The 71,452-nt window shown below is 44.0% G+C and overlaps 4 protein-coding genes and 1 pseudogene across 4 annotated transcripts; all 5 read left to right on the forward strand.

Moving 5' to 3' along the window:
- The first annotated feature begins 11,519 nt into the window (after positions 1-11,519).
- LOC124653847 (ribosome production factor 2 homolog) lies at positions 11,520-13,874 on the forward strand. The gene is made up of 6 exons (XM_047192906.1): positions 11,520-11,755; positions 12,196-12,399; positions 12,671-12,916; positions 13,002-13,238; positions 13,393-13,458; positions 13,548-13,874. Exons 1-6 carry the CDS (start codon positions 11,687-11,689, stop codon positions 13,653-13,655), a joined length of 930 nt encoding a protein of 309 aa, XP_047048862.1. The 5' UTR covers positions 11,520-11,686; the 3' UTR covers positions 13,656-13,874.
- Positions 13,875-16,262: 2,388 nt separating this feature from the next.
- Positions 16,263-18,633, forward strand: LOC124653848 (ribosome production factor 2 homolog). Its single transcript, XM_047192907.1, has 6 exons — positions 16,263-16,489; positions 16,969-17,172; positions 17,431-17,676; positions 17,762-17,998; positions 18,150-18,215; positions 18,305-18,633. Exons 1-6 carry the CDS (start codon positions 16,421-16,423, stop codon positions 18,410-18,412), a joined length of 930 nt encoding a protein of 309 aa, XP_047048863.1. The 5' UTR covers positions 16,263-16,420; the 3' UTR covers positions 18,413-18,633.
- Positions 18,634-23,709: 5,076 nt separating this feature from the next.
- LOC124655056 (GDSL esterase/lipase At5g45910-like) lies at positions 23,710-25,682 on the forward strand. Its single transcript, XM_047194023.1, has 5 exons — positions 23,710-23,956; positions 24,103-24,318; positions 24,481-24,629; positions 24,716-24,992; positions 25,075-25,682. The coding sequence occupies exons 1-5, from the start codon at positions 23,716-23,718 to the stop codon at positions 25,302-25,304; spliced, it is 1,113 nt and encodes a 370-aa protein (XP_047049979.1). The 5' UTR covers positions 23,710-23,715; the 3' UTR covers positions 25,305-25,682.
- An 8,206-nt stretch (positions 25,683-33,888) lies between these two features.
- Positions 33,889-36,149, forward strand: LOC124651764 (annotated as a pseudogene).
- An 8,165-nt stretch (positions 36,150-44,314) lies between these two features.
- On the forward strand, positions 44,315-46,966 carry LOC124655471 (GDSL esterase/lipase At5g45910-like). Its single transcript, XM_047194360.1, has 5 exons — positions 44,315-44,600; positions 44,728-44,943; positions 45,025-45,173; positions 46,260-46,536; positions 46,649-46,966. The coding sequence occupies exons 1-5, from the start codon at positions 44,351-44,353 to the stop codon at positions 46,876-46,878; spliced, it is 1,122 nt and encodes a 373-aa protein (XP_047050316.1). The 5' UTR covers positions 44,315-44,350; the 3' UTR covers positions 46,879-46,966.
- Positions 46,967-71,452: the final 24,486 nt, after the last annotated feature.

A 71,452-nucleotide genomic window follows, 5' to 3' on the forward strand; every position in this document is an offset into this window, starting at 1 on the left:
ATATAAGAGGTGGAGCCGAGGGTTTCGTTTCGTACAAGTTACAGAGTCCGGGACGGTTTCTAACTCATCCCGCCAGATTACAAATAGCATCTCCTATTACAACTCTATCTTTTCCTTAAATACATCTTGGGCTTCCGAATCTTCTTATTCTTCGGGTAGTGGGCCTTCAATAAACCCCGGGTACTATATTCGGCAGGCCCATTTGGAATGCCTATGTCAAGCACGCTGCACAAGAAGGTGATGAGGAATTGCCAGACTACAATGTTGGCGATGTCCATATTGGTGCATGGAAAAGGCTTCGAGAAACCAATCACTATCGCTTTGAGGCCCCCACTTACACCGGGAGTGACAAGTTCTTCTGGACCAACAGTCAGCAAAGGATGTGGCTTGAGTTCTATGACTCCCAAGAGCACATGAAGCATGGCGCCATTGTTATGCCCAAGGCTCGTCAAGGGTGTTATTGAGATGCATGCAGCCACCACATATCGGTTTGTGGTTGAGACTTTGAAGAACATGGGGCCGTATGAGCTTGTATGTCCGACGCCTTCGATGGATGCTATTGCCCAATCTTGGTCAGGCAATTCCACTGCACAGTGTACTTCCATGATGATCCAGCCCGTACCATGACATGGATGACGAGCAAAGACAAGTACTCCTGCAACTATCTTGACTTATGTGATGCCCTTGGGTTTGGTGGAGGTCGTGCTCATGGTTTCAAGCTTCACTCTTAGCAGAAGTTCAACAAAGGAGACATTGCTTTCTGCTATCCTCGGGAGCCCACCGCTCGTCCTCCCACCATATCTGGAATGTTCTACTCCTATCTCCTGCTTGCCAAGCTATTCAGAGAGTCTCTCATCAGCAAGTCAGGCGATACAAGTGAATGCCGAGGATATCACTTGAACTTGATGTACTACTGCAACCCTGAGCACCGGCGACGCATTGATGGATGTGATCTCATCTACTCTGAGCTGAGGAGATGTGTTCGCGACGAGGATGACCCCGAACTATGCTCAATACATCCAGCTCCTCATCAACAAGGTTGTGCCTGCTCCTCTCAATACCCATGGTCAACGGGTCAAGATGGAAGCATTCAAGGTTCCTGTCCAAGGTAATAGACCGGATGTCCCCGACATGACACCTCCTGAGCGCCGGTCCAAGGAACAACATGACCCTACTAGCTCCCGCTTCACTCAGCGCCGCGAAGCATGGTATCTCTCGGTTCTTCTCCTCCATGTGGCGAGATGTGCAAGAATTCTAATGATGTTGCACATCAAAGCCTTGCTATGACCCAAGAGACGAGAAGGCGCGAGAATGAGTACATGGCCACTCGGAATATCACTTTTCCTCCTCCCGGCCCCCGAGTTGGAGCCTGTTCATGCACCTAACTGGGAGATGCCTCCTCTCACTGATCAGATGTTCCAGAACTTTGATCCTACATGGTACGGTTTTGGCGGTCCTCCTCCTCCTCAGCCTCCTCCTCAGCCTACTGATGATGATGATGATGATGAAGACGATGAAGGCGCTTCTGATACGCGTGATGATGGCGAGAGCTCATACTCCGCTGGGCATGAGATCTTCTGATGGGTGCGCTAGCATCTCTCCTCTTTTTTCGCCTTTTTGGTGTTCCGATGCCAAAGGGGGAGAAGAGAGTAGAGTCTAGGATGGACTCACGGGGTGTTGCCACAAGCCATGGGAGTTGCTTTATTTGGATTTTATATGGCTTGTGCTTGTTTACTTTGAGTTTTTCAAGAACCATTTGCTATTTCCAATAATTCGTGTATGGATGTGTATGGACGACTATTATGTGTGCTACTCTATGTTAGGTTGATTATGTGTGCTATGCTTATATATCTTGATATGCACATGTCCATACCATGCTTGTTTCCTAAAGATATTGGGGGAGCTTCTCATATTTCACAAATGGTGCACTTTGCATTCAAACGCAAATTCTCCAAGTGCACACATTATGGGGGAGCTTTCGTAATATCTTATATGGAATCAAGGTTTAGAGCTTATCATAATATCTATTTGTGACTCTAGCTCGGTTTGTCATCGTATACCAAAAGGGGGAGATTGTAAGGGTATTTTACCCTTATCCATTATTTTGGTAACAATGACACCGTGCTAGTGTTTTTGGTCTAATACTTGGCTACAAGATGATTCCCAGGTATTAGCCAAAGAGGTATAAAGGTGTATCAATGAAAGAAGAAGGCAATGGAGACCCCCCCAATTCGACGAAAGAATCAACAGGATTTTCCCGTGTACGGCCGGTCGCAGCCCGGTCGGACCGGCCCCGGCACCGGCCAGCCCGGTCGAGGACCGGCTCCGGCGCTTGTGCCATCCGGGCAGGATCCGATAAAGGAGGAAAGCCCTCCGGTCGTCGCCCGGTCTCCAGCCCGGTTAGGGACCGGCGCATCCGGTCACCGGCCCGGCTCGGCCGGGCTACTGACCGGCTGCCCGGTGCCAACCGGATTCCGCGCTTGTGCCATCCGGGCGCATTCCAGTAAGCCCAGAAGCTCCTCCGGTCAAGCTCCGGTCCCTGCTCCGGTTGAAACCGGCCGGCCCGGTCGTGAGCCCGGTCTGACCGGACTTTGCACCGGACGGCCCGGCGCCAAACCCGGTCAACCGGCTTCCTCGAAGAAAATCTGATGTGGCAAGTTGACCAACGGCCGATTTTGAAGAACACTATATATACCCCTTCTTCTACCTTGGAAGGGTCAGGCAACATACTATAAACTGTTCTTGAGCTCTCTCTCTTACTCCATTGCTAGAAACACCAAAAGCCTCAGATCTCCCTCCTCCTCCACCCAAACTCAAATCCCTCCGGGGAATCACTAGAGGAGGACCCGATCTACCGTTCTACCAAGCCAAATCTCATTCCCCCTTGTATTCATTGAGAAGCTTGCTTCCTAGGGTTCCTTGGAAACCCTAGGTGGGCAAGAGGAGTCCGGAAGCATCCGGGCCGTGGATTTGCTCCGGGCAAGATTGTGAAGGTTTGGAGGCTACCTCAAAGTCTACCACAAGTGAGTGAGCTATTCCTTCGTGGGATAGGCTCCGGAGAATAGGGTGAGCCTTCGTGGCGCGGGAATCCTTCGTGGGACCTCCACTCCTCCAAACGTGACGTACCTTGTTGCAAAGCAAGGGAACACGGGAATACATCCTCGTCTCCGCGTGCTATCGGTTATCTCTAACCGAACTCCTTACTTGTGATTTAACTGCCCGTGAGAGCCTTCGTGCTTGAGTTAGTTGTATCCTCATATAGGTTGCTTCACCTAGTTTGCATTAGGCTCATCTTTATATTCCGCAAAGCCTAATATTGCAAAGAAAGAATTAAAATTTTTAGAAACCTATTCACCCCCCCTCTAGGTTTACCATCTCTATACTTTCAAAATCTCCGGTGACCCTCGCCACAAAGGCCTAGGTCACGGTTCCACTAAGGGATTTCCTTCGAGGCGGAAACCGGGCCTTACACAAAGATTGGGGCACACATCCACAACTTAATTGGAAGCTCCCAACAAACCGCCACAAAGGCCTAGAATCAGTCTAGGGTTCCAAGAACCCAAGAGTAACAACTTTCTTGCTTTCACCTCCACGAATCACCGTGGAGAACTCAAACCGATGCACCAAATGCAATGGCAAGAACACCACAAAGATGCTCAAGTTCTTCTCTCTCAAATTCCAACAAAGCTACAAAATCTATTGGGGGAATAAGAGAGGAAGAACAAAGGAATTCACAAAGAACACCAAGATCAAGATCTAGAAAGTTCCACTCACAAAGAGATGGATTTGATTGGTAGAAATGTAGATCTAGATCTCCTCTCTCTTTTCCCTCAAGAATATGCAAGAATCATGGGAGGAATCAAGAACTAGGGCAAGCTTTGAAGTACAACAATGGAGGGAGAGAGAGAAAGTGAACCAACCAGCCCAAGGAGGAAGAAGGGGGTCTTATATACCCCCTCCCAACGAAATATGACCGTTTGGGACCTCCCAGGCCGGAAAATCCGCCCCCGGGCCGGATTATCCGCCCCCCAAAAATCGCCCCTGGACTGGGCCGGATATTTGGCCGGATATTTGCCCAGTTTTGGTCATTCGGGCCGGATTATCCGCCCCCCAGAAAACTGCAGAAACACCAAAACTAAAACGGGCATAACTTTAGCATCCGGACTCCGATTTTGATGATCTTGGGCTTGTTTTGAAGCTAGGAACAAGCTCTACAAGATCATGCAGGAAACCATCATAGTCCAACAAGGGAGGATAGAAACAAATGATGAAAGGTTTGACCTATCTAAAAAAGACATACCGGTAAAACCTCCAATCTCGAAAATGCAACAAGTTGCCCATGCAAAAACCATTCTCAATGAACTAGAGCTTGTCATGAGAATAAATACAAGCTCTATAACATCACATGGATAAGATCCAAATAAAAACCAAGAAAGATGATGAACCAAACTCGAAAACGCAACAAGTGATCTATGCAAAATCCGTTTTCGATGAACTAGAGCTTGTCATGAGAATAAGTACAAGCTCTAAAACATCACATGGATAAGGTCCAAATAACAACCAAGAAAGATGATGCAAGGATGCAAAGGTTTGAGCTCTCTCCGAACGATACGATCGAGTTACTCACTCGAGAGCCCTCTTGATAGTACGGCAACTAAACTATAAACCTGTCTCCAACTACACTATGAGACCGGTGAGAAAGAAACCCTATCAAGAGCAAACCTTATACTTGCGCATTCCACTTGAGCTTGATGACGGCGATCTTGACCTCAACAAGATGGAACGCCTTTCTTGCTTGTGTTTGCTTGACGAAGTCTTGTGGATTGCTCCCCCATAATCCACCATGGGAGAGCTTCTTCTTCGGCGCATATTCACATAACCATGACCACCATGTGGATTTCTCCCCCATAATCCACCATGGGAGAGCTTCTTCTTCGGCGCATCTTCACATATCCATGATCACCATATGGATGGCAAGACTCAAGCAAAGGACCTCTTCGAGATGGCTCATCTTGAACTTGTACTTCATTTCTTCATTCTTCATCATGTTAATTTCTTGAAGTAACTTGAGGGCTCACTTCATCTTCATCTTCAAGACATACTTGACACTTGATATCCTTCATCAAATTCTTCTTATTGCAACCTTGAAGCCAACATATGGTTCAAGAATTGCCTATGGACAACTCCTACAAATATAACTCAATGCAAACATTAGTCCATAGGGATTGTCATTAATTACCAAAACCACACGTGGGGGCTCCATGCACTTTCAACCTCGCTCCGCCCACCGAAGCACCGCAATGAGGAAGAGCACCATCAGCAAGCCCTGGATTTGGCCAACGAGAACAGTGCACAGCTCCCGGCATATCGCCAAGCTCTGGAACAAGGCCAACCTACAGAACCTAGACGCCTAAAATTAGAACTGCTAGCGAACCTATCTACTCCGGCGCTGCTCCTGGTCCAGCTCCGGCAAGCTATACATGTGGACAAGACATCAGAGCAGCCCGGTCTGGCGAGGAGAACTCTTAGTTATTGTAGAGGGAAGAGAGAGGACTGAGGGGGGAGGGGGAAGAACAATCGTTGGCCGTTGATGCATGTAAAATGCATACATGAACTTTGTAGTTTATTGCCACATATTACCACATATTTGCATCTTATATAATGTTATTTGCATGTTTTATATTGTTTTCAGAGATTTTGCTAAACAATTCCCTCTTCTATGGTTCTAAGCATGTATGGCATAAAATACCTTCTCTTAGTATTTTTTTATTTTTCAAGAGCTACGTGACTCGAAAAATGGAAAGCTCAAGAGGTCCACGCTTCGGAAATTTCGAGACAAACAAAATGAGATAAAGTGGGACACCACGAGGTGAACAGGGTGGAAAAACTACCATGTGGCGCGCGGCCACATGTGCTCTTTCCCCCTCATTAGTCCGATTCACCTCAATCTTTCTCCCACATACTTCGTTTGACTAAAAGCCCCTATATATATTACAACCCCAGGGTTTCCTTGATGCTCTGGCAAAGGAGATACAAAACACCGCCGCCGACGGAGATCGGAGGGGAACCGCTGCCGAAATTGCCTCCAGTAGAATCCACCCCCTACGGGTCATCATATTCTTCATCAAAACCCTCTGCACCATCTTTATCCACCCCTTATAATCTCTTGGTAAACATGATGTGTGAGCCAATCTATCGTTTTCCCATGGTGTATTGTACATCTATGTCTTTGTTTGAGTAGTGAATTATTCTTTGCAATTGTGAGATAATTTGTTGATGGTTGCATATAAGTATTTGTTATATTCTATGATGATCTTTTATACCGATATATGAGTGCACATATATGTTGGGGAATGCATGAGGTTGTCACCGTTGTATGATGATAGGAAGAGGGATAGCTGGAGGTTGACAAAAACCATGTCCCAATTCTTACATTCATGATGCATTAATTCATGGTTAATCAACAGGGGGTATAACTATAAGGGGTATAACTATGTGGACCTTTGAACTTACATTGGTGGTTGGACTTTATGTCTTCTTAATTTTCTTGCTTGTTCTTAACTAGCCTTGGGATCAATCACTACGGGTGCAGTTGCTCATATCAATGACTGCACCTATCTATGGCTCCTCTCTAGAAAAAAAACACTAAAAATACTATACTAAGCATCACTGATTGTGGTAACCACACAAATAAAATAGCAACTTGCCAGAACACTTATTCCGGTGAGTTACTTCCGCTTACTCCACTTCATATCACTTTACTTATCTTGCATTTTAGTTTTCAGCATTATTTGTAGTTTTATAGTAAAACCTCTTCATACACACACACTATAGATCATAGCTTTGCTTATTAATTCTCCTATTGCCATGATCGTGTTGCTGATCGATAATGCATGCCTATGGTTACGACCGTAACCATCATTATTAAACAACATACTAGTCTAGAGGAGAGACTCACTAGGGATATAGTGTTGTTTACAAACCACACATGTACTAATATTTCCGCTTAATACAATTGTAAGATGGAGAATAATAAACACTTATCAAGAACAATAGAATATGACAAAACTTTATTATTATTGCCTCTACACATATCTCTAACAAGTAACATGGAGCTCGCAAGCTGTTGGCCATAATGTATCTTCTAAAGTGCCTTGTATGTGTTGAAGTTCTAATACTGCCTCTATCCCAAGTTATTTGTCCCAGATTAATTTGTCTATATGTATGGTTCGAGTTTTCGTACCCCCTTCATTCACTAAAAGAATATCTTAACTTTATCTTAAATTCAAAGTTTAAATCTATCTAGACATAGACTATTGGGTTAGAGGGAGTACATACAATTCATTTACCTCCTTCTCTAATCGTGTCTAACTAAGAAACAATTGTTCGACAAGCTTGCCCGCTCAACCCCATGATTCCAACATTTTTTCCCCTCGAAGTAATGACGCATCTCAATCATTTTTACTAGCATATGAATCGGAAATCGACGCAACGGAAAAGCGAGGACGCGCAGTCGCTGAGAAACGGCTCAATCTGTATACCTCAAACCGCTCCTGAAACCGATATCATCTCCCGTTCTAATTTGAACATCGAGACGGCGACTTTTCACTGTGAGCATGGACACTAACGTTAAACTGTAGTACTCCGCGGTCTGTGGGCCTGCGACATGCCGGACGGTCGCCTGGACGCTCTGCCCGGCTGGCTGGCTGGGCCTGCCTGACTTGCTGAGAGCGATGCCACGGCCATGGCCGCACGCACCTCCACTCCAAGGCCGGAGCGCCAGCCAGGCCAGCAGAAGTAGGGGCGCCTGGCTTGGCAGCGCGCTGCTTCACATGGGCCTGCCTGTGGACCTCGCTGCCCAGTCGCCAGCGCAGATTTTGTATCTGTGCACCACTGGTATTTGAAACTTTTTTTTTTTTGCCCTCAAGCGACTCGCAGTGGCGTAAATTAATGCATAGGGAGAATTGCAAAATTTCAACACAATTCAAATTTTTCGCAAAAGACCACTAGGTGGCTCTCTATTTTTTTCGCAGAAAACACTGATAGCACGGTTTAGGTTGCTTGACGGAGTTTTCCGGTTCGTTCGTCCTATTCTGATATTCAGGACCAAGAGGTACTGGATTCTCTTTCGGATAGGCCCTGAAAGGAGAAGAAATGCTGAAATGTCCGATAAGATGACAGTATTTTCAATGCTGATGTGGCAAGTAGTAACTGGCGAAGGACACAAGTTATATGATTTTTTTGTAACAATGAGAGGGACCCACATGTTAGATCTTGCGAGTGCTCGGGGCACCGGCGGTGTGGATCTGGCCCGTTGATATTCTTCGTCGGCATCAGCAACAGAGGGAGCGTCGGAAGTGTAGGGGGGTCGTGGGGCACGACAAGCTCGCCGGGAACATCTGCCGTCTAGGCGTCTTCCAGGTGATACGGGCATGACGGAGGAGGTGAAACCCAATTTCAGTACTCCACCAAGCTAGGCGTGGCATCAGTTGTGTCGCACGAGTTTGGTTTATGTCGTTGTTATATTAATAAGTTGTTCATGTGTGTTTGGTTTCGGCCTGTCCAACCGAACCAGGTCGACCCACTATGGTTGGGCGCCCCACCCCTCCATATAAGGAGCTGTTGCGGCTAGGGTTTAGGTTAGGTTGAATTTTCTAAAACTAATGCGTGTGTAATATATGAAAGTCTTTTTTTTCTCAAAAACACACGGGAAACTCATGCCACGTCTTTTTGTTCAGAAATAACATCCAAATGTTCCCGCTAAAAAGACGATGAATAGTGGAGGGTTTTTGGAGACCTAACCCGAATCGTGGTGGTTTTATGCAATTTTCTCTAATGCCGTCTAATCTAAACTCAGTAGAGAGAAAACTCGAGCAATGTGGTGAGTAACTGGCCGGCCGGTGCAGGGCGTGGCACGTTGGTTTCCTGAAATGGTCAGATTGTGCGGTCCTCATCAGCGCGCGGCACGCTGCGTCGTCTGCCCTCATGCTTCCTCTCCATCCTCGCAACGGCGCTGCCGCTGCCGGGGACGGTGGTGGTAATGATACGAGGTTCAGCAGGGCCGTACGTGCGATGGGACACCGTCCGTGTGGCTGCCGGCCACGCTCCTCCTCGTCAAGTTCTGCCAGTCGGCCTGTGCCACGAACGGAACCGCGCCAGTCGCCGCCGCAGAGCCACCGGCGCTGGTGCTGCGCCTGCAGCCTGCAGACGGACGCGCGCGGTCCTTCCCGGCAGATGGCGACTAGATGGGCCGGCATGGTTTTGCTGCCGGGTGGGATTTCGGTGGACGGTCTTTTCTCGTCGGATGGGGGCGTGCATGGGTTGCGGTCGTGCCAGTCTTTGCTCCGGCAGCCCAGCCAATCGCCGGTGGCTGCGGTCACCCCAGCTTAGCCAGGTATCGCTCCGTTTCAAATCAATCAATTTCGACTCAAGTTTGTCTATATATAATATAGACATGGTACAGTGTGCAGGTAAATACAGTACTATCAAGATAACACGAGTCGAGTCAATCAATTTGGAACTTGATGGAGTAGCTACAGTAAGAGCGTGTTTAGTCACACCCACTGCAAGGAGGCTTGATTGGTGTCGAAAATAGTTACTTGGTTGGTTGCAGGAGGTCATGGTGTAGGCAGGCCCCTGGGTGTAGGTTGACACGGTACTCAAAATAGGGTGGAACCAGACCCCTGAAAATGCCCGAATCAACCGTTTTCGTGGAGTCATGCCCTAGCGGGTGCAAAAGGGAAACACGTGTGTGCAAAAACAACACGGATGGAGATGGCGAGAGATAAAAATATTCATGATGCCATTTGGTGCCAAAGCTATTCTCATCTCAGTCAGCCACCTCTAGTCATAGGACAAACCTGCACCATTTTCGGCATCCACGGATGCAAACGCATATATCTGATATTATCGGCAACAACAAGCCATCAGATCACCCTCACGGCTCTTCGCCTTTGTTAACGGCACCGACTTGTCGCTCTTTTCTCCACCATGGGCTACTCCCTCTTCTCCAGCACAATTTGGTCACCCTCTAGCACCTCTACCCCTACCTACACCATTAGGTTTACAAGTAAGAAGGAGTATAGTTGATTTGGCTAATGCTTATGCAACATCACAAATGAAGCTTATTAGGCATGCGACAATCCTCGTATGTATGGTCGAGGCCTCACTTCTTTTGATCCACAAGAGAGTTGCTTGGCCCAATGCTGAAGTTCTTAATCACATATGCTTTAATCTTGCCCCCCGTCCCCCGAGATATCACACAATCGATTCTAAACTAACTCAATCTACAATATTAGGACTTTTGAGCTCATGAAAAGAAAGGACTCGGATTGATGGTGCAGGAGAAGGCGAGAACAATTCGATTCCTCCGTTCCAAATCAAGTGGCACACATGTATCATGTACCTACATACATGCAAATCTAACAAAACAAATTTGCGTTATTTAATTTGGAACGTAGAGAATACTTGTTCCACGGAAGAAAAAAAAACGCCGCTGTATTTCGTGACGGGAAGGAGTAGAGGTACCATTAGGATTGATATTTCCATTTTCTTTTCGAGAGGTGAGAGGATTCGGAAATCCTATACACCGACCAGGTCGGTGCCTACCAGGCACCGCACACCCTGGTCGGGTATTGGGCCTGGCCCATTTTCATCATCTTCTTTTTTTCGTTTTCTGTTTCTGTTTCTGTTTTTTCTTTTTTCTTTTTTCTGTTTTCTATTTTCTGTTATCTGTTTTCCTTTTCCGTTTTCTTTCTTTACTGTTTATTTTTATTTTTGTTCAAAATCGAAAATTCAAATTTAAAAATTGTTTAAATTTGAAAAAGTTCAAATTTTGGAAAGTGTTCAAAACGAAAATTGTTCGAGAAAATTCAAATTCGAAAATTGTTCAAATAAAAAATTGTTCAAAAAAAATTGTTCAAATACGAAAATTGTTCAAATAAAAAATTTGTTCAAATAAAAAATTGTTCAAATTTGAAATTTGTTCATGTATAAAAAATAAAAAATAAAAAATTTTAAATTTTTTGTTCAATTTTAAATTTGTTCCAATTTAAAATTTGTTCCAATTTGAAAATTGTTCCAATCTAAAAAATGTTCAAATTTTAAAAATATTTAAATTTCAGAAAAACTAAAATAATTTTTAAAATCGGGTCTAAAAAGAATCAGCTTTTAAAAAACGTAAAAAGAAAATTGAACAGAAAAAACAAAAAAGCAAAAGAAACCAAAAAAAGAAAGAGTGAGAATGTTGGGCCGGCCCAACAACCTGCCTGGGGGGTGTGCGGCGCCTGGTCCGCACCGACCAGGTCGGCGTACAGCACCCCCCAGAGGATTGAGGTGAACGAACACGGATTTGTCGTTTGTCGCGTTGATGGGCTTGCGACATCACGCTGGGTACTGGACCGCCGCTTTGATGGGTTCTGGAGAGCGTGATGCGGCCCGCTGGCCTGCTACACCCGGAGCATATCGCGCTGTTAAACCACGAGAACCCTGAATCCCTAGGCGGCTGCCGGTAAGCCCCAACCTCCTCCAGTCTCTCACGCCGCCGGCCGCCCTGCGCCCCTCACGCCGACGACCGTTTCGCCTATAGCCTTCCCCTCCCACCGCACTCGACAGCCGCGACCCCCTTTTCTGCTGCCTCGAGGCCTTCATCCCCACCTCGCTGCTTGGGTTCGATCAGAAGATCGAGATGTCGACCATCAGAGTTCCCAGGAACATGCGCGCCAAGCGCGAGCTCCTCAAGCACGCGCCCAAGCTCGTAAGCTTCTCTTCCACCCTTTCTCATCTGTTGCAAATTTACCTTCGGTTTACTGGACCACCATGTCCGGCTAAGTATCACGAACAGCTCACGATTGTATTAGCGCACGCCAAGTAGTTTTTTCAGCGTTATTATCTTGTGACACAGTGGCCAAGCGAATTCTTTCAGCAATTTTGCAACTTAGCTTCGATTAATGGTATTGCAACCCAACATCATAGTATTATTTATTGATAGGAACAGAGTTACGCAATAGAGAGGGCCGAATTTGCTGGCACCTATACCATGCTTTCTACAGATAACCAATTGCAAATTTTAATTTTTTGTTTCTGTTGGAACGCTCTGCTGCTTTGGAACCTTACATGCCGAGAAACTTGAAATAGCATGTACATGTTTTTTTTTCCGACTCCCACATCAGACTATTGCTCCAATGCTTGTTCCAGGTTGAGAATGGCAAGAAGATGATTATTCTCCATGGTACAAAGACCAGCGCGGTTTTGAACTCTGTGCTGGCAGATCTTTTTCACCTGAAGCGTGATCATGCTGTGAAGTTCACCAAGAAGAACGACAACATCAGGCCATTCGAGAGTGGGGGTGAAACTTCCCTCGAGTTCTTCTCCCTTAAATCTGACTGCAGCCTCATAGTGGTAAGTTCCCATTGTGTAGTTGGTGAGAATGAGTAATTGTTAATCACTCGAGAAAAGAAAGATTAATTTGATGATATGGGTCTGAAGTAAAATGACTTAAAGAGCCAATGTTAGAATATATACAATCAATTTTTGAACATCTGTATGGAACCTGTCTGAAACTTTTTTCCATGTCTGTTATCATGACATTTTCAAGTTCCATTTTTTGGACAAAACATAGAGATTATCATTTTCCACTGTTATCAACTGTTAACCATTCATGTTTTTGCAGTACGGTTCTCACTCAAAGAAGAGGCCTAACAACCTTGTTTTCGGAAGGACTTACGACCACCACATATACGACCTTGTTGAAGTGGGTGTTGAGAACTACAAATCCATAGAGTCCTATGCATATGATAAGAAGTTTGCACCTAAACTTGGGACAAAACCTTTCTTTGCCTTCATTGGGGAGCACTTTGAGAGCGTTGAAGGGCTGAAGCACTTGAAGGAAATGCTGCTTGATCATTTCAAAGGAGAGGTGTGCATCTTTTTGTATAAGCTGGTGTGTAGGACATAGATAATCCCTTGATCTTAATTATCAACCTTTTTTGTTGTTGGTACAGGTGGTAGAGAATCTGAACCTTGCTGGTGTAGATCGGATATTCGTATGCACAGCAATTTCTCCTACTACTGTCTACATGATGCACTGTGCTCTCCGTCTAAAAAGGTCTGGCACATCTATTCCTCGAATGGAGCTGGTTGAAGTTGGGCCTTCAATGGACCTGGTAGTTAGGCGGAACCGACGTGCAGCTGATAGCTTACAGAAAGAAGCTATGAAGGCTCCTGGTCATGCTAAGAAGGTAATTTCAATGGAACAACTGTTTTTTGTTCATCATATATTGTTATCCTGATGGTGCCATTACCCACAAACAACTATATTGCTGTCCATTATCTTCTCACTGCAAACCTTTATGTCCGTATTGGTATTCACAATTATCATTTACATCTTTACAGCTGAAAAATGTCTCGAATAATCCGATTGATGGCAAGTTGGGCAGAGTCTACATTCCAGACCAAGAGGTTTGTGTCTAATTTTTTCTTAGCATTTGTGAAGTTCAAAATTTAACCTATGGGCATACTGACCTGATTCATGATTTTTTTGACTGAAGGTTTCAAAATTGGCCTTAACAAGCGACATAAAGGGTCTGAAGCGAGAGCGCCGTGACGCCAAGAAAAACAAGGAACACTCTAAGAAGCAAAAGGTCAACCCTGAGTGAATAGCACAGAAGGAGGTTCTCCGTAGCTGGTCAGTTTAAGGATTTTCAGTGTACTAGTCACAACTGCTGTATTAAGCCTGCTGGAAACAAACTTGTTAGACTGTGAGTGGTAATAGTCCAGTACTATCTTCTAGGCTATAAAACCTGTGTATGACTTCTGCATCAGTATTGACTATTGAGGCAGCTCATATCAGACATAAGCATGGAATTTTGGAGCTACATATGTTACAAGTACTTTGTTTTAGAATTGTTACTCCCTGATATTAGCTGACCAGAGATGATTGTTGCGATGATGTGTTTAAGTTTGGTAAACATGGATCTCAATGTTTTCTTTAAATTTCTAAACCCGCTTATGCTACAATTTTGTCTTTTCGTTATCCGTATTGTGAATCATGTAGACTGTGTGTCATTGTGCAGACTCAAGCAACAAATTTAGCATTGGCAAGTATCAACTTCTCGTATGAATTTTTAAGTTTGTGTACATGATCTTTCTCATGTCCTTAGGAGATCACTTGTCTTCAAAAGGACCACGGTAATCCTTTTGGTAGAAAATCCCTCTATCTTTTTGCCCCAGGAATTACTCATGCACATGAATAGTTTAACCAGTTCAAGTCCAAAAGTGCTAGACTCGGTGATTACTCACTAAAGTGCTAGAAGGCTGTCAGTCTGCTGTCAGCTCCATATTCAAAGATGAAACATCAAGTTGGAATATGAAATCGATCTTTTGACAGATGAATGACATCTGAATAAGTCTTTGCCATCAATGCGTATAATCAACTTTTGGACTTGATAGTGCCAGCATGACTACTGATTGTGTATTGCTTAGGAAATTTCAGTTGCTATACTTCGGATATGGGTCTACATAGGTAGTATATCAATTTTCAGGTAAGCTCTTTGTCATAACCAACAAATGGTAAGTGTATAGAAAACCCAATAAATTTTAGCTTAATACCCCACCATCCTGAAATAATGAATAAGCAAGCACAACCTGTCATTCGATTGACAAGAAACACTGCTCCCCTTGTCTACCATAGCAACAGGGGCAGGCGTACCATCATAACTAGTTTTCGTATGTGACTTTGACTTCTCTTCTTTACCACCCAAGTTCCAGCTGCCATGGCGCTCACTCTTTCTGTTCTCCAATCTCTTCCTCTCCTGCCTCCGGCTCCCGCCACTTCACCAGCATGTCACCATCGGGTTCATCGGCAAGTTGAGCCATCTCATCATTCATGGTGCCGGGAGACCCTCAATGAAGGTTTGAGTACATGTTCGATTTTGATTCTGCTAAGAGCCTAAGACTATTTCACTCGAAACAAAAGAGAGACTATTTCTCTTTCCCCTGGTTGTAGCCCAGGAGTTGGTCTTCCTCTTATTGGAGCCTCCCTGCAGAATAAGTCAGATGTCTCCACAGGCGTAAATTGTGCCGTTGGTCGGGCAACGCAACTCAGTGTAGGCTCCCAAAATTTAGGAAGGCTTCCGAAATGGTCTAGCCTAGATTAGTCCGAAAGCCTCCCTAAATTTTTGGGGCGGCTTCTCCAGGAAGCTGGGGGAGGGCAGCTTCTCGGAGAAGTCGCCAAAAGAACTGAGCCTTAAGCTTCTGAACCATTCTCTGAGCGTCCAGTTGTGTTGGTTCAAGGATATCAAGCCAGCGATTCGCAACAAGACCGCAGGTCTTTGACAGTTTTCATATCACGGTGTTATTACTACCATATACAGGGTGCAGAGATTGTTTAAGTAAGGTCATGCTACAAAGGCACAAGCAACAATTTAGACGGTACTGCGGCGTTTTAGATGTGAAATATGCATTTCTTCGCGTCCGAAAAAGACAGACAACTCACTATCCTGTATTTGGTTCCATGTGAGTTGTGGATGTTCTTTTCCATGGTCCACGGACCATGACAGTAAACACTTGTCTTAAAATGTCAATATATTTCGTGGACATACTTCTCTGAATCAGAAATTTATCATCTATTTGCCGCAAGAACTATCCTACGCCTCTGAACCATTTGGCCTCGCCCAGTCCCTTTCATCCCTGGACTTGTTGGTTTTCAATTTAACTTCAGTGTTGGATTAGGTCAACTATTGAGAGCATTGCTCCACGCCCAGACCGCGCCTGCTTTTCAAAAAGGAGATCATGCGTGCTTCATGACAAGGGCATCACTATCGGATATTTCTAGGATTTAGATCACGGGAACGTCCACGCCTGCTTGAGGAAAGATCATCTGTCTCAAAGTCAAAGGTGTTTTCCGAAGTTGTAAAACCGGTCAGGGTATGGAATTTCCCAGATGCTGCTCAAACGAGTTGTTAGAACTGGCAGGGCCAAACATTTAATTATAGGTAATTGTAAGCATTGATGCCAATAATCTAACAAAATATGACCTTTCAGTTGCAATGCACATTTTATCAGATATATCACAGTTCATGATCCTTATCAACACCATTTCTTTATCTTAGAGAAATTTTTAAGACACTCCCATTTACCTTAATTCAGTCGTAGCTGTCAATTGATCAAGGGTTAATTTTACCATAGAAACATCAGATGCATAACAAGATTGAACAGATATATTTTGATAGATCCTTAACAAGATTGGAATTTTTTCTCTCCAGTCTCTCACGCCGCCGGCCGCCCTCCGCCCCTCACGCCGACGTTTGCTTCGCCTCATAGCCTTCCCCTCCCGCCTCACTCGACAGCCGCGACCCCCTTTTCTGCTGCCTCGAGGCCTTCATCCCCCACCACGCGGCTTGGGTTCGATCAGAGGACCGAGATGTCGACCATCAGAGTTCCCAGGAACATGCGCGCCAAGCGCGAGCTCCTCAAGCACGCGCCCAAGCTCGTAAGCTTCTCTTCCACCCTTTCTCATCTCTTGCAAATTTACCTTCGGTTTACAGGACCATAACACCACGTCTGGTTAAGCATCACGAACAGCGCACGATTGTATTAGCGCACGCCAAGTAGTTTTTGAGCGTTATTATCTTATTCTTGTGACACTGTGCCCAAGCGAATTCTTTCAGCAATTTTGCAAATTAGCTTCGATTAATGGTATTGCAAATTTGCAATCCAATATCATATTAGTATATTACTTATTGATAGGAACAGTCGAACAGAGTTATACAACAGAGAGGGCCAGATTTGCTGGCACCTATACTACGCTTTCTAGAAGATAACCAATTGCAAATTTTAACTTTTTTTTTTTTGTTTCGGTTGGAAGGCTCTGCTGCTTTGGAACCTTCCATATGCCGAGAAACTTGAAATAGCATGTACATGTTTTTTCCCGACTCCCACATCAGACTATTGCCCTAATGCTTGTTCCAGGTTGAGAATGGCAAGAAGATGATTATTCTCCATGGCACAAAGACCAGCGCAGTTTTGAACTCTGTGCTGGCAGATCTTTTCCACCTGAAGCGTGATCATGCTGTGAAGTTCACCAAGAAGAACGACAACATCAGGCCATTTGAGAGCGGGGGTGAAACTTCCCTCGAGTTCTTCTCCCTTAAATCCGACTGCAGCCTCATCGTGGTAAGTTCCCATTGTGTAGTTGGTGAGAATGAGGAATTGTTAATCACTCGAGAAAAGAAAGATTAATTTGATGATATGGGTCTGAAGTAAAATGACTTAAAGAGCCCTTGTAAATAGAATATATACAATCAATTTTTGAACATCTGTATGGAACCTGTCTGAAACTTTTTCCATGTCTGTTATAATGACATTTTCAACTTTCATTTTTTTGTTAAAACATAGAGATTATTCAACTGTTAACTATTTATGTTTTTGCAGTACGGTTCTCACTCAAAGAAGAGGCCCAACAACCTTGTTTTCGGAAGGACCTACGATCACCACATATACGACCTTGTTGAAGTGGGTGTTGAGAACTACAAATCCATAGAGTCCTATGCATATGATAAGAAGTTTGCACCTAAACTTGGGACAAAACCTTTCTTTGCCTTCATTGGGGAGCACTTTGAGAGCGTTGAAGGGCTGAAGCACTTGAAGGAAATGCTGCTTGATCATTTCAAAGGAGAGGTGTGCATCCTTTTGTATGAGCTGGTGTGTAGGACATAGATAATCCCTTGACCTTAATTAGCAACCTTTTTTGTTGTTGGTACAGGTGGTAGAGAATCTGAACCTTGCTGGTGTAGATCGGATATTCGTATGCACAGCAATTTCTCCAACTACTGTCTACATGATGCACTGTGCTCTCCGTCTAAAAAGGTCTGGCACATCTATACCTAGAATGGAGCTGGTTGAAGTTGGGCCTTCAATGGACCTGGTAGTTAGGCGGAACCGACGTGCAGCTGATAGTTTACAGAAAGAAGCTATGAAGGCTCCTGGTCATGCTAAGAAGGTAATTTCAATAGAACAACTGTTTTTTGTTCATCATATATTGTTATCCTGATGGTGCCATTACCCACAAACAACTATATTGCTGTCCATTATCTTACTGCAAACATTTATGTCCGTATTGGTATTCACAATTATCATTTACATCTTTACAGCTGAAAAATGTCTCGAATAATCCGATTGATGGCAAGTTGGGCAGAGTCTACATTCCAGACCAAGAGGTTTGTGTCTAATTTTTTCTTAGCATTTGTGAAGTTCAAAATTTAACCTATGGGCATACTGACCTGATTCATGGCTTTTTTGACTGAAGGTTTCAAAATTGGCCTTAACAAGCGACATAAAGGGTCTGAAGCGAGAGCGCCGTGACGCCAAGAAAAACAAGGAACACTCTAAGAAGCAAAAGGTCAACCCTGAGTGAATAGCACCGAAGGCGGTTCTCCGTAGCTGGTCAGTTTAAGGATTTTCAGTGTACTAGTCACAACTTCTGTATTAAGCCAACTGGAAACAAACTTGTTAGACTGTGAGTGGTAATAGTCCAGTACTATCTTCTAGGCTATAAAACCGGTGTACGACTTCTGCATCACTATTGACTATCGAGGCAGTTCATATCGGACATAAGCATGGAATTTTGGAGCTACATATGTTACAAGTACTTTGTTTTAGAATTGTTACTCCCTGATATTAGCTGACCAGAGATGATTGTTGCGATGATGTGTTTAAGTTTGGTAAACATGGATCTCAATGTTTTTTTTTTCATTTCTAAGAGCATCTCCAGTCGCGTCCCCCAAACCGTCCCCCAAACCGCGCCGGATTGAGCGTTTGGGGGACGTGTTTCGTTCGTGCCGCGTTTGGGGGACGTCGCTCCCCAGTCGCGTCCCCCAAACAAAATTTCGTAAATTTTAAACTTGACTAGATTCGATTAGATTCGTCCAAACTTACATAGATTCGAACGAAATTTGACTAACTTTAAAACTAAACCTAATCTAGAACCACTTGCGGCGGCCGGAGGCGTCGTAGTACTCGCCGGAAGTTGTACATCTCGTCGGTGACGACCTCCTCGCTTGACGCGCTCGTCGACGGGCTCGTCCACGGGCTCGTCCTTCACCAAGCCGCTTGGTCCTGCCTCGCCGTCGTCGGTGAGGTCCACCGGCGGCTTGCCGGAGTCGCGGATGGACATGGCGATCGCCGCGTCCGGAGTCGCCCCTCCGGCGTCCTTGTCGTCCATGGACGCCAAGAACGCCGCCCGCAGCCCCGGGCGGTCCTCGGGGTCGTCGGCTGCCGGCGATGAGCCGGCTGCGCCGCTCGTACTCCGCCAGCGGCGCCGCCGCGACGCTTCCTCCGGCTCCTCCTTCACCTCCGGCTTCGGGATGAGGAGGGCGCCGCCGCGCCTCCCTTGCTGCCGCCCGCTGCCGCTACCGCCACGCCTCGTGTTGACGGGCGTCGCCGGCTCCTCCTTGACCTCCCGTTTGGGAACGGTATACGGCGCCGACCGGTACGACGACGACGGCGTCGATCGCGCCGGCCCCGAGGAAGAAGAGTGCGAGGAGGACGAGTACGTCGTCCTCCTCGGCTGCCATTGAGGAGAAGGCGGCGGCGACGACGGCATCTCCAGCCGCGGAGCGCCGTTGCGGAGGCCGCGGATGACGTTCTCGAGGGTGCGCCCCGGAACGCCCCAGAACAGGGCGCGGCCTTCCCTATTCCAGCTGTTGGGCCCGCCGATGAGCCCGTCGGTGCTGTGCAGCTCGACGTCGTACTTGGCCTTGAAGTACGTCGTCCACCAGTCGTCGTTGTCCTTGGCCGCCCATGTCGGATCCGCCCGCTCCTCGGCGGTGAGTTGAGCCCGACGGGCCTTGATGGCGTCCCGCCATTGCTGCGTGTCTGGCTTCGGCGGCGGCGGGATGCCAATGCCGTTCACGGCCATCTTCCGGCCGCCGCCGCTTGCGCAGCCGCACGTCCGGCGGGACCGGATACCGGGCGTGGTACGGCGCCCACGCCTCCGCCACGGTGAGGCTGCCGCGGCCGAAGCCGTTCGCCGCGGCGATCTTGCGGGAGGACGACATTTTTTGAGCGGCGAGGAGAGGATCCGGGAAGGGAGGGCGGCGGCGACGAGAAGGATTATGATGAGCGGCGATAATCGGAGGGCGTCTTAAAACAGCGGCGGCAGCGGGTGGTTGCACGCAATAACTCCGGCGCGGACGGCCACGCGGCCATGCACGACGAGACGCGTCCCTGCGTCGCCCGGGAAAACAGGGACGCCATTAACGTCGCTTGACCAAAGGTAGGCGACGGGGTTTTAGCCTTCCGTGCCGCCGACGCGTCGGCCCCGCCACTCCCGCCTCGCTTTCGTTGTGTCCGGCGTCCCCGGAGCGTCCCCTGTGGGACGGGGACGGGCTCGGGCGCCGGACACCGTATCGGGCCGCGCCGGACAAAAAGGGCTTTGGGGGACGCGGCCGGAACGCTTTTTTTGTCCGGCGCGCCCCAAATCCCTTTGGGGGACGGTTTGGGGGACGCGACTGGAGATGCTCTAAATGCCCTTATGCTACAATTGTGTCTTTTCTTTATCCGTGTTGTGAATCCTGTAGGCTGTGTGCCATTGTGCAGACTCAAGCAACAAATTTAGCATTGGCAAGTATCAACTTCTCGTATGAATTTTTAAGCTTGTGTACATGATCTTTCTCATGTCCTTAAGGGAACGCTTGTCTTCAAAAGGACCACGGTACTCCTTTTGGTAGAAAATCCCTCATCTTTTTGCCCCAGGAATTACTCATGCACATGAACAGTTTGACCAGTTCATTTTGTTGTTGAACTTTGAGATTACCAACTTGCCCTGTGAGCATACATAAAGTGCTAGACTCGGTGATTACTCACTGAAGCTTTCTCTTAGAAAGCTGTCAGTCTGCTGTCAGCTCCATATTCAAAGATGATACATCAAGTTGGAATAGGAAATCGATCTTTTGACAGATGAATGATATCTGAATAAGTCTTTGCCATCAATGCGTATAATCAACTTTTGGACTTGATAGTGCCAGCATGACAACTCATAGGAAATTTCTGTTGCTATACTTCAGGTATGGGTCTACATAGGTAGTATATCAATTTTCAGGTAAGCTCTTTGTCATAACCAACAAATGGTAAGTGTATAGAGAACCCAATAAATGTTAGCTTAATACTCCACCATCCTGAAATAATGAATAAGCAAGCACAACCTGTCATTCGATTGACAAGAAACACTGCTCCCCTTGTCTACCATAGCAACAGGGGCAGGCGTGCCATCATAACTACTCCGGACACATTTAATTGACGCACTCACCAGCTAATGGCATGCATCAGCAGGTCTCCCTCCGCGTCGATTAAATCCGGAGGGAGTAGTTTTCATATGTGACTTTGACTTCTCTTCTTTACCACCCAAGTTCGAGTTGCCATGGCGCTCACTCTTTCTGTTCTCCAATCTTTTCCTCTCCTGCCTCCGGCTCCCGCTACTTCACCAGCATGTCACCATTGGGTTCAACGGCAAGTTGAGCAATCTCATTCATGGTGCCGGGAGATTCACTCACACCCCTCAATGAAGAAGCGTTGACTTGTTTGAAGTTTGAGCACATGTTCGATTTTGATTCTGCTAAGAGCCTAAGACTATTTCACTCAAAATAAAAGAGTGACTATTTCTCTTTCCCCTGGTTGTAGCCCAGGAGTTGGTCTCCCTCTTATTGGAGCCTCCCTGCAGAATAAGTCAGATGTCTCCACAGGCGTAAATTGTGCCGTTAGTGGGGCAACGCAACTCAGTTTAAGCTTCTGAACAATTCTCTGAGTGTACAGTTGTGTTGGTTCAAGGATATCAAGCCAGCGATTTGCAACAAGACCGCAGGTCCATGACAGTTTTTATCACGGTGTTATTACTACCATATACAGGGTGCAGAGATTGTTTAAGTAAGGTCATGCTACAAAGGCACAAGCAACAATTTAGACGGTACTGCGGCGTTTTAGATGTGAAATGTGCATTTCTTCGCGTCCAAAAAAGACGACAACTCACTATCCTGTATTTGGTTCCATGTGAGTTGTGCGTGTTCTTTTCCATGGTCCACGGACCATGACAGTAATTACTTGTCCTAAAATGTGCCAGCGCTCTTATTTCATGGACATACTTCTCTGAATTAGAAATTTATCATCTATTTGCCGCCCGAACTATCCTTCGCCTCTGAACCATTTGGCCTCGCCCAGTCCCTTTCATCCCTGGACTTGTTGGTTTTCAATTTAACTTCAGTGTTGGATTAAGTCAACTGTTGAGAGCATTGCTCCAAGCCCAGACCGCGCCTGCTTTTTCCCAAAAAGGAGATCATGCGTGCTTCATGACAAGGGCATCGCTATCAGATATTTCTAGGATTTAGATCACAGGAACGTCCACGCCTGCTTGAGGAAAGATCATCTGTCTCAAAGTCAAAGATGTTTCTGGAATACCCATTTTCGAAGGTGTAAAACCAGTTAGCATATGGGATTTCCCAGATGCTGCATAATCGACTTGTTGGAACTGGCAGGGCCAAACATTTAATTATGGGTAATGGTAAGCATTGATGCCAATAATCTAACAAAATATGACCTCAATGCACATTTTATCAGATGTATCACAGTTCATGATCCTTATCAACACCATTTCTTTATCTTAGAGAAAATTTTAAGACAGTCCCATTTACCTTCCAAGAGTTCAGAAGATAATTCACTCGTAGTCGTAGCTGTCAATTGATCAAGGGTTTATTTTGCCATATAAACATCAGATGCATAACAAGATTGAACAGATATATTTTGATAGATCTAATCTTCACTCTTTCAAAATATAGAGATTTTCAGTTGATTTAGTGCAAAATATACATAAATATGTACCTTGTATCTTGAAAAATGCTTATTGTTCTTTTACAGTGTGATAGTATTGTAGAAGAGATATCCTTATGATTCACAGAAATGACTAAAGGTAAATTCTCATGTAATGCTCGAGTAGAAACGTTATTTTGTTGTGCCTATGGTATGCATTTGCGATATCATATATTGTTCTTTTACAGTGTGCCTATGGTAACACATGCATATGCACATGTGTTACAAATGATACAGACATAACTTTTTCCTAATTACTTAGGTAACTTATTTATTTAGTCAAAACGATAGTCAATATATTTGCGTGCCCATGATATTCAGCACAATACATATATTTCCAGCAAAGGCATTTTTTCTTTAAAAAATTTAAAATAATTATAATTACCATCTTTAAAACAAGAGCTTCATGCATAGTAGTGCACTTTTAACAAAACCAAAAGTTTGAACAAAGCTAATATTATTAATCAGCATTATTATAATTTCCTTTATATACTTTATGTTTTAGTGGTTCTATAGTTTACTTTCTCGAATTGTAGAAGTTCAAAGTCCATATCCATCCCCTAGGTAATCATGGGTAACATCTTACTCCTAAGAGCTACGATGCTAAAATTAGGCACTGGGTCAACAAAAATGAATGCTGCATAACGTGGAGGCATCTGAAAGAAATATTTTCTTTAATTAAAACAATAACTCCAGGACTACAAATCCGGATCTGAGAGGGACAGCTCAGTACTCTTGGTGAATATCAAAGTAGACTGCTTCCTTTCCTAGAATAGCAGCCGGTTAGGGGCAGCCAGAGTCTCACTATAACTATCCCTGCCGCGCCTTCGAATATTCTCACCATTCCAAGTTCTAGCAGCCATGGTCTTCACTCTTGTGTTCCCCCTTCTATTCCTCTCATGTCTTCACGGTGTGATCTCTGACTCGCGTTACTTTACCTCGATGTTTACCTTTGGAGACTCCTATATCGACACCGGTAACTTCGTGATCATGGCTGCTCCGGCGTTGCCTGTGTGGCAGGACAAGCCTCCTTACGGCATGACCTTCTTTGGCCACCCCATGGGCCGCATTAGTGATGGGAGAGTCATTGTTGATTTCATAGGTAAGTTGCGCCATCTGATCTGAATCATTTGCATTTTCTTAATATATATATATATATATGGGCATGTAGTTTTTTTAACGAAATTTAAGTAGATTGCATGTTCTGTTTTGGTTCTGTGCCGACACCTGTCCTTCCCATGGCTGCAGCCGAGCAGCTTGGTCTGCCTCTTCTTCCAGCCTCCCTGCAGAATAGCTCGGACGTCTCCAAAGGCGTAAATTTTGCCGTGGGTGGTGCAACGGCGATCGACGTCGGCTTGTACGAGAGGAACAAGTTGGTTCAGTTGAAGCTTCTGAACAACTCTCTGAACGTGCAGCTGGGTTGGTTCGAGAGGCTGAAGCCATCGATTTGCAACACTACAAAAGGTCTTTGGCATGTTCATCGAATCACCAGTATAGCACTAGTATAGTGTAGTTCTTGTACTGCTTAATTCCTATTACCTCCAGTTCAGCTTTTTAAAAATACTTATATGTTGGAACGGAGGTATACTACCAGTTAGATACTAAGCAACTGGTTAATACAAATAGGATGCAGAGACCGCTTCAGTAAAGCTCTCTTCTTCGTTGGCGAGTTTGGAGTGAATGACTACAGCTTCCTATGGAGTGCCGGGAAGACGGAAGAGGAAGTGAGGTCTTATGTACCCAAAGTTGTGCAGAAAATTGCAATGGCAGTGGAGGTATATATTTGTTGTGCAAATGAGTATCTTTTTCTCTGACATGACACATGGCTAAACTAGTACTATTACATTTGCAATTGCAACAGAGGCTCATCAACGAAGGAGCGGCATACCTTGTCGTGCCGGGGAATCCACCAAACGGGTGCTCACCCACCATGCTCACGCTCCGCTCGAGCCTCAACAGGACGGACAACTACGACTACATTGGCTGCCTAAACGACATCAACCGGGTGGCCAGGCGCCACAACTCTTTTCTCCGCTTGGCAATTGGTGCTCTCAGGGTCAAGTACCCTCATACCACGATCATCTTCGCTGACTTCTACCACCCGATCATCTCAATCATCGAAAAGCCCAATCGTTTCGGTAATGTTTTATCGAGATTTGCATTGCTTACCAGCATCGCCGCAATCATATGGACCATGTTATAAAATTGTGCGATTTGCAGGTGTCAATGGAGCGGACGCGCTCCGCGCTTGCTGCGGTGGCGGTGGGAAGTACAACTGGAACGCAAGCGCGGTCTGTGGAATGCCGGGGGTGACTGCTTGCAAGAATCCTTCAGCATTCGTTAACTGGGACGGGGGTCACTTCACAGAGGCCACATACCGGTACATCGCCGAGGGGTGGCTCCATGGTCCTTTTGCTGATCCTCCCATACTAAGTGCCATTCGCCACTAATTTAAGAGAAAAAACTTAAACATACCATTACAATAAGTGTATGGATACAGTTACTAACATCTTATTATAGGAATCAACAGAAATCAAAATGGCTTATATTAGACAAAAAATAACATCAAAACGTAATATTGGGGTAACTAGACCCATATACACAGAAACAACTCGAACATCAATACAGTTCTAGGTTGTTTGATAAATGTTGGTGACGCTTCGACAACCACGACATATAAATCTTCTCGATGGCGGGTCTCGAGTCTGTGTTGTTGTGTGCCCGCGGTGCCCGAGTTGTGGGATGGTTTTATGTATCGGTTTTAGTTCGATTTCCCACTAATTAATCGGATAACCAACTTTTTCTTAATTAATAGAGAAAGCAATACTTTTGCCTCGTTTTTTTAAATGGAGAGAATCGAAACAATCCTAGGCAAACTGCACTAATGTTCAATGATGAGTAACTATTTTCCCTGCTTTGGTAAGACTTGGAGTTTTGAATCTCGAGGTTCAAAATAAAGCTGTACTGCTCATAAACCTTCACAGGCTTCTATCGGGGGGGGGGGGGGCTTGGCCTGGCAGTCCCTTTGGTATGCATACGCGATGAGCTATATATGATTCCCAGTCTTCAGTTTTGACTGAGCTGAAGCCAAAACGTACCCCGAGGGTTTAGGTCCTCCCCCAGGCGACTGGAGGCAAGTTTCCAGTATCCTCCCCGGATTCTGTCTCCGACCACGGCTCCCCTTATCCCCGGCTACTAGAGGGCGATCGATCCACAGGGGGGCGACCCAGTTGACCCCCATGGCTATGTCCCGTGCTAGCTCGTGGGATCTAGGGTTACGAAGACAAACGCGATCAGGACCATGGAGGAATCCCGGTCGAGTTCAAGCGCGATCATGGCTGGGGCGGCATGCAATAATGGGGCTGCGCCGATAGCCATGGCGGATGAGGGTTCAGCGTCTGCTGGATCGAGGAAGGAAGGAGGTATAGACTCCATGTTTGGAAATCTGGAAATTGGTGATGATGAATTCAACGATTTTATACTTGAGGAGGAGGAGATCGATCTGTCAGAGAGAGCACTCAGTGGCTTGCGATGGCATGGGTGCACTGCGGGAAAAAGTTTAGCCATGAGGCCTTCTTCCAACAGATGCGCTTTGCATGGAACTCAGCGAAGGAGATCTCGATTCGGGCTGTTGGTGAGAACAGGTTTGTGATTCAATGCCGCTGTCTCGGCGACTGGGAGAAGGCCATGGTGAAGGGACCCTGGTTATTCCATGACTGGACTGTGATCACAACACCTTATGATGGTTTCTCTGACCCAGAATCGGTAGAGGTGGAGCTTTTACCAATATGGATTCAGGTGCGCAAATTGCCTGAAGCATATCACAAGAAAGGGGTTATCAAGAAATTGATAGAGAGGACGGCAGGAAAGGTCCTAGCAACAGAGATGACTCCAGCATGGGCCTTTCATGGGGATTTCATTCGTCTAAGAGTGAATCACGCCGTCCGTTGACCGGTTACACGGTTCGTCTCTATAGTACAGAATAGCAAGAGGTAGTTGTATGCTATTAAATATGAAAAGCTAGGTCAGCTATGCTTTGCGTGTGGCCTCACTGGCCACGATCTTAAAGAGTGTGGTGATGGGGTCCATGATGAAAAGAGTATCAAATTCGGTGAATGGATTTATGCTAATGGTCGAGGAAGAAGTGCTGGCCCTATCCGTGGGGGCTTTCGTGGAGGTTTTGGGACTGGTCGTGGCTCTTTTGAAGAGGGAAGAGGAACTAGATACATGGGACGCTCTGGGGATGGCATAAACATGGGTCGAGGTGGCTATGTAGACTGGCGGAACCACCCAGAGAGGGAGGACCCTCCTTCTATGGGGAACATGGATGATGACCTGACTGATACGGTGACTAGTCCGGTCAAACCAGGTGATATAGTTATGACTGAGAAATTAGCCAAGAGGAGGTTGTTTGTGGAGGAATCAAATGATGTGGCAGACACGCTTGTGGTGGTGAATTCTAGTGTGAATATTGATGGAACACCGATTCCCAATGCGAATAACCCCGCACCCGAGGACTACAATGCTAAGAAGAGGTACAAGAAAGTTGATGGTTCATCAGTTTCTGCAGATACAAGAGCGGCGGCATCCCTCGAGGATGACTTCCAGACCCAATGAATTGCTTAAGTTTGAATTTTCACGGTTGCGGAACTGCTGCGACAATTCGAGATCTCGATGTCTTGATTAAGACACATATTCCCAAGCTGATTTTTCTATGTGAAACTCGGCAAAAGGCAGATCGTGTAGCAAAGCTTAAGCGACGTTTCGGGCTCAGTGGATTTGCTAGTTGTGATAGTGATGGTATGAGCGGAGGCCTAGCTCTTTTTTTAGCATGATAGCCTTCTCGCAGAGGTAAAGGAAGTGAGTGCATGTTTTATCGACATGTATATTCAGGATCTACTTGAGCTCTGAAATGGCATGCGACTTTTGTCCCTGGTTCCTAGTTGGGGATTTTAATGAGGTGTTGTGGCAACATGAGCACCTGTCAGTATGCCCAAGGCCGAAAAACCAAATGGAGGCTTTTCGTGATGCGTTGATGATTTGCGAGTTGAAAGACCTTGGTTTCGAAGGTATACCTTTCACATATGATAATAGAAGGAGAGGCAGGGCAAATGTTAAGGTGCGACTTGATAGAGCTGTAGCAGATGATCGGTGGAGGGATATCTATTATGAGGCTTCAGTGGTACACCTCGTATCACCTTGTTCAGACCATTGCCCTGTCCTAGTTAAGATGAACCATGAAAATTTGATAGCTTCTATCCAGAAGATGAAAAGCGCTATGAAATTATGTGGGAAAGTGACCTTGGGCTGCTCGAGGTTATAAAGAATGCTTGGATTGACAGTGCAACTAAATCGGACATGGGAGACATCCGTACTGCTTTGAAACAGGTCATGGAAACTTTGCATAAATGGGGAGGCAGGAAGTTCGGCAATGTAACTCGGCAAATATCGACCTTACGGAGGAAGCTTGAGAACTTGCTGGCGCGTGAAGCACATGTAGAGGAGATACGTCCGGTGATGGACACAGTGAACGACTTGCTATACAAGGAGGAAATGTTGTGGCTACAGCGTTCCCGCATTGAGTGGCTCAAGGAGGGTGTCCCCAACAGAAACCTTTTTCACAATAAGGCGGTGTGGAGAGCTAAGAAAAATAAAATCAAGGCCCCGAAGGACCCGTATGGTGTTGTGCAGAACACACCTACTGAAATGGAAAGGATGACTCGATCATACTTTCAGTCTGTCTACACTCGAGATCCAACTTTGGATCCAGAACCAGTGGTGTATCTTTTTGATGTGAGCATTTCAGAGAATATGAATGAACAGTTGTGCAAAGCCTTTACTGAAAAAGAGATATGCAATGCACTCTTTCAAATTGGGCCTTTAAAAGCTCCGGGACCTGATGGTTTTTTCTGCGGAACTGGGGAGTGCTCAAAGAGGAAATCATCCAGTCGGTACTGTTGTTCTTCCAAACTGGCCACATGCCTGAGGGTGTCAATGACACTTCGATCGTATTGATTCCAAAAGTGGACAATCCATGTGATCTCAAAGATTATCGCCCCATAAGTTTGTGTAATGTGATTTACAAAATTATTTCAAAGTGCCTGGTGAATAGACTTAGACACTTTTAGGGGAAGTAATCTATGAGAATCAAAGCACCTTTGTGCCAGGTTGCCTCATCACAGATACTGCGCTTCTGGCCTTTGAGTGCCTACATTTCTTGGAGCATGGGGCAACTGCTAACAATCCTTACTGTGCCTATAAGCTAGACCCGTCGAAGGCATATGATAGAGTGGAATGGAAGTTTTTGGAGGATGTAGTGCATAAGATGGGCTTCTCTCATCAGTGGATACAATAGATTATGTTGTGTGTGTGACCACGGTGATGTACTCCGTAAAATTTAATGGAGCCTTGTTGGAAGCGTTCTCCCCCACGCGAGGTTCACATCAGGGTGATCCTCTATCCCCTTTCCTATTCCTTTTTGTTGTTGATGGTTTCTTTGCCTTGCTATGTTCAGAGGTAAATGCTAGAGGTCTATCACCTGTCAAGGTGTGCAGAAGAGCCCCAGGTGTGTCACATTTGCTCTTTGCAGATGACACCTTGTTGTTCTTTAAGGCGGATGGAGGAGGACATGTGGAGCGTGTCAAGCATATAATTGATATGTATGCACAAAGCACATGTCAGCTTATTGATCCGGCAAAGTGCTCCATATACTTTAGCAAGTCATACCTCGAGGATACACAGGAGGTTGTATGTTCCACTCTTCATATCCAGAGAGAACAGTTTGAAGACAAATATTTGGGGCTGCCTACCCCAGAGGGAAGAATGAACTGCGGGAAGTTTCAGAATCTACAAGCTAAACCAGCTAAAAGAATACTGTTATGGGGAGATCTCTCCCAGGGAGGAAAAGAGGTTATGATCAAGGATGTGGCTCAAGCTTTACCGACCTATATAATGGGTGTATTTAAGCTACCTATATCGGTGTGTGATGATTTAACAAAACTGATCCGAAATTTTTGGTGGGGTGCTGATCATGGAAAGAAGAAAACCCATTGGTTGAGTTGGGATTAAATGGTGCGGCCGAAGCATGAAGTCGGGATTGGGTTTTGAGATATGCAAATTTTTAATCAAGCCCTCGTAGCAAGACAAGCATGGCGCTTGACTAAAAGCAAAGTATTACCCCTGGGAAATATCATACACGGTTTTCATGGGTAATCCATCTTCAACAGGGACAACTATAGCTCATGGATTGGAATTACTGAAGAAAGGCCTAATATGGCGCATTGGGAATGGGGCATCAGTACGAATATGGCGAGATAATTGGATACCTAGAGAGTTTTACCTCAAAACCTTGGGTCACTGTGGTCGATCTAGGCTGAAGAGGGTATCTTCCTTGCTGGATGCAAATGGCGTGTGGAAAGAGGACTTGGTTAGGAGAATTTTACCGCCCATTGATGCGAACATTATTCCGAAGTTAAAAACGTCACCGCGGAATGAACCAGACTTTCTGGCATGGCAGCCAGAGAAGTCGGGACTGTTTACTATGTGGAGCACATATAAGCTGGGCCTTACAATATCACAACATGAGCATGATTGGAGGGCATCGAGTAATGCTCCGGCTGGTGAGAAACCTATTTGGACATCTATTTGGAAAAGTCAAGTGCTAGAGAAGGTTCGCATTTTTTGCTTGAAGGGCTATCCATAGAGCCCTTGCTACGGAAATGAGCAAGAAGAGAAGAAACATGCGTCTTACATGTATATGCCAGGTCTGTGGGCTGGAAATGGAGGACACAACTTATATAAGTTTTCACTGCCCCCATGTAGTTAACCTGTGGAAAGCTATGAGAGAGGCGTGGTCAATTCCATCGTATGAACACCTTCAATGCCCACGAGGTAATTGGCTGGATGAGTTTCTGCTCACATTGTCGAAGGATACCTGCGATAAAGTCATCATGATCATATGGAGAATTTGGCTTGTTCGAAAAGAGATTACCCATGAGAAGCCAATGCCATCGATTGAGGGTCGGGAAGGTTCTTGTGTAGCTTTTTTTCGATATGGGAGCATAGCCCCGGCTTCTGCATCAATAGATGCACACAACCATGTTTTTATTAAAAAAAATGTTCAAAATGTATACTTATTACAATCATGCAGTATCTAAGGTCTCGACAAGGACCAGCCAAACAAAGATGAAAAGTATACAAAGACTATCCATCTTCAATTCTTCTAATATGCCGCCATCCAGTAGCCTGGAAATAACAATCCCGTGTGACCGTCAATTGATGGTTAAATCTAGTAACCATAATATCCCGCTACTCCTCCGGAAGAAGGTATGGCCATAGCTGTATCCAATGCGCCCCACGAAGAATAACCTGCAAAAAATTGGTTCCCTTCTGTTTATTAAACATAATATCATTTCTACTAGTCCATATTGACCAATAAACTGCAGAAACACCAATACGAATATGTTCTTTATTCTTCTTATCCACTCCATTCAACCAATTACCAAACATATTAGTAATATTGGATGGTTCTTGTGTAGCTACATGGCTTCTCTCACCAATTGTCGTCAGCTCACTACAGAGGAGATTATTAAAGGGAAGAAGCTCGCTCAACCTTTGAATACTATAGTTTCTCCGAGAATGCAGAGCACCAAGTCATGGGTTAGGCCACCTGATAGGCATGTGAAATTGAATGTTGATGTTTCATATGGCCACCAGGATGGATCAGGGAACTATTCTACGCAAGCATGACATGTCTATTATCCTCACAGCATGCAGATCCTTGAAACAGTGTGTGTCTCCTTTGGAGGCGGAGTTGTGTGCGCTGATGGAGGGTATGGCACTTGCCAAGGAATGGAGCACGAAGCCGCTCGTGATAGAGACAGACAGCACTGAAGTTCTTCAGATGATACAATACCAGATGCAAGATAAATCTATTCTGGAGAACCTCGTCGCTGAAGCTAAATCCCTGAAGGAATCCATGTGTATCGATAGTTTTTCGAAGGTTGATCGATCTCAGAATAGTGCTAGTCATAGTTTAGCTAATTATGGTAGATTGAATAACCATACTGATGTATGGTTAGGGTCTGGGCGAGATAGTCTTCTGGATGCCCTTCTAAGGGATTGTAACAACACAATATTTTGATCAATACAAAAAAATGTATCTATCATAAACCATCTGCAGCAGGGTGCCACGTGTTTACACAAATCTCAAAGCATCATGTAGTCCTCTTCCTTCTCTAGCCCCAAACTGTCAGGGACGACGAGAACCGCTCGATGAACTCCACTTTTCTCGTTTCATATCGCAAGGATTGGGCATGCAGCATGTTGAATTTTTCACTGCTTTCCTATCCTAGGCAGACACCACACCAGCAGGAGCGTGGTTGTGGTAGGATGGCGACCAGATGTGAGCTAAATTGATCAATCTATTAGTCCCGTTTTTAGGAGTACCGTGTCCGGCAGCAGACGGCGCCCAAGCGCAGGCTAGAGCAGCCACTCGACGGAGACTTGCACATGAAGTCACGAAATCTGCTTGCGCTCGACATGAACTTGTGTCATGATCTGATCAACATCGACGGTGACGAGACAACGGCTCCAAGGGATTACAGAATTCCAACCCCCATTGCTCTCATCCTGAAAACGTTTGCTTTTCCTCTTCGAAATAACCTTTCACCCCGCTTCAACGTCCAACGCGACTCAGCGAAACATCAGCCACCGACGCCGGCCCGAACCAGCGTCACCCTAGGCCACCGTCCCCCCCGAGTGAGCCGCCGGCACCGTTGACACCAGATCTAGGCTCGACTGGCCCAGATCCGGCCCGCAACGCGAGCAACCAACCCCACCAAGAAGCTCCACGCCCGTCGTCGATGCCTTGCACCACCAAGCCCCGCGGTAGCAATTGAGGACGCTCCAGCGACGTCGCCGCCACCAGGACGCGCCTGCAAATCCGCGGCCAGATCTTCAGCGCACCGCTGCCGAAGGCACCTCTCCGCGCAGCCCCTCGCGTGAGCGGGTAGAGTAGCGGCTGCCGCCGCCGGCACCGCACGGGCTTTGCCGGGCGACACTCGCCGGCAGCAGCAGGGAGAGGGCGGAGGTGGGAGGACGAGAGAGGAGAGCTTTTAGGGTTCGCCCCGGTTGTCGCGGAGTCCCGGAAACGTCAACATTTGCTTTCCCTACTCGTACTCCAATTTAGGATAGGAGGACAAGTGGAAGTAGAAGCCAGGCTCGCCAGTGAGGTGACGGTTTGAAGTCAAAAACTTGCAGATCACTTAAACATAACAATTGGAACATGGTAAAATATTTTGGATTTTTTATGTCATTATCTATATATGTATTTCAAGAATTTATTTTGAATTTTAAATAATTTAAAATTTAAATTTGCACAAAAAATTCTAAACTATTTTTCCTCCATTCTATTGTTATTTTTGAGTGACTTGCAAAAAATCAAATCGAAATATTGTATGATTTGAGAGATAGCAAAAAGAAAAAGACAAAAAATGAGAAGGTGCATGGAGCGCTCGACCACACTTATTGGGTCAACCTAATTTGCCATACCTATTTTTCAGATGGTAAAATCCCTTGGAGCTCTTAGGAAGGGTCCTTTTGGTGGAAAACTCATTTACAGCTCCTAGATTTTTATAAATCTATGGCTAGGTGCAACCATGGAGATGGAATTCATAAGAGACATGACATTCCTTGGGCCAACCTAATTTTCCATACATATTATTCAAATGGTAAAATCCCTGGCAGCTCTTTGCAAGGGTTCTTTTTGGTGGAAAACTCACTTACAGCTACAGGATTTTTATAAATCTATGGCTAGCTAGGTGCAACCATGGAGATGGAAAAACAGCTTACTTCTGGTCAGATCTTTGGAAAGACAAATGCATACAGATTCTGATGAGAGAGGACAGCACTCGGTAGATTATCAAAGTATCTAGACCGCTTTCTTTTCTAAAATAGCAGCCGGCCGGGCAGCGTCTCACATAAATAGCCTTGCCACGCGTTTGAATGTTCCCATCATTCGAAATTTTAGCAGCCATGGGGATCACGCTTGTGTTCTCCCTTCTCTTCCTCTCAAGTCTCCACGGCGTGAGCTCAAACTCGCGTTACTCCTCGATGTTTACCTTTGGAGACTCCTACATTGACACTGGCAACTTCGTGATCATGGCTGCTCCTGCGGTGCCTGTGTGGCAGGACAATCGTCCCTACGGCATGACCTTCTTTGGCCACCCCACGGGCCGCATCAGCGACGGGAGAGTCACTATTGATTTCATCGGTAAGTCGCGCCAATATCAGCTCTGTTGCACTAGACGAATAATTTGCTGAAAATTTGGGTATGTAGATTTTGGAAAATTGATATTCTTTTGGTTTTGTACTGATCGACACCGGTTCTTCCCATGCTTGCAGCTGGGCAGTTTGGTCTCCCTCTTCTTCGAGCCTCCATGCAGAACAGCTCGGACGTCTCCAAAGGCGTAAACTTTGCCTTAGGTGGTGCAACGGCGATCGACGTCGGCTTCTACGAGAGGAACAAGCTTGTTCAGTTCAGGCTTCTGAACAATTCTTTGGATGTGCAGCTTGGTTGGTTCGAGAAGCTCAGGCCGTCGATTTGCGCAAGACATCGAAAGGTCTGTGAGATGTTCACTAGTATACTATAGTATAGTTCTTGACTTCTTGTAGTGCTCCGGCTAGATACTGAGCTACTGGTTAATACAAACAGGGTGCAGAGACCACTTCAGTAAAGCTCTCTTCTTCGTTGGGGAGCTTCGAGTAAATGACTATAACTTCGTATGGAGTGCGGGGAAGACTGAAGAAGAAGTGAGGTCTTATGTACCCAAAGTTGTGAAGAAAATTGTCATGGCCGTGGAGGTACATATATTTTGTGCACTTTTTCTTGAACTTTTTTCTGGAATATTTTTCACCATGCACCCTTTTTGCGTTGTTATGTTTTAGGACACTGCTATACGCTGCAACACGACCTAAAAACATTCGAACTTAAACATGCATATGGCTAATCTTTTTTCTGACATGACACATGGCTAAACATGCACTCTTACATTCGCACCGCAGAGGCTCATCGACGAAGACGCGGTATACCTTGTCGTTCCGGGGAATCCACCAAACGGGTGCTCTCCCACCATGCTCACGCTCCGCATGAGCGACAACGGGACGGAGAACTACGACTACATTGGTTGTCTAAATGACATCAACCGCGTGGCCAGGCGCCACAACCATAGTTTTAAAAACCGGACCGATGATCGAACCAGAGAGGTTATTGGTTCAGGTTTTTACCGGTCGGACCACTGGTTCACCGGTTCACTGTCTAGTTTTTTAAGATATAGAGTAGTATATTTTACTTACAAATACTGCAGTAAATAAATAATCATCTATATAAATATATTTTAGACTTGCAATTTGGCATAATAATCCATAAACTAGGCAACAACTTACATAACTTTGCCGCCAAGCACCTAACACAGGCTCATCTATTTCAATTATTTGCATCCAACGTATGCCATGCAGAGGAAAAGACAAAGCCCCTATCGTGTGAGAACTGTATAAAAGAAACTTCTGTCTTCTCTTGACATCAAGCAGTTATTAGCTTAACTGGTGTAGGAGAGGTTAGGAGTGCTAGAGGTGTCAGGATCGAATCCTATTCATGCAATTAATTTTTCACGCGAAGTAATGCTTTCACTGGTTGGACCGGCGATTCAATAGTCCGGTTTTCTTCCGAAACCGCCGGTTGAGCCGCGGTTCGTCCGGTTTTTACCGGGTCAGGTGCGCGAGCGGTCTAGTGCGCCTAAAAGACCAGTGGAGGCTCTGGTTCCTGTTTTTTTCCGGTTGAACCGCCGGCCCGGTCTGGTTTTAAAAACTATGGCCACAACTCTTTCCTCCATGCATGTGACAATTGGCCAGGCCAGAACGATCATCTTCGCTGACTTCTACCACCATATCATTTCAATCCTCCAAAATCCCAATAGTTTCGGTAATGATTTAAAGAAATCTTCACCACGTACTCGCATCGTTGCAGTCATCTGGACTATGTTTTAAAATTGTGCGATTTGCAAGTGTCGCCGGTGAGGACGCTCTCCGTGCCTGCTGTGGTGGCGGCGCGCGGGAAGTACAAATGGAACACAAGCACCGTCTGTGGAATGCCAGGGGTGACTGCGTGCAAGAATCCTTCAACGTTCGTTAACTGGGATGGGGTTCACTTCACGGAGGCCACATACCGATACATTGCCAAGGGGTGGCTTTATGGTCCCTTTGCCGATCCGCCCATACTCAGTGTCATCCGCCACTAATGCAGTGAAAGACTTGAAATGTACCATTACATTACAAGCAACACAAGAGGAGTGTACGGGATACAATTATTAACATCTAATTTAAGGAATTAATAGAATTTCTGAAATCAAACTGGCTTGTATTAGTAAAAAAGGAACATCAGAGCATAATAATGTGTAACTAGACACATAAACAACTCAAACATCAGTACTAAAATTGTAAGTTGTTTGATAAATGTTGATGACGTTTGGAAAATAATAAAAAAAAAATCTTCTCAATGGCGGGTCTCGAGTATGTGATGTTGCGTTCTTGTGTGCCCACGGTGACCGAGTTGTGGGTAAGTTTCATATATTTCGAAAAAGAGTATATATTAATATCGTGGATGTACCAATTACACCTAGCCTCTGGAAGAAGGCATTGCCCTAGCGGCATTATGGATGTACTCAACCAAAAAAATGAAGAAGAATTACAAAAAAAAAGAAAAATCCTGCTATAGTGATATATTTCTTGAAACAACAACACTAACACGATGAAGAAAACACCAAAAATCCAGCTTCTCCATAAGCGATGCCTTCAAGAAGGAAACAGTACACAATCGCCGTCGTCGCCCGAAAATAGATCTTAGATTTTCACTTTGAAGAAAATCCTCGCTCTCAAAAACAATATTTTCAACAAGGCCATTGCAAACACAACCAATTAAGACCAGACCTTGGATTTTCTCTTAAAAGACTATGAACTTCTCGTGTGTAGTCGCCTCCACTTGCATGCCGCTGCTCCATGCCATGAATCACCAAGTCAATTCCTCATCGCCACCAAGACTCGAACCACCATTGCTAGTTCTCAGATCTCGGCTTTCATGATATTCTCCGCCAGCACCATGAACGAGAGCTTGCTCCCTGATATTAACAAACCAGTAGAGCTTCGAATTGCTCCCTCTAAAACTAAATAGTCAGTGAGAAAATATGGGTGCGCACGATTGAATCCCACCCGATCCATCAAAATCCAGGTATAAGATGCCCAACGGAGTTCGCCGGTGGAACCTTCCAAAACCGGATAGTCCAACCAGATCGATGGGGACAAACATCTGGCAGATCATAATCTTGGCACGAGAAGGAACCGTAGGACCACCTCCTTTATACCAGCGAGGCTAGCAACCCCCATGCCACCCTCCGCCAACCTGAGGGATCTACCTCCCCTAGCCCAATCGACGGCCATTGCCACCGGCGCGCATGGAGGCGGCAGCGCAGGGTTAATCCTCCACCGGCACTAGTAGAAAAAGGGCCTTTAGTCCCGGTTGTGCAACCGGGACTAAAGGGTCGAGACTAAAGCCCCCCCTTTAGTCCCGGTTGCTTACGAACCGGGACTAAAGGTCCATCCATGTGGGTTCCGCGTGTCGGGGCGAAAATATCTCCAGGTAAATTTTTCTAATTTTTTTCCACTCCATTTTTTCTATTTTTTTCAGAATTTCTATTATTTCAATTATTTGCATAGTTTAGTCTCTATCTCTAACTACACTTATCTCGAGTTAAATTACTTACTTGTGGTCAAACTTCCCGCTCGGTTACCCATCCTCCCACTACTCTAGCACTAGCACGCTTAACTTTCGAGTTCCATCCCGTCCCGCATCCAAGTGCTTCGCGCGCATGTATGTGATACTAGTATCATATCAATCCTATTAACATGTTGATCGATGTCGCATTTCTTTGTTGTTTGAATTTCAAATAATTATTTTAATAAATAAAAGTAATGATGTAATAATAATCTTGAATAAATAAATAAACATTAACTTTTTAATTTGTATTATTTTTATTTTTTCTAATTTTTTTTTGCCAAACCTAAAACCTAAAAATTTGAAAATCTAAAAATTGGGTAAAAGTAATAGTAATCTTTATGCAGGATGCAATTATTAATTTTAATCTTTTAGAAAATAAAAAAAATCCGTAATTTATAGCAAAAACTAAAATCTTCCTGCTTTCGTATTTTCATTTGGAATTTTGAGAATCTAAAATTTGGCCAACCAGGTAATCCCGGTGAGTTCGGATGTAAATTTTTCCCACGATGATTTTGATATATTACACGTTTTTTTTTCCGACGGTCGTATGCAAAAGTTAATGCGGTTTTACCATTTTTCTAACCTTTTTTGCAAAAAAGTGAAAATTCGAATTTCTTAATTTCACCGAATAGTAGGTTGCATAACATACAAGAATCTGAAAACATTTTATTTTTTTGAATTTTCTATCATTTTCTTTTGTATTTTACAAAGCAAAAAAGGCGATCCACAGGGGGTGGGGTGGGGTGGTGGGAAGGGTGCGTGGGGAGTAAAAACCAGAAAAAACCTTTAGTCCCGGTTGGCCTGCCCTGGCCGCAGCCCACCGTAGCCCTTTAGTCCCGGTTGCCCGAGCATTAGTCTCGGTTCACCAGCTGAACCGGGACTAAAGACCCCATTAGTCCTGGGTCAAAGTATTTGGGGACTAATGGGTTGGGATGGAAGGCCTTTTTTCTACTAGTGCGGATCCGACCGTGACACATGGAGGAGGATATGGGAAGACGACATACAAGATCCACCCAGATCAAAGATCTAGGGTTCGTCCCGAGTCGAACCGACCGGCCCAAACCCCATTGCCGATAAAGTGCCGCCAAGGAGGACCTCTGCGACGACCCTGACCAGGGGTGCAGCCCTGGCCGCAGCTCGTCGACGCACCGGCCATCTCCGCCCCAGCAACCCTGTCGACTGTCTCCTGCATCCACCACGCCCAGGCCTCCTTCGGCGGCCGGGCGGCCACGACCGGCGGCAACTAAGGCGAGATGTGCAAGCGGTGGGGGGCTAGAGGCAGCGCGAGGGTGTCACCCCCGGCGGCTCCTTGGGTGACGCACGTAAAGGGTTACACCCAAACTGACAAATACTTTTTCGGGCAAGTTTGATAATGGGGTTTAATCCATTTTTCGTTAATTAATCAGACAATTAATTTCTTAATTAATAGAAAATATAAAGCTTTTATCTCGTTTCAAAAGAAAAAAAAGGAAAGAATCAAAACAATCAGTGGCAAATTGAACTAATGTTCAAGTGACGAGTAACTATTTTCTTGACGTGACTACTGTGATCTTTATTAATTTCTTAACCAATAAACACTGCAATGAACTACTTAAAATGTTGCTGAAAAGTGCTGCTAATACACGCATTGTAGTTGAAAGGCTGAAGAGTAGTACCGACCCTAACATGTTCGGGAACATCAATCACGTTCATGCCTACATTTTTAGATATTTTAGATAAAAGAAATATATTAATATTATAAAATACCAATTACATCTAGCCTCTGCAACAACGCCCCAACCTAGTGGCAGTACGGATACACAACCAAAAACAATTAAAAAAACGAAATAAAAGTCTCGCTACATTATTTCAGACCTACCAACAATAATACATGGCAACACCTGAAATACAGACTCTCCAAAAGCGACGTCTTCAACAAGGGAACAGTGCACCAACACCGTCGTCGCCCGACCAAAGGTCTTAGGTTTCATCCTGAAGATATTCCCCACTCTCAAAACAATGCCTCGAACAAGGTCATTGCCAGACACATCCAGTAAAAGCCAGGCCCGGAACGCCAAGCAAATCTCTCAGCATCACGGAGAGTCGAACCTCCTTTAGCTAGTCCACCAATCCGGCCTTCATGATATTCCTTCTTCTGACGTCACCATGGACCAAAAAGTCACCCGATGTCAACACATAATAGAGCTTCGCGCCGCTCCCTCCGAAACAGACGGTCGGAATAAAAACATGGGTGCGCGCGACCGAATACCACCCAATCCAGGAAAGTCCAGGTAAAAGATGCACTGTTCCATTCGCCAACAGTGCTTTCCGGAACTCATGTCTCTAGCCAGATCAAGGCAAACTGACCTCCGACAGATCTTCATCTTCGCTTGCGAGAAATCCGAGGACCGCCACAAAAAACAAAGCAAGACCAGCAGCCCCCACGCCGCCAGTCCCTCCTGCCGGATCACCAGGGAATAGGACGGCGGCGCAGATCATGTGTACCACCGTCGAACCGTTACCGGACGGAGGCCGCCACCGCTCCACTGAATCCTCCATGGCTAAAGACGGAGAGCATCAAGCCCCGGCCAAGTAGCTGTGCCGCCCGGCTTCCTCCACCAGAGCTTCATCACCTCCCATGGAACGCCGCCGCGGAAGCCCTCTCCTCCCCCTCGCTGTTCGGCGGAAGGGGCGCTGTCACTGCCACCGGGGCCAGGGCTGGGGCTGTGGCCGGGTCCGGGGGCGGAGCCGGGGCCAAGGCCAGTGCCGGGGCTGGGGCCGAAGTCGGCAGCAGCGGCGGCTGAGGGGCGACAGTCCGGGGGCGGCTGCTAGGGTTGGGGCGGGCGGATCCTCCACCGCCGCCCGGGATGGGGGCGGGAGAGGAGGAGGGCGGCGGCTAGGTTGAGTGAATTCCAAAGTTAGCCAACCCACGTTCGTGCCTACTACTCCCTCTATTCCGTTTTAACTGATGCCAGGAGACAAGACAAATGAACTAGCTAAGGTTCCAATTAAAATCAATTAAATATGATTGGAGGGAGTAGATGATCGACAAAGGCACCTCTCTTACTATCTCTCTAAAAAGAATCAGACCTGCTTGGCCAGGGCAGTTCCAGCAAATGAGATTTCCCCATATCTATACCCTATTAGTTGTTTAGCCGTCACGACCAAACATTTATACCTATATATGTATTGATGCCAAAAAGATTTGGCAAGTACTCTTCTAATCTGACCAAACATCTACTCCTTCCGTTCTCTTTTAATTGACTCAGATTTAGTATAACTTTGTACTAAATTTGAGTCAATTAAAAAAGAACGGAGGGAGTAATTAGCAATTCCAACGTGCAAATTTTCTCAGGTATTCGCATCAGTTCACATTCCTTGTCCATGACTCTATACTTATCTGTTCCAAAACCTTGTCCGAAGTTCCTTTTTGACTGCTAATGATGTGTCTGTACTAGTGGGTGTATCAGTGCACCGGAAAAAGCGATCACGGTCTTGAGGGGTATCTATTCTTCAATACGCGGACAATACTATTTTATGTTCAATAAGTGCACATGAAAGGAACCGTGATCGAGGAGGAGAAAAAATGAGAAAGCTTAAGTGTGGCTCGAACACTTCATATCATGCTCTCGGGCATTTCATCGAACACCTTGTGTGCATAAGAAGATCAAAACCAAACCCACCACCCCTTGTGAATAGAAGTGGAACACCAAGTTGCTAAGTGAAGTGTGTTGCAGTTTATTTATAGGGGTGGGCCTTTAGTCCCGGTTGACCTGGCCAACCACGACTAAAGGCCCGCCCATCCACCAGCTGTCGACCGAACCCGCTAGGTCCAGACCGTGACTAAAGGCCCCATTAGTCGTGGTTCAAATATTTTGGAGACTAATGGGATGGTATGGAAGCCCCTTTTTCTACTAGTGTGATTTGAAAAAAAAAAGTTTAGTATGAAGCTTGTTTTATGCATTTTTGAACAACTACCCGGTCTGAAAATAAACTTTCATAAAAGCGACCTTTTTTGTTTGGGAAAGCAAAACAGATGGAGAACGAATACAAATCTCTATTTGGATGTGACATATGTTCACTACCTTTTAGATACCTAGGGATTCCCATACATTTTCAAAAATTGAAAAATGGGGAATGTAAACCGGTAGAGTATCAGTTTGAGACAAAGTTGGGTAGTTGGATTGGTAAATTATTATTATATGGCGATCATTTGGTTTTGATCAACTCGGTGTTAACTAGTCTCCCTATGTTTATGCTTTCGTTCCTCGAGATTCCAAAAGGAGTTCGGAAAAGAGTATATTTCTTTAGGTCTCGTTTCTTCTAGCAAAATGATGGTCACGAGAAGAAATATAGGTTGACAAAATGGGATATAATTTGTAGATCCAAATATCAAGAGGGATTAGGAGTGGAGGTTTTAGAACTGAAGAATAAAATTTTATTATTTAAGTTGTCATATAAGCTTTTAAATGAAGGTGGTATGTGGCAAGAGCTGTTGCATAAGAAATTTTTAAGTGGGCAATGGGCTTAATATACTAGATTTTGGGAAGAATGTTTGGTTAGGTGATAAATCATTGGCGGAGGAGTACCATCTCTATATAACATTGTTAAATGTTAATCACAAGAATGTGACTGTGCATAATGTGCTAGCGTCACATCCTCTAAATATAGGATTTAGACAAACTCTCAATGAAAATAAATGGGATTGATGGACGCACCTTTTACATAGACTTTTATTGCTTCAGTTAACTGATACTGAGGATTCTTTCAAATGGTGTCTTACTACTTTTGGTGTATTCTCTATTAAATCTATGTATATCAATCAGCTGAACGGACACATGGTTTTCCTTAAGAAGTTTATTTGAAAGATGAAAGTTCCTGTTAAGATTAAGATTTTCATGTGGTTTCTTTATAAGAAAGTGATTCTAACAAAAGATAACTTGGTTAAACGTAATTGTCAAGGTTGTACTAAGTGTTGTTTATGTGACCAAGATAAGACAATTCAACACTTGTTTATAGCATGTCCGTCTACTAAGCTGATATAGAGGATTGTTTACTTGGCCTTTAATATAACCCCACCTTCGAATATTACAAATTTATTTATGGTTATATGGGGTTGCGAAAAAAACCAAAGCCCACATTAGAGTTAGCGCGTGCTTTACTTTGGGCAGTTTGGAATGTGTGTAAGGATTGTATCTTTAACAAAAAAAAAAGCTTCCCATCATTTTTGCAGGTTATCCCCTTGGCTACTCATTGGATCCATATGTGGTATTATATCCAACCGCCGGAGGAGAGCCAAGCGTTGGATATTGGGTGCAACAGACTGACAACGGTAGCACGGGATTTCTACAATCAGTGCGGCTGGTGTATTGATTATCGCTTGACATGTTGAGACAAAGGCGTTGCATGTTTTTCTTTTTTAGATGGTTAATTTTTTTTGAGACCCTTTGTGATCCATGATCTATTTTAATTTTAATAAAAGCGGTCGTATGCATCAATTGATGTAGAGGGATCCCCCATTTAAAAAAAAAAAAAAAAAAAGATCTTCATTTCCTACATATTTTTTTCAGGATGTTTTTTGCTTCATGTTTGGTTGATATGCTTTTTTCCGAACCTATGGATTCATTAGCTTTTCTTAGATGTACTTCTCTGAACCTACGAAATTCATCATGTTTTTGCCCCGGAACTGTCACTTTCGTTTCCCGAACTTGCTGATCCTCAACTCATCCTCAGTACTGCATCGGGTCAACTGTTCCGAAGTGTGCTCCATGCCCAGATCGCGGATGCTTTCTCTAAAAAAGGGGGCAACTTGATGACAAGTTGACAACTTAAGAATGACATCTGGATATGATATTTATCAGTTTCAGATCATGATTAATTGCACTGTCCGGTTCCCCTTCTCTCTCTCTAAACAATGTGATCACGATTGCTTGGCAAGGGCAATTCTAGCTAGCAAATGTAATTTCCCCAACTATAAGCATTGACTCCAACGATTTAGTCGAGTACCTCTAAATCTAATCTGACCAAACATCTACTACTTGACAATTCCAACATGCAATTTTCCTCAGATATATCTCAGTTTCAGATCATGACTAATTGCACTCTCTCTCTCCTCCCCTGTCTCTCACTCTCTAAAAAAAGTGATCACGATTGCTTGGAAAGCGTGATCAATTTTTCTGAGGTATATCTTAGGGCATGCCTAATGCACTGTCCTAGAGGTGCTGCTTCACACCTTTAGTTAGGTTCGGGTGGTCCAAAGTAGGTTTGGATGAGGAAGTAGCCTCCTCATCAAGAAGTGAGATCTTAAGCCCTAAAAGCATGCTTTTTGGAGGGAGAAAGAGATACATAGTGTCATATTTGTGGGGTCTCTTCTCTCTTTTTTCTGACTAAAGTTGTAGCTTCCATTGGAGAGATAAAATTCACCATGTTGCTTCTTACAACTTTTTTACATGAAGCAGCTAGTTGTGTATGCCACCATTGCTCATGCCCTTAGTTCATAATATTCCTTGTCTACATCTCAATTAAATGGCTACAGAATGACAGCTTACCATCCCGTTGATAATGCTGTGGGCGCTTTCAGTTTATAGGAGAATAGCAGCCGGGAAGCCAGCGTTGTACACTATAATAACTACTCTTCGTGTGGTATATATTGACTTCTCCATAAGATCAGCATTCCAAGTTGCAGCAGCCATGGATCTCACTCTTGTGTTGTCCATTCTCTTCCTCTCATGTCTCCACGGCGTGAGCTCCGACCCCCGCTACTTCACCTCACTTTTTACCCTGGGAGACTCCTACATCGACGCTGGCAACTTCGTGATCATGGCTGCTCGGATGGTGCCGCCCGTGCCCGTGTGGCATGACAAGCCTCCTTACGGCATGACTTTCTTCGGCTATCCCACGGGCCGCCTCAGCGACGGGAGAATCATCACCGATTTCATTGGTATGTTGAGCGATCTGATGCCTTGCACAAAACGATTAGTTTACTGGATATTTGGTCTCATGCATAGAGTTTGAATGTCACAACATATGTATTTTTTCCGGAGTTTGAGCTCATTCTATGGCTGCAGCCGAGCAGTTTGGTCTCCCTCTTCTTCAGGCCTCCTTGTTGAATATCTCAGACGTCTCAAAAGGCGTAGATTTCGCTGTCGGTGGTGCGACAGCGATCGACGTTGACTTTTACGAGAGGAACAAGCTGGTTCAGTTCAAGCTTCTGAACAATTCTCTGAGTGTGCAGCTTGGTTGGTTGGAGGAGCTCAAGCCATCAATTTGCAAGGCCAAGAAAGGTCTGTGACATGCTTTGCAGTATTGCTGTTATTGTGTTTAGTTCCTACCACTTGCATACTGAGCGTAACTGGTAAATACAGGGTGCAGAGGTTGCTTCAGTAAGGCATTATTCTTCGTTGGGGAGTTTGGAGTGAATGACTACAACTTTGTATGGAGTGCGGGGAAGACTGAAGACGAAGTGATGTCTCATGTACCAATAGTTGTGGAAAATATCGTCAGAGCCGTGGAGGTATAATAGTATATATTTTTCTCTACTCTCTCTTCTTTAATCTACCCTCTCCAATACTTTTTAATTGACTCGCATTTATATACTAAATCCGAGTCAATTAAAAGGGATTACAGGAAGTAATTTCTTATTGTTTATTTCCTTCATCTCCCATTTATGTGTTCTCTAAATCCTATAATAATAACTGATAGCACGTGCCATATTAATTCTGCGTTATTCCTTTTTTCAAATAATTCTGCGTTATTCTGTGGTTCCTGCTGTCCAAAATGACCCAGCTCATTGTAACATGATTTTTTTCTTCTTCTGTTGGTATGGTGTAATGGCTCCTTTATCGAAAACAAAAAAAATGGTGTAATGGCTGTCATAGGGTCGGGTATATGTTTTTTTTTTCCGAAAAGGGCAACAACCTAACCTATGCATCAATCTATGGTTGGAAATGCATTTTTAGCCCCAAGCTTGTTTGCAACATTGCACAACTCCCTTAGAAGGGGTAACTTTAACCGTCGAAAGGTGTATGCTTTGCATATTGTGGCATCTCACATTAACTGAAAATAGTCAAATTGAGGAAGTCAATGTTGAAAAAGTATGGAGTCAAATTATTTTTTGCGGGAAAATAAGGAACCAATTAGAGTTATTGCGTTGTTCTTCCAAAGCGGTTTCGCACAAACGGAAGGTAAGGTGTACACGTGGATGGAGATCTCACGCATATTCAATAGTAATATAGTGTAAAAAAATATTGATTCCGAATTTCAATGCTCGGTAAAATTGTATTTTACAAGAAAATATAATTATAGCAAAAAGCACTGCCCCCCCTTTAAAATTTCATCTTTATTTTAAATTTGAAATCTACTAGTAAATTATAAAACTTCTAGAAAATAGTGTCATAAATTAGCCGACAATTTCCCCAGGGAATTAAATAATTCGAGTCAAGTAGCATTTCATAAACATAAACATAAATAGTTATTTTGAAAATATGTATAATTCTAGATTTGAAATTAGTCGACAATTACATATCTCAACTGAAAACTTTACTTATATAGCATTTGGCACTTGAAAGAAATGGTTGAACCAATTATATTTGCACCACAGAGGCTTATTAACGGAGGCGCAATACATGTTCTCGTGCCGGGAAATCCACCAAATGGATGCTCGCCTACCATACTCACCCTCCGCTCGAGCCTCAATCAGACGGGAAACTACGACTACATGGGCTGCCTAAGTGACATCAACCGGGTGGCTATGCACCATAACTCCATGCTCAATGCATCAATCGGTGCTCTCAGGGGCAAGTACCCCCATGCCAGGATCATATTTGCTGATTTCTACGAACCAATTATCACCCTCCTCCAAAGCCCCAACCAATCCGGTAAGAAATAGTCAAGATTTTGATTTTCTTTGCTTATTAGCTCATCAAACTTGTCTCCGGCATCTTCTTTAGGCCAGATCACTAAGTTGCTTGAATATTTTGCGATTTACAGGAGATGTCAATGCCGATGCTCTCCGAGCTTGCTGCGGAGGTGGCGGGGAGTACAATTGGAATGCAAGCGCTATATGCGGCATGCCGGGAGCTACCGCCTGCAATGATCCATCGACATTTGTGAGCTGGGATGGGGTTCACTACACGGAGGCCACCTACCGGTACATCGCAGAGGGGTGGTTGCACGGTCCTTTCGCCGATCCACCCATACTTAGTGAAATGGGCCATTAATTTGAAAGAAAAACTTGAAGAAAATTTATCATTGCATGCATGGTAAGGAGTGTACCAAAGGAATCAATAAAAGTTATCGCTTATACAATTGATATTTGAACTGAAACCAATATTTTTTGGAGGTGGATAGAATTGAAGCGGTATGATCCTAGCAGACAACATATATCCACGTCATCCGAAATCGATTTATAGGATCATTTTAACAGTTTCACAGAAGTGTGCGCGTAAAGTCACACGCCCCTAAACCGGACCTCTAAATCAGGAGCAGAACCAAAGTGGGGCCCTAAGCCCTAGTCAATCTTGGGGTTTACACTTGATAAGTCTAGCATTTTATACAAGACCCTTCTTTATGCAGCACACTCTGGCCCCATGCACGCGACTTTCTTGCTTGCAGGATTATGTTTTCGAGACACCGAATTAATCCACATCATCAAAATTAATTTTTATCGGCGTATCTAAAATTTATTGTTAGGATTTAACAGGATTTTTAAACATAGGCTATGCACCGTCCATATCAGCAATCTGTTTTATGAGATACCATTGGAGTCGGTTTCGCTTCGTATCCTAGACTGACTAGTTGAATGCCCGTGCATTGCTACGGCCTCGCTTTTCATCGCAACATATATAAATATAATACATGCAAAAATTTACATGTATGAAAATGACAGCCATAAGATACTCTAAAAAACTCACAAAAATCCACCTCGTAAGTATATTACAAATAGCTTAACATCATTTGAATATGAAATAAACACTCAACTAATTATTATTTTTAACTAATATTCACTCGGATATTGTCTTCTGCTTTATTTTCATGGTATCTGAGAAAGTGTACCAAAAAAATCTTCCTCACCTCATGGGAACAATCATTTTCATTAGTGTGAATGGATATTTAATATGGAAAAACAAAAAGTGCAATGACTATATAGCCACCTCTCTCATGTCTTTGATTCCGTTAATTTCCAAGGAATTATATACTGGAATATTTTATATTTGGAGACCCTTTATATTTTCCTTGTTTGCTGAGCAATATATCTTTTTTCTCACAAGGCAACACATTTTACATCTTTTCCTTATGGTTCAGCGCACTCTCAAATTAAGTAAGATAAAATCATCGAAGGTCATGATTGAGATCCTAAATATTACGTTCCAAAAAAGAAATGGCACGTAATTAAATGCACAAGAAATCGTCATTTGTAATTTTGTTAACCCCGGCTTGCCATTTTAGCAGGTAAAAACTATCTCAGGGATGATTGCCTTCCAAAAAAAATCGGAATTTCCCATACTTGGTGTACCAAGAAAATATGCAAAATAACAGTGAGGAAAATCAGCATTAATTAATTAATATATAATTTGGCGCAACAAAAGCAATTGGGAGGCCTGGTTACTACAAAATTGGTTGGCAGGCAGCTTTAACTTTTTTTAGAGAATTAATTAATATATAATTTGGCGCAACAAAAGTAATTGGGAGACCTGGTTACTACAAAATTGGTTGGCAGGCAGCTTTAACTTCTTTTAGAGAAAGCCTGAAGCTTTATTACAAAATGTTGGGTCGAGGACAAGTATGGGAAACTTGCGACGTCATGCTTGGAGTTTTCTTTCTGAGAACCAGGATCCCATCTGAATTTTAATATCGTCGATCACAACACCCATATGGGAGAACTCTGGCTTCCTACAATGCAATGCATTTGCTACGATCCGTGAGCCCATCTACACAATCACTCGGATAGCACCAAGTTCAACCGCAAGATCAACAGCCATAGCAATCACGTTTAGCTCTACGGCAAAGAAGTCATTTGCGTTTTCAGACTTGCCAGCTATTGAAGCCACTACATTGCCTTCATGGTCACGTACAACTACGCCCCATCAAGACTGCCTCTCCTAAACGCTGCATCTGAATTTAACTTCAGTGTACCCTCATCTGATGGCTTCGACCTTTCAACATCCCTTTTAACTTTATTCTTCCAATGTCAGGCAAACTAACCTGGAATGACGAGATAACAAGTTCACCCTCTCTTAGTCTATTTTGATTATTCGAACAATACCACCAAGACGTCAAAATCTCAATTCGCCTCTATTTTGGGAGCTCTCAAATAATATCGAAAGTCTCCGAAGCTATGGCAGCAGCCTCCAGGCATCCTCTCGTGTCCTCTAATCCTAGAAGCCTGCACACATCCTTAGAATCCTTACAATTGACGAACAAATGAATTCCATTTTCCTCTACATGCGAACATAATAGACAACTGTAACTTTCTATGTCTACACCTCTCCTCTTCAGGTCCAGTGAATTATGCGCAATAACGCTGATTATTACGGAGGCATGGAGGGCAACCTGTAACGCTGATTATTATTTATAATAAAAAAAATCTACAAGTTGAGGAGATAATAATGATGGCTGACCTCCCGGATGAAGGTGAAGTGATTGGTGAGAAAAAAACAATATCCATATACGGATTTTATTACCTCCTAATTCTTGTAGGTCCACTCCAAATGTATGATATTCCTCATGTTGCAAACCTGGAAAAAAATGAAAGAAGGATATTGACTAACTATACACGATGTTGATTTCCAATATGCATTCAGCAATTTGTCTATTATTCTAATTAAAGACATGGATGTAGTTTATACCATTTCAAGATTGTTTGGTAGAATATCAGAGGTATTACACATACATGTACACATGTTTTGCCTTTTGGAGACCTCAACTCTACCTTCAGAAGTATAAATAATCCAACATCTGCATTTTCCGAGGCAAACTGTTAGGATGGGAGATCACTAAATAGACTTTGAAGAGCTATCAACGCCCTATACAGCGGGCTAGCCCGCTCCCTGGGAAACTGCCATCATCCAGAAAAAATAGTAAGGAAACATATGAGATACTATTCTGAATGCTCCAATCATGAAATCAGTTACCAAATTTTGTAACTACAGGGCAGGAGATAATGCATGTGGTTACCATTCAGAGACACAATCGAGATAATGCATGTGGTTACCATTTAGAGACACAATCTTCACAGAAGACATGTTTACAGGGGGCATTCATTTTCTCTTGGCATATAGCACTAATATCTCCAGTAGCAACAACTTGAGTGCACACACACACCATACTCGTAGCCAGATTCAGGAAAAGATGTACACCAAAAAGTTGCATTGCTCAATGCATATATTTCACAAGCCTACTTGTGGACATTCACTGACAAATGAAACCAATAACAACTGAGTGCTTAAAGCATAATGTATCATCTTAGTGCTTCAAGCACATCATTTACATGTTCAGTCACTGGATATGAACATATGTTAAAATATCATTATGAGATGTTGCTATCATTACTGTCAATAATGATTGAACCTGAAAGGCAAACAATTAAGTATTAGAAGGAATCCACTCAGGATCACACTATATAACAGGATGCTACTATCAAACAACATCGTTACTTTTGAAAATTTAATGGTGCAATTTTTGTAGTGTATATATTGCAGGATAAAAATTCCCAAGGATGATGAGGTATCATTGATTTATTGCTATAAACTTCCAAATCTGATGATGTATCACTGCTGGTGGATTTCGGTATCTTCTGAAATTGACTTGGTCTTGCTTATTTCCTCAAATACTGACACATAACCGATCATATGTAATAATATTATTAAAGAAACTGTAGCTAGTTTGAAGCCAATATCCTAGATTAAGGCAATATTTGGGTACGATGAATTTTTGTTTGTATCATCTCTTCCCTTTCGTGTCCATAAACACATGAATATTCTACCAAAACCATCCTCAAGAAATCAAAAACAACAACCTTGCTAGTAATCAGAAGTAGGTTCGTGATGTTATGATTCATACAACCTAGTGGATACATAAAGTACCAAATATATTTTTACTTCACACCTCTTCCTGCTTCAAGTTCAAAATATTTTTTTAAGTTCATCGGTTGAGTCTGCTAAGTTGCTAAGTTGGTCAGAGTTTTCATACCTTTACTTTATGAGGGAACTCCGCAAACTATGGACAAGTATGGCACCAATTCTCTCAAGTTCATGGTCTACATTTTTTTCCCTAATACATGGATTCTGTTGTACCTGTACACCACAGCTCCACACTTGTGTAACAATAAATTCAGTTCCAACTGTAATAAGATCATCATGCAAATATTACATCCGAAGTGTCAGTGGTGGCTTGTAAATTTAACTGGCTCTCAACATCGAATATGCAATCACTCATATCTTTATTATTCTAATGTGGACGTTAATAGCTACATTATAATTTATTTTGTTGTCTATATTAACTATATTGTGGACAAATATAAAGTAGTAACCAATTCGGAACTGAATTCATTCAATTAAGGAGAATACCACATAATTAACTGGAGCCTAATGACAAATCACAATCAGTGACCTGTGAGTTCAGAGATTATTCATGGTTTTCCAAAAATAAACTAAAATAAAATGAGTGAATGGGGTCAGAGAGGGGAAGAATTTCACGAATCAGAGAAATCACGAGAGAGATAAAATAATCTATACAAAACTCGAATAAACCAGACATACCATACATGCTCATGTCTCATGGTAAGTGTGCATTAGCATTATCAATCCAGTAGGTTAACTTTTGAGTTTTCAAATTCCTTACATAAAGATTGTAGCTTTCCAATCCAGTAGCTTGTGGACCAATACAAGAAGAGGTTGTGATACTATCAGATTGCAGTAGCAAATACATAAAAATTAGTTAAACACTGAGTTCATGTATACATAGAAAATTGCTAAGAAATGAGCACTAAGAAAATAAACTGTTCTCTCTCATCAGATTCAGAAACGCAAACCTCTCGAGAAACTCTCCATCTTGCAGTTCTTGTTCATAACAAAGAATACAATCTTCAACAGGCTCCATACTGGAGCTTCGAAACCCACCTTTGAAAACTCGTGATTTTGCAGAAGCATTCCTAAGATCCTCAATTTGCAGGGACACCGACAAGCCCCAAAACTAATGAGAACACAATACAAACAGCAGGCAAATTAGTGTAGCCAAATTGAATACCGTGCTGCTCATGTCAAAATACAGCAACAGATCACGGTATCGGCACCACAACCAGGTTGAGGAAGACAACAATTGTGAGAGGAAGGTGGTACCTGGTAGGGGATGGGGACAACAACCCCTGCACACAGATGAACATATTAGGTCTCCCCTGCCTTTGCATGTAAAGCCGTCGCCCCAGCAGATCCGTCGGCGCACCTCGCCATAAGCCTCAGCCCATAGCCTCAGAGTCCACAGACGTATGGCGCACTTGTTGTTGCCGATTGCGCAAGCGGGAAGGTCTTGGCGGCAGGACTTGGGGGAGAATCGGCGACGTCGGAAGCGGCCGAGAACTCTGGGCGTCCAGACCCTAGTGAGGCAAGGGGCATGGCGATCGGAGTCCCGGCCGGCGGTGTGAGGGGTTAGGGTTGGTGGCAAAGGCGGCGGTGGTGCGATTGGGTCGAGTGGGAGAGAGGGTGATCGATGCGGAAGCACGAGAGGAGATTTTCGGGAGGGGGGTTTCCCGAGCGGAATCGGACGGTGAATTTTGATCAGAGAATATTAAACGGTCCGGATGATCTCAATCTCCTTCACCAAACGCGTTGTATGACGTACGACCAACTGGAATATAATAGTAAAGATCATGAGACTCGGTCATGCTCACACTATATATCCGAGATTGATGGCCCCAAAGCAAACTGTCGGCTGCTGCAAATTCCTCTACATTCCTAAACCGATTGTCGTGTAACAAGATATGAATTCAAGATCGACAACACTAAAGTGCGTCGCTGGCTAATGCAAACTCTTCTCCAGGCTATCAGTGCTGGCTGCCAGAAACTCCTGAACTAGTAGGTGTAGCCTCCCTAGATGGAAATGAAGGCCAAGGATAAATAACAGTAGCCGAAGGTGCATGTAATGCACACACAAACAGTTTGTGTCATTGAATCTTCCTCTAGAAATGGGAAAAAGTGGTAGTGCCGGCTGGACCTAGACAATGCCTGGTATTATGGATGGGACGCGTTGTTGCCTAATAGACATTTTATCATTTTTTTTGATAATGATAAAATGTGCGATGGCATATAGTACATCATAATAATATACAAAATCTAATAGTCACCAAATAACTTTAAAATAACAAAAGAATATGGTGAAAATGCACTCCTGCTAGCTAGACAAATACCATGGAAAATCCACCTCAATATATCATCATAAGCACTTGAGAGTTGATTAAAGGCATTGTAGGAACCTGTGTGTAAATTAGTATATGTATTACAGATAGATATGGAGGATGATATGAATAGTAAAATAATAGAAGCAAAACGTACCACTAAGATCTGACAATGGTTTTGGGTAATTGGCATTTGCGGTTCTTGTAATGTTGAAATGTCTTCAAAATGACACCATGTTCAACAGTTGCAAGAATTTCTCTCTATATATAGCACAACATGCTATCATTCGTCATTCATTTTATTTCTCAATTTATTCCAGATGATATTCGTACTAGAGAAAGCTCTTCCAACTATTGCTGTCACCATAGGAAAAATCAAAGCAAGTTCAATTAAACGATATACCAATGGGTACATGTGTGCCTATCACTTTGAGCCATCTTCACCACAAGATTTCCAAGATCATTACAACTTGAAAAATCTTTATCACTTCTCAAATCAACAATGAATGTTTCAAGTTGCATTTTCAGAAGTACCTAGTCATATTCATAGAAATCTAAAACATATATCTAAGCAAGCTCTAAGTAGTATGTCTTGATCAAATTGGCGAAGAATTATTTGGATCTATGCAAGAAATACATCTAAAAATTGTGTTGGTGTTTTAGCAAATCCTTTGTTCAACTCAAATAGAATTTGATCACGCATAACAATAAAAATATTACGTTAAAAAAGATGATAGCAGCTTACTAATTTGGCTCCATGGTGATGATAGTAGCTTACTAATTTGGCTCCACGGCCTTTGGTATCTTCATATCGGGCACAACTATATTTCTTTTCACACAAAAGGCCTTTGCTTCATCGAAAAGCTCAACCCAACCATTCTCCCCCATGGTACATAAGACGTAATACAAATACAAATTCGAAGTTCTCCATTCTTTCTATCAAACCTCATGCTTTAGTTCTTTGCTCACTCTCTCCATCACCATAAATGTTCTTCAATATCTCCAATGCAGAGGTCCACGTTAGTTGAATACTAGGGATGTAAACGGATCGAATCTAATTTTGCTCATATCATATCCTTTACCATATATTTTTCTCGGATTCAGATTGGAGCGCATATTGACCGATTTCGGATTCGAATGCGGATACAATGGACTACAGATTCGAATCGGAAATGGGGCGGACTCAGACATGAAACATAAATAGTCGGATATATGCTATCATCGGTACATATTTATAGTTCGTGTAAATTTTGAAAGGGATTTAAACTTTTAGTCTTGTGTAACTAATAAAAAAGAGGCACAATACGCTAAAACTCAAGCATTGTTAGAAATTTAAAGCTAAATATGCTTGCCAAAAGAATTTGGTAACTCAATAAATACTAATCTTGTGAGATTGGCCTTAGTTTTTGACTAAAAAATCAGATTATCCGGTTTAAAACCTTCAGATTATCCTAATTAAAATTTGGATAATCCATATCTGCATGCTATTTTATATACCATATCCTATACTGTATCCGGAGCACCACTTCGAAATCGGATATCCTTATATCTGATTGCTGCGATTTTCGCGGCTGCTTGATGCTGGAAGCAAGTGCTGGAAACGACGGGAGGAGCAGAATCGCCATGAGCCAGCTAGGGCGTTTGGGTAGAAAGAAGGGGGGCGGCGTGATCGCAGGGACTCCCAGGGGAGGCGAGGCTTCGATGCGACGACTCTGGACAACGCCACTCCGTTGCCAGGAAGAGCTAGTTTGGACTTTGGACAGGATTAAACCATATCTGCTCTCTTGGTCACTTGGGCTCCACCCAGGCTGCAGCCCGTCTAGCACGCGGGACCCGGTCGATCCATCGATTGATCGATACCTACGACAATGTCGCACGTTTGGAATGTCTGCCACAAATGTCGCACAATTTCATCGTGTTTTGCTGCATTTCAGTCCGACTCATATTTTTTCAAAAGACGATAGAACTTGATGAAACAACACCAATTTTAAAGCAGTAAACTAGAAGAATCTGGGAGGTGTTAACCTTCATGCTACCTAGCGTCCAAGATACACTACACTACTGGAAAAAGGCTATCGCCAGCACACCACAAAAGATTACCGTCGACGTACCAGTGCCCGCTAGCGGTAACACGCCAGCGCAGTGGCGTTAACAGCTTATCGCCAGCGTACCGGCTTGGTCCGCCGGCGGTAGCGTATTTATCTCTGACACACCAGCCGGGTGTTCAGAATTCAAAAAAAAAACTAGATCTAGATCTAGAGTTCTAGATTTGGTGGGGTGCTCGGGATCCGTGGCCACCGTGGCCGTGGGCGTCGCTCGAGAACCATCGCCATGGGCATCCCGCCGGAGAGGATGCAGTCGCTAGGGGGAGGTGGTCACCGGAGAGGAGGTGGTTGCCGGAGGTGGTAGTCACCGAAGGAATGGGTCCAGAGCGGAAGAGATCAAGTTCGCCGGAGGAAGGTAGAGGAAGGGCTCCGGAGGAAGGGAGATGATGGGCCACCAGAGGGAGAAGGGGAAGAGGAGGAGGGAAGAACGTACAAAAGTGTAAGAGGGGGTACGGAACACGGTGGAGAAGTGGAAGTGGAGGAGCGGTGAAGGTGGGAAAGAGGAAGAGGAGGGAAAGTGAGGAAAGAGAAGAATGTCGTCGGCTAGTTTTCAACTTATAGTGAGGTTACCGCCGACGCATCAATATGGTGTTGCGCCGGCGGTAAGTTTGGCCTTTAAAAAAAACTTGCATTAAATTTCAAACCTCTGAAAACTTAATTTTCCTTTTTGACATTGAGGAGTCTAAAAAATCCGTAAACAGCTAGAGCTACTGAAATCGGACGTAACTTTTTCCGCCGATACAATTTCATATAAAAAAAGTATTTCCTTGATGCAAATCTAGAGCCATTTTATCGAAACATCCCGTCATTTTGCATAATATATCGAAATTTATGTAATTTTCCAAACAACTAGAACACATAACATATGTACATCTCAAAGGATTTTAAAATTTAAATTTCCACCATTTTCTTTTATTTTTTTAAAACTGAAAAGACGGTCCACGGAGGGGGATGCAGATTGTACCTACACTTTTTTTACGTACCACCATAGCCGTGCGCCGGCGGTAAGTTTAAGGCATGGCAGTGAGGTGGTCCGGAGCCCCCCCCCCTCCCCCGGTGCGCAATTTTTTGGTGTGCTAACAATAACCCGAAACATATAAACCCGGCCCTAGCGCTGCTGGAAACTGCTTCACGCCCCGCGTACAATCAGTTGATACGTCTCAAACGTATCCATAATTTCTTATGTTCCATGCTACTTTTTATGATGATACTCACATGTTTTATACACATTATATGTCATTGTTATGCATTTTCCGGCACTAACCTATTGACGAGATGCCGAAGAGCCAGTTGCTGTTTTCTGCTGTTTTTGGTTTCAGAAATCGTACAAAGGAAATATTCTCGGAATTGGATGAAATCAACGCCCAGGGTCTTATTTTTCCACGAAGCTTCCAGAAGACCGAAAGGATCACGAAGTGGGGCGATGAGGCGCCGCCACACTAGGGCCGCGCCGCCCTGGCGTGTGGGGCCCTCGTGACGCCCCCGACTCCGCCCTTCCGCCTACTTAAAGCCTTCGTCGCGAAAACCCAGTACCGAGAGCCACGATACGGAAAACCTTCCAGAGACGCCGCCGCCGCCAATCCCATCTTGGGGGATTCAGGAGATCGCCTCCGGCACCCTGCCGGAGAGGGGATCATCTCCCGGAGGTCTCTTCATCACCATGATCGCCTCCGGATCGATGTGTGAGTAGTTCACCCCTGGACTATGGGTCCATAGCGAGTAGCTAGATGGTTGTCTTCTCCTCATTGTGCTATCATGTTAGATCTTGTGAGCTGCCTATCATGATCAAGATCATCTATTTGTAATGCTACATGTTGTGTTTGTTGGGATCCGATGAATATTGAATACTATGTCAAGTTGATTATCAATCTATCATATATGTTGTTTATGTTCTTGCATGCTCTCCGTTGCTAGTAGAGGCTCTGGCCAAGTTGATACTTGTGACTCCAAGAGGGAGTATTTATGCTCGATAGTGGGTTCATGCCTCCATTGAATGCGGGACAAGTGACGAAAAGTTCTAAGGTTGTGGATGTCTTGTTGCCACTAGGGATAAAACATCGATGCTTTGTCTAAGGATATTTGTGTTGATTACATTACGCACCATACTTAATGCAATTGTCTGTTGTTTGCAACTTAATACTGGAAGGGGTTCGGATGATAAACTGAAGGTGGACTTTTTAGGCATAGATGCATGCTTGGATAGCGGTCTATGTACTTTGTCGTAATGCCCCGATTAAATCTCATAGTACTCATCATGATATATGTATGTGCATTGTTATGCCTTCTTTATTTGTCAATTGCCCAACTGTAATTTGTTCACCCAACATGCTATTTATCTTATGGGAGAGACACCACTAGTGAGCTGTGGACCCCGGTCCATTCTTTACATCTGAAATACCATCTACTGCAATTGTTCTTTACTTGTTCTTCGCAAACAACCATCATCTTCCACAATATACACCTAATCCTTTGTTTACAGACAAGCCGGTGAGATTGACAACCTCACTCGTTACGTTGGGGCAAAGTACTTTGATTGTGTTGTGCAGGTTCCACGTTGGCGCCGGAATCCCTGGTGTTGCGCAGCACTACACTCCGCCACCAACAACCTTCACGTGTTCCTTGACTCCTACTGGTTCGATAACCTCGGTTTCTTACTGAGGGAAAACTTGCTGTTGTACGCATCACACCTTCCTCTTGGGGTTCCCAACGGACGTGTGTCTTGCACGCTATCATCAGTCATCGCCACAAGGGTGAAGATCCATTGGACCAGGCCACGCCACAGCACAGGCGCGCTCGGGCTGGACGCCGCAATCAAGGGCGCATTTGGTTGGCTAGGCTGAAAACCTGCATGCATGCGCCAGCGAGATGGGGGGCATTGCGTGTTGCGAACGGGCCATGGGCCACTTTTGGTGGTCGTTTGGTAGCATGTGCGGCCTTTTGCGCGCCGGAGAAGGAACCCATGCCCTATCGTTTGGTTTTCTGTTTCCAGCCGATTCTTCCCATGTCGTGCAGCCCACAACCTGTTTCGTTGCAGATAGTTCAGTGTTGTGGTAACCCCTTCACTTTGAGTGGTGAGGTTACCCAGTACTGAATAACAGCACACATGAGATTCAGTTCATCAGAAAAGATGCTGGTAATACACAACAACTAGTACTTAGTGGGCCATGCATCACGAACGAAGCAACTACTTCGTGATGCATCACAGGTTTGTCACGAGGGGTAGTATATACCACCTCGAAAAAGTTCATCATTACAAATCGGGGATCAGGTTGTAGCAAGTCCTAGCTAATAGAGGGACACAAGATCACCTCCCAAAATTAGCGGATCATGAGAAGGAAGCAGAAGCACTAAGCAGGAAACTGGTTGCGGAGCCAGGTCCTAAGCCAGCTCCTCCTCTCCGGTGGCTGCAGCTTACGGTAGGCGGCATACTCGGCTTCATTGTCTGCAATGAAGTCGATAGCCCTGACCAGCAAGTTAAGATGGAACAGCTATGCCTTGCAGACGAACCGGGGAGTGAAGATCGTCTTCATCTGAGCGTAGTTGGTGATCGGGGTGCCGACGTATGCGACGGTGCTTCGGTACCTCTGCAATCGAAAAGGAGCACCTGTTAGTGCGGACGACATTGACATGTATATACTTTCAGATCTATGCAGGAGCTCAATGAGGCTTCGTACTGGATGTACTCATCCGCCGCCCCTTCATCACCGACGTAGAAGCAGCAACCAGCTTCGCTCCAGTCCAGAATGCGATCGGATTTCATCTTCGTGATGACACTCCACTTCGTCCTCCAGTTTCTGATGTGGTTGTACCGCTGAAGAGTGGTGACATGTAAGCCAGCGAATGCAAGAACATCCACGGCTACCTTCTTCATCTTCTCCTCCTTGAATCCCATGTTGAAGCAGACGCCGCTACGGACGAGATGAACCAACCGGTTCAGCACAAACTCTGATAGCTCAGGTTTCCAAACCATGGCTGGTTTGCTTGCTATCAGAGATGGCTGAGCATTCACACTTGCCGCAGACAGATCAGGGGAGCCCAAAGGTATGATCGCCTACAAGACAAACACTACCAGATCAATGAACTACCAAATGGAAATCCTTAAGCACTAGCAGATCTATGAACTACCAGTACCACATCAAAGAACACCGAGGTAGGTAAAATCAGCCTTACAGTTAAAGGAGCCACACGCAACACCGAGGTAGGGGAAGCAGGGGACCCTGGCGGAGATGCAGCCAGCACCACCATCCCAGTGGAAGATGCATGCAGCACCATCGTCCTCGTCGTAGAGTCAGATGGAACCTGGAAAACCTCCACAACCTCCACCGGCGACGAAGGAATATCCTACAATGGATTTGTTCAGACCCCGGTTGTGTACCCATAAGATCTAGATCTAAGGCTAGGGTTTGCAGAAGCTTACCACAACCGAAGTCATCGACGCACACGAAGAAGACGACCATCCTCTGCGGCCACTAGCCGCCGTCGCCGCCGCAAGCCTCGCCGACTGTGCGGGTGAGGTAGAGCCGGCCATGTCGCTAGATCGGGGATGCTGGATGAGCTCGAAATGGGGGGAAATGGGGGATTTGGATTTTCTGGTGAGAGAGCCGCTCCTATATACGGTGGCGAAAATTCAAGCGCGGTGACCGAATTCATGGCGCCGAGATTTCGCCGTCCCGCGCGAGCTCCCGCCATCTCCCGCGGTGGCTCTGCGAGGACGCCGCGTTCTCCACTTATGCGAAAACGGGGGTGGCTCGCTAGAAACGGCCGAACCGGGCGTTCCTCCAGGGCCTGGCCCGAGGGTGCTTTGAGAACCGGTTCCTGCAACAACGCGGCATCGACCAAGAAACCAAACGGGCCGGAAAAAGCTGGGCCGATGCAAGGCAAGGGGCATGCAGCCTACCAAACGCGCCCCAAATGTGCCCCTAGTCGGGCAAACTCATCGGCTAGGTGTGGCACGCCGCATGCCATATTGCCACCGACAGAGAAAGCGCATGAGTGACCAACACCAAGACCCGATGCCACCACCCGAGTCCACGCTTTCCTCCTCCACCCTGCCCGCCGCCCTCATGTCCAACCACTCCTAGCCCCGCCGCTAGTCGACGCCCGACAATCGGCCAGGCGCTGCATGATGCCCTGATGCCCCACCCGGCGCTGCTTCATGCCCCGGCCGCACCTTGATCTGGTACGCACCGGACGTGGCTTGATCCTCTCTGCCACGCCGAACCACCTACCACTAGTAGAGAACGGACCTTCCGTCCTGGCCTTTTGTTTTGGCCCAGTCTAAAGCCGAGACAAATGGTTAGACCACATCGCTCCGAAACCAGCGAGAGGGTACGAGGCCTTCTGTCCAGGTTCTTTAAGGACTTTTTATTCCGGTTTGAGCCTCAAACCGGGACAATGACAGCCCTCTTGTTCCGGTTTGAGGCTCAAACCGGGACTAAAGGTCGACCCTTTAGTCCCGGGTCACTTTACCAACCGGGACTAAAGACATTTTAGGCTTTTTTTGGCTCTCCACGCACCTCCACACCCTCGGTGGATCGCCTTTTTAGCTTCGTAAAATACAAAAGAAAATAATAGAAAATTCAAAAAATAAAATATTTTGAGATTCATGTATGTTACGCAACCTACTATTACGGGAAATTAATAAATCTAATTTTCCACTTTTTTTTGCAAAAAATGTTTAGAAAAAAGGTAAAACGGTATTAACTTTTGCATACGAAGTGTATAATATATCAAAATGATCGTGGGAAAAAGTTACATCCGAATTCACCAGGCATTACCCTGTTAGCCAATCTTTAGATTCTCAAAATTCCAAATGAAAGTATGAAAGCAGGAAGATTTTAGTTTTTGCCACAAATTTAGGATTTTATATTTTTAAATTTTTTAAATTAATAATTGCATCCTGCATAAATATTACTATTACTTAACCATAAAGTTAGCCAATTTTTGGATTTTCAAATTTTCAGGTTTGGCAAAAAAAAAATTTGAAAAATTAAAATTTAAAAACTTAATTGTAATATAAATTAAAAATTTACTATTTATTTATTTATTCAAGATTATTATTACATCATTACTTTTGTTTATTAAAAGAATTATTTGAAATTCAAACAATAAAAAAGTGTGACATCGACTAACATGTTAATAGAATTGATATGATACTACTATCAACAACACGCACGCGAAGCACTTTGAACCGGGACGGGAAGGAATTCGGAAGTTAAGCATGCTAGTGTTAGCGCACCCCGCGACGACCATTTGTAAACGGACCGGGACAAAAGGTCGGACCTTTTGTCCTATCTCCGTTGTTTCGGTTGGGCAGCCAGAACAAAAGCCTCTTACAGACCGGGACAATAGGTCTGTTCTCCACTAGTGTACGCCATATCTCAGCCACCTCGCAGCTACTCGCCGTGAAGGGCACGAAAGCTGCTGGATCGACAGATCCACGCCATGCCGAATCGAATTCGTTCTAGTTGGTGTCGGCTCGCACAGGGCGAACGGGTCAGGCTGTTGCCATGGACGAGGCTCAGGCCTTAGAGCATCTCCACCGGCGGCCCCGATAGCGTTTTGGGGGCCGGTGTGGTTTTTGGGCTCGCACCGGTGCGCCCAAACAGCGCCGGTTAGTTTTCGAGCCCAATAGAATCGCCGGCAACCCCGCGAATCAGGCGCGCCGGCGCCTCGCGGAACGACGATTTTCGCGGGTGGGGGCGCGTTGTCAGCGAGAGGACGCGATGGTTCGCATCGGCCGCTGATACGTCCAATTTGCATCACTATTTTATATCATAATTTGCTGTTATTCATTGATATATTTCATATTTGGAGATGATACTTATGTTATTTCATCTATTTTGCATGTTTCATGATTATTGGAGGATCGCGCACCGGAGCCAGGATTCTCGTTGGAAAAAGCACCGTCAGAATGCAATATTTCGGAAGATCAACAGTTGACGGAAATTATATGAAAAATCCTATTTTTCCAGATGACGAAGGGAGCCAGAAGGGGGAGCCGAGGAGGGCCGCCATGGGCCCCCTCATAGGCCGGCGCGGGCCACCGCCCGGCCGCGCCGCCTGTGAGGAGGGGGCCCACAGCCCCCTCTCGCCTCCTTTTTCTTCGTGTACGCCTTCATCCCGAAAACCTAAGCTCCAGGGGTACGTCGCGAAGAGCCACAGCCGCCTCTGCGGGGTGGAGAACACCAGAGAGAAAAGAGCTCTCCGGCAGGCTGAGATCTGCCGGGGAAATTCCCTCCCGGAGGAGGAAATCGACGCCATCTCACCGTCATCGAGCTGGACATCATCTCCATCACCATCATCATCATCTTCATCATCATCACCGCCGTCTCCACCGCTGCACCTCGTCACCGCTGTAACAATTTGGGTTTGATCTTGATTGTTTGATAGGGGAAACTCTCCCGGTGTTGATTTCTACTTGTTATTGATGCTATTGAGTGAAACCGTTGAACCAAGGTTTATGTTCAGATTGTTATTCATTATCATATCACCTCTGATCATGTTCCATATGATGTCTCGTGAGTAGTTCGTTTAGTTCTTGAGGACATGGGTGAAGTCTAAATGTTAGTAGTGAAGTATGGTTGAGTAATATTCAATGTTATGATATTTAAGTTGTGGTGTTATTCTTCTAGTGGTGTCGTGTGAACGTCAACTACACGACACTTCACCTTTATGGGCCTAGGGGAATGCATCTTGTACTCGTTTGCCAATTGCGGGGTTGCCGGAGTGACGAAACCCGAGCCCCCGTTGGTATATCGACGCGGGAGGGATAGCAGGATCTCGGAGTTTAAGGTCGTGGTTAGATTTATCTTAATTACTTTCTTGTAGTTGCGGATGCTTGCAAGGGGTATAATCACAAGTATGTATTAGTCCTAGGAAGGGCGGTACATTAGCATAGGTTCACCCACACAACACTTATCAAAACAATGAAGATTAATTAGCCGTATGTAGCGAAAGCACAAGACTAAAATCCCGTGTGTCCTCGAGAACGTTTGGTCATTATAAGTAAACAAACCGGCTTGTCCTTTGTGCTAAAAAGGATTGGGCCACTCGCTGCAATTATTACTCTCGCACTTTACTTACTCGTACTTTATTCATCTGTTACATCAAAACCCCCTGAATACTTGTCTGTGAGCATTTACAGTGAATCCTTCATCGAAACTGCTTGTCAACACCTTCTGCTCCTCGTTGGGATCGATATTCTTACTTATCGAAGATACTACGATACACCCCCTATACTTGTGGGTCATCAAGACGATTTTCTGGCGCCGTTGCCGGGGAGTGAAGCGCTATTGGTAAGTGGAATTGGTAAGAGAAATTTCTACAGTTTGTGCTGATTTTATTTCTGCCTGCTGCTATAATTCATTATGGAGAGATCTTCTCTTGAGTGTTTATTTGGGAAATCTACTACTACTGCAAAGGTAGTGGATGAGGCGCCAGGTAAGGAAGAAATACCATACAAAATACCTATGAAAATTATTGAACGTGTAGTGGATAACCGTTATACAGGGGATGGAACTGTCCACCCTGGAGATCATTTACTGTTCTTACATGAATTATGCGGTTTATTCAAGTGTGCAGGTATTGCTATGGATGAAGTGAGGAAGAAACTATTCTCTGTATCGCTGCTGGTAAAGCGGCGCATTGGTATAAATTACTGGATAATGGGGATTCTCTTGAATGGAATGATATTGTGCCCCGGTTTTATTCTAAGTTCTATCCTCCAAGTGAGATTCACAAAGATCGGAATCGCATATATAATTTTTGGCCTCATGAAGGAGAGAGTATTGCCCAAGCGTGGGGAGATTGAAGTCTTTAATGCTCAAATGCCCCATTCATGAGCTTCCTGGTAATATTATTATTGATAATTTCTATGCAAGACTTTCTTTTCAAGATAAGACCTTGCTGGATACTTCTTGTTCTGGACCATTTACACGCAACAAGGAAGAGTTTAAAAGGGACCTTCTTAATCGGATCCAAGAAAATACTGAAGGATGGGAGAACGACAAGGATAGAGAATCGGGTATAAATTATGATTATAAATGCATTGAAGCTTTTATGGATACTGATAAATTTCGTAATATGAGTGCTACTTATGGTCTTGATTCTCAAGTTGCTTGCAAATCTTTATAAAGCTTTTGCTTCTTATTATGAATTGCCTAAGAAGAACTTTGATAAGTATCATGAACCGTATAAAGATAAAATTGATTCATCTATAAATAAATGTGTTGTAGTTGAAACTGTTGATCATGTTATTCCTGAGGCTTATATTGAAAAAACTCCTTTCCCTGCTAAAATGAAGGAGTACTCTGCTATAAATAGTGCGGTTCATAAAAGTGAAAAGAAACCTATAGAACCTGAAGAACAAATAAAAGTTGAACCTGCTGTTGCAATTGTTAAAGATCTTGTGACTGAAAATGTGGAGGATGGTCATATTATTTTCTGTGAAGATGCCTCTAATATTGTTTCGCATCCTAATAAGTCTAGGAAAGCTAGTGTTCCTATGCTATCTGTTAGAATTGGTGATCATTGTTATTATGGTTTATGTGATATTGGTGCAAGTATTAGTGATATTCCTTATGAGCTTTACACGGAGATCATGCATGAAATTGGTTCTTGTGAACTTGAAGATATTGATGTGGTTATTCGGCTGGCTAATAGAGAAACTATCTCTCCAATTGGTATTGTTCGAGATGTGGAAGTTTTATGTGGTAAGATTAAATATCCTGCTGACTTTTTGGTACTTGGTTCTGCTTGCTAGTAAATATTGTCCTATCATTTTTGGTAGACCTTTTCTAAATACTTGTGGAGCTATTATAGATTGCAAGAAAGAGAAAATTTTGACTAAATTTGCTGGTGAATCTTATGAGTTTAACTTCTCTAAATTTACCAAAACTCCTTATAAAATTGATTCGCCTAATAGTGATTTTAAAGTTGAACAGTGTGCATCTATTGCTCTTGCTCCTAGTAATCCTTTGCAGCAACATTTGGAGAATAGTGAGAGTGAAGTTTTTAGGGAAGGAAGAGATGAGCTTGATGAAATTTTCCTTCGTCAACCTATTCTTAAGCATGATTTACCGGTGGAAGATCTGGGTACAACACCACCACCAAAGGAAGATCCTGTCTTTGATTTAAAACCATTGCCTGATAATCTTAAATATGCTCATATTGATGATAAGAAAATATATCCTGTTATTATTAGTTCTAAGCTTTCGAGTTCGAAGAAGAAAGGTTATTGGAAATATTGAAGAAACACCGAGGTGCTATTGGCTACACTCTTGATGACTTGAAGGGGATTTCTCCCTCTATTTGCCAACACGCCATTAATATGGAAGATGATGCGAAGCCTGTTGTTGAACCTCAGCGTCGTCTAATTCCTAAGATTAAGGATGTGGTAAGAAACGAGGTATTAAGACTACTTGAAGCTGGTATTATATATCCTATTGCTGATAGTAGATGGGTTAGTCCTGTGCATTGTGTTCCTAAGAAAGGAGGAATGATTGTTGTGCCTAATGATAATGATGAGCTCATCCCTCAAAGAGTAGTTGTAGGGTATAGAATGTGCATTGATTATCGAAAAGTTAATAAGGTTACTAGGAAAGATCATTACCCTTTGCTTTTTATTGATCAAATGTTAGAAAGGTTATCTAAAAATACTCATTTTTGCTTTCTTGACGGTTATTACAGGTTTTCACAAATTGTCGTTAAAACTAAAGATCAAGAGAAAACCACTTTCACTTGTCCCTATGGAACTTATGCTTATAGACGTATGCCCTTTGGTTTATGTAATGCTCCTGCTACTTTTCAAAGATGCATGTCTGCTATTTTTCATGGATTTTGTGAGAGTATTGTAGAGGTATTCATGGACGATTTTTCCGTCTATGGAAATTCTTTTGATAATTGCCTGCGAAACCTTGATAAAGTTTTGCAGAGATGTGAAGAAACTAACCTTGTTCTTAATTGGGAGAAATGCCACTTTATGGTTAATGAAGGAATTGTATTGGGACATAAAATTTCCGAGAGAGGTATTGAAGTTGATAGAGCTAAAGTTGAAGCAATTGAGAAGATGCCCTATCCTAGGGATGTTAAAGGTATTCGTAGTGTTCTTGGTCATGCTTGGGTTTTATAGGAGATTTATTAAAGATTTTTCTAAGATTTCAAAGCCTCTTACTAATCTTCTTCAAAAAGATGTACCTTTTGTTTTTGATGATGATTGTAAGGAAGCTTTTGAAACTCTAAAGAGAGCCTTAACAACTGCCCCTATAGTTGAACCTCCCGATTGGAATTTACCATTTGAAATTATGTGTGATGCTAGTGATTTTCTCTGTAGGCGCTGTTCTTGGACAACGAGTAGATAAAAAACTGAATGTTATTCATTATGCTAGTAAAACTCTTGATGCTGCTCAAAGAAATTATGCTACAACTGAAAAAGAATTGTTAGCTGTAGTCTTTGCTTGTGATAAGTTTAGATCTTATATCGTTGATTCAAAAGTTACAATTCATACTGATCATGCTGCAATTAGATACCTTATGACAAAGAAAGATGCTAAACCGAGACTTATTAGATGGGTACTTCTTTTGCAATAATTTGATTTACATATTGTAGATAGGAAAGGTGCTGATAATCCTGTTGCTGATAATTTGTCTAGATTGGAAAATATTGCTTATGATCCTGTCCCTGTTAATGATAGTTTTCCAAATGAACAATTGGCTGTAATAAAGGTGAGCTCGCGAGACAGATCCTTGGTATGCTCGATTATGCTAACTTTATTGTTTCCAAGTACTTGCCTCCAACCTTTTCAGCTCAGCAAAGGAGGAAATTCTTTTATGACTTGAGGCATTATTTTTGGGATGATCCACACTTATATAAAGAAGGAGTGGATGGTATTCTGCGAAGGTGTGTTCCCGAATATGAACAACAAGAGATATTGAGTAAATGTCATGGTAGTGCTTATGGAGGACATCACGCCGGAGATAGAACCGCGCAAAAGGTTCTACAATCAGGTTTTTATTGGCCAACTCTCTTCAAAGATGCAAGGAAGTTTATTTTATCTTGTGATGAATGTCAAAGGGTTGGTAATATCTCCGGACGCAATGAAATGCCTATGAATTATACTCTTGTTATTGAACCGTTTGATTGTTGGGGATTTGACTTCATGGGACCTTTTCCCTCTTCGAAGGTAACACTCATATACTTGTTGCTCGTTGATTATGTTACTAAATGGGTGGAAGCCATACCTACAAAAAGTGCTGATGGTGAGACCTCTTTAAGAATGCTTTTAGACATTATTTTTCCTAGATTTGGAGTTCCTAGATATATTATGACGGATGGAGGTTCTCATTTTATTCATGGTGGTTTTAGAAAAACTCTTGCTAAATATGGTATTAATCATAGAATTGCTTCCGCTTATCATCCTCAAACTAGTGGGCAAGTAGAACTATCAAATAGAGAAATTAAATCTATCTTGCAAAAGACTCGTTAATAAAACTAGAAAGAATTGGGCTAGTAAATTGAAGGAAGCACTATGGGCTTATAGAACTGCTTATAAAAACCCCATGGGAATGTCACCTTATAAAATGGTTTATGGAAAAGCTTGTCATTTACCTTTAGAACTAGAGCACAAAGCTTATTGGGCTCGTTAGAGAACTAAATAAAGATCCTAAACTAGCCGGTAATAAGAGGTTGCTGCAATTAAGTTCTCTAGATGAATGGAGAAGTGAAGCTTATGAAAATGCTAAACTCTTTAAAGAGAAAGTTAAGAAATGGCATGATAGAAGGATTATCAAAAGAGAGTTTAATATTGGGGATAAAGTCCTGTTGTATCGGTCTCGTCTCAGATTCTTTGCAGGGAAATTACTCTCGAAATGGGAAGGACCGTATGTTGTTGAGGAGGTGTATCGATCAGGAGCAATTAAAATTAGTTCTCTCCAAGGCAATGCCACGCAAGTGGTGAATGGACAAAGACTCAAGCATTATATTTCAGGTGATTCTTATAATGTAGATGTTGATGTTATTCAAGTGGAAACACCGGAGGCTTTCATCAAAGGTCAAATTGACAGTCCGCCGTAACTCGACTTTGAATAGGTAATAGTACAGGTAATAACAAGTTCGCGATTTACTTTCCGAACAATGTTTTTGCTGTTTTTGGAAAATATGAAAAATTACGAGATCGAAACGGAGTGGAGGAGACGCACGAGGGCGTGCCCCCATAGGCCGGCGCGGCCAGGCCTTGGCCCGCGCCGCCCTATGAGCTGGCCGCCTCGTCGCCCCTCTCCGACTCTGGTTCGACCCGGTACTTTCGTTTGTTGTGAAATTTTTTGCTATATAATCCCCCGGACCCCCGGAGGTCCGTATATCGTTTTCTCGACGCGTTTTGTTTTGAGTTGTTTCCGCCGAGATTTGCTTCGGATCTAGAGGTATTATGTCTTCGTCGAAACTCCGAAGGACAGCTCCTCGCAAAGACTTTGACAACTCTGTACATGAACGAGCCGAGGACGCATCCCAAGGAGTTGCTCGCTCGTTGATGGGGAGCTGCGGATCAAAGATGTCCAGGGTCCTAAAGGAGAAGGAAGCTTGGAAGACAGGATGGAGAAGCTAGAACAAGAGGTCTTCAACTACAAGAAGATGGCTGAGCGTGAGGTGGATATCTTCCACAAGATTGTGTCTGAACTCATTGCTGAACACGAGAAGGAGACTACAAAGCTATGGGGCGACATCCTCTCACTTCACGACACCACCAACAAACTCCAAGCTCAACTCTATGACGTTCAGAATCAGAACTGTGAGTATGAAAATAGGTTTAAACGCATAAGCCATGCTGCTAGTTTCAGGATTCCCGAGACCAAGATGTCGTTTGTTGATGGAGAGCCTCTACCTTGGAAGTCTGATGATGGGAGTTCATCACCACCATCGCCAAAGGAGTAATTCATCATCGGTATTGGCATCCCCTTGGTTTGTTCCAAGCTTGGGGGAGTGCCGCGGTATCACATCATCACTACCTTTTACTTTTTACTATCAAGTAGTGTCATATCATGAGTAGGGAAGTTATCATATAAGATGGGTTGCAGTGTGGAAGTATTTCCCCTTTAGTTGGTTGTCTATGTATCCCTTGGTGTGAGTTATCGTTATGAAATATTAATGAGAAGTCTTATCATTTACATATTGCACACCTTATTTTAGTTTGAAATCTCTATTATATGATTGATCTTGATTTTAGTATTGGTACCACTTTGGGAGCATTGAGTAAATCTTTTTGGTTTTGGCAAACTTAGCATTGGTCAATAGCAACAACACCTTGAGGTTTAAGTAGAAAAGAGAAATACATATAGTTGTTTCATTGTCTTCCTTTCTTGTTAGCTCATAGCTTATTATTCTGAAGTTAAAATTGTTTGTGCTTGCAAGAAAGATGCATGATTATGTCTATCACATGTATATTTGCTTGTTTCCCTCAACTCTTATGCTTGCTAATTAACCTTGCTAGCCAAAGACCTGTACTGAGAGGGAATGCTTCTCGTGCATCCAAACCTCAACCCAAACCTATGCCATTTGTGTCCACCATATCTACCTACTACATGGTATTTCCCTGCCATTCCAAGTAAATACTTCATGTGCTACCTTTAAACAATTCAAAATTTATTACTTCTTATTTGTGTCAATGTTTTATAGCTCATGAGGAAGTATGTGGTGTTTTGTCTTTCAGTCTTGTTAGGCAGCTTCCACTAATGGACTAGTGGCTTCATCCACTTATCCTTTAATTTTGCAAAAAGAGCTGGCAACGGGGTTCCCAGCCCCAATTAATCAACTTTCATTAATAATTCTCTTCACATGGTTTGCTCTGATTCATCGTGTAAGCAACTTAATTTTGCAATAGACACTCCTCCATGGTATGAGATTGTTGGAAGGCACCCGAGGATTCGGTTAGCCATGGCTTGTGTAAGCAAAGGTTGGGGGGAGTGTCATCCTTAAATAAACTAAAGTACATGTGTAAACTAAAGAGAAGAGGGATGATCTACCTTGCTGGTAGAGATAACGTCCTTCATGGGAGCCGCTCTTTGGAGGTCTGTTTGGCAAGGGGGTTAGAGTACCCACTACCAGTCGTTGACAACAACAAACACCTCTCAAAACTTTACTTTTATTCTCTTTATATGATTTCAAAACTGAAAAAGCTCTAGCACATGATTTAATCCCTGCTTCCCTCTGCGAAGGGCCTGTCTTTTACTTTATGTTGAGTCGGTAAACCTATTTCCCTCCATCTCAAGCAAGCATTTGAGTTGTTGTGATCAAACCATTATATTGTGATTTGCTTCATCATGTCTTTTACTCTTCCTTGTTTAGTACAAGTTTTATCTGAATGAATATAGCTTTGCAAGTTATCAATGATCATTATGATTGAGTATGCAAGTTTACCATAAGCTTTAATATGAAAGCGCTGCTCAATAGATAAGTATAATTTGTTAACTGTTCTCTGACCAAGAACGAAGTTTGCCATCACCAACTATGATTTCTTATGCACCTTTATTTGTGATTACCTTATACTTGTTTCAAGTTGAGTTATATGAGGAAGTTGTTTACTAGAATGTCTTGTGTGAATGAATATGATGCTTCTTGTCCGTATTTGATTTATCGACTCTTCACTCCATAAACATGTGGTCCTGTTTACCGAGTTCGGTTTCGCTTGGGGACAAGCGAAGTCTAAGCTTGGGGAGTTGATACGTCCAATTTGCATCACTATTTTATATCATAATTTGTTGTTATTCATTGATATATTTCATATTTGGAGATGATACTTATGTTATTTCATCTATTTTGCATGTTTCATGATTATTGGAGGATCGCGCACCGGAGCCGGGATTCTGCTGGAAAAAGCACCGTCGAATGCAATATTTCGGAAGATCAACGAGTTGACGGAAATTATATGAAAAATCCTATTTTTCCGGATGACGAAGGGAGCCGGAAGGGGAGCCGAGGAGGGCCGCCATGGCCCCCCTCATAGGCCGGCGCGGGCCCTGCCCTGGCCGCGCCGCCCTGTGAGGAGGGGGCCCACAGCCCCCTCTCGCCTCCTTTTTCTTCGCGTACGCCTTCGTCCCGAAAACCTAAGCTCCGGGGGTACGTCGCGAAGAGCCACAGCCGCCTCTGCGGGGCGGAGAACACCAGAGAGAAAAGAGCTCTCCGGCAGGCTGAGATCTGCCGGGGAAATTCCCTCCCGGAGGGGGAAATCGACGCCATCGTCACCGTCATCGAGCTGGACATCATCTCCATCACCATCATCATCATCTTCATCATCATCACCGCCGTCT

Source organism: Lolium rigidum, chromosome 5 (assembly GCF_022539505.1).
Source record: "Lolium rigidum isolate FL_2022 chromosome 5, APGP_CSIRO_Lrig_0.1, whole genome shotgun sequence".
Taxonomy (NCBI): domain Eukaryota; kingdom Viridiplantae; phylum Streptophyta; class Magnoliopsida; order Poales; family Poaceae; genus Lolium; species Lolium rigidum.

What these genes read in the sequence shown, in the direction of transcription:
- LOC124655471 (XM_047194360.1), top strand. Translation starts at nt 44,351, where the DNA reads ATGGATCTCACTCTTGTGTTGTCCATTCTCTTCCTCTCATGTCTCCAC. An exon ending in AATCATCACCGATTTCATTG is followed by an intron (nt 44,601 to 44,727) that starts GTATGTTGAGCG and finishes CTATGGCTGCAG; the next exon opens with CCGAGCAGTTTGGTCTCCCT. An exon ending in AATTTGCAAGGCCAAGAAAG is followed by an intron (nt 44,944 to 45,024) that starts GTCTGTGACATG and finishes TGGTAAATACAG; the next exon opens with GGTGCAGAGGTTGCTTCAGT.
- LOC124653847 (XM_047192906.1), top strand. Translation starts at nt 11,687, where the DNA reads ATGTCGACCATCAGAGTTCCCAGGAACATGCGCGCCAAGCGCGAGCTC. An exon ending in CTGACTGCAGCCTCATAGTG is followed by an intron (nt 12,400 to 12,670) that starts GTAAGTTCCCAT and finishes ATGTTTTTGCAG; the next exon opens with TACGGTTCTCACTCAAAGAA. An exon ending in TCTACATTCCAGACCAAGAG is followed by an intron (nt 13,459 to 13,547) that starts GTTTGTGTCTAA and finishes TTTTGACTGAAG; the next exon opens with GTTTCAAAATTGGCCTTAAC.
- LOC124655056 (XM_047194023.1), top strand. Translation starts at nt 23,716, where the DNA reads ATGGTCTTCACTCTTGTGTTCCCCCTTCTATTCCTCTCATGTCTTCAC. An exon ending in GATTTGCAACACTACAAAAG is followed by an intron (nt 24,319 to 24,480) that starts GTCTTTGGCATG and finishes TAATACAAATAG; the next exon opens with GATGCAGAGACCGCTTCAGT. An exon ending in AAATTGCAATGGCAGTGGAG is followed by an intron (nt 24,630 to 24,715) that starts GTATATATTTGT and finishes CAATTGCAACAG; the next exon opens with AGGCTCATCAACGAAGGAGC.
- LOC124653848 (XM_047192907.1), top strand. Translation starts at nt 16,421, where the DNA reads ATGTCGACCATCAGAGTTCCCAGGAACATGCGCGCCAAGCGCGAGCTC. An exon ending in TCAAGCACGCGCCCAAGCTC is followed by an intron (nt 16,490 to 16,968) that starts GTAAGCTTCTCT and finishes TGCTTGTTCCAG; the next exon opens with GTTGAGAATGGCAAGAAGAT. An exon ending in TTGATCATTTCAAAGGAGAG is followed by an intron (nt 17,677 to 17,761) that starts GTGTGCATCCTT and finishes TTGTTGGTACAG; the next exon opens with GTGGTAGAGAATCTGAACCT.